This window comes from Euprymna scolopes, chromosome 41, assembly GCF_053919585.1.
Source record: "Euprymna scolopes isolate OS-2025 chromosome 41, ASM5391958v1, whole genome shotgun sequence".
In the NCBI taxonomy this organism is placed as follows: domain Eukaryota; kingdom Metazoa; phylum Mollusca; class Cephalopoda; order Sepiida; family Sepiolidae; genus Euprymna; species Euprymna scolopes.
Window position 1 is genome coordinate 9,824,964 of NC_136522.1, and position 72,089 is coordinate 9,897,052.

Consider the following 72,089-nt stretch of genomic DNA (forward strand, 5'->3'; position numbering starts at 1 on the left):
TAAAATCATTTAAAAATAAAATATCGTTTTTGTAAATGCGTGTTGCGTGTATTTTATTAATCCTTTTTTATTGCCATATTAATTATTTGGAAAAAAAATTGTTTTAAAAATAGTCAAGTGACTTATGCGCCACCATCGATATAAAAATTCATGTATATACATAAAATTTTGTATCAATTTTCAGTATTTACTTCAACGGTGCTCAATATGTAAGTAGAGCTAGGTAGTAAATTTTGAAAATATACTGTATATCGATACTCTATGGCTGACTGGGATAGCTTCCATACATTCATATCTGACCTACCTCTGCATTCCATATTTAAAAAGGATGTGTCCTCTATAGTATCAGACCTGACCGAATGGTTAATTGTAGGCATAGACCGATTCATACCATCCAAAAAATTCCAACAAAAACCTAACAGCCAGCCATGGTTCTCCCCTGAATGTGCTGCTGCCATCGCGCACAGAAATCACTTTTTCCATAGCTAACGAACGTAATAGATGTACTGAGACTACAGCTGCTTTCAGGACTGCCAGCAACCACTGTAAAAGAGTAATAAAACATGCAAGAGAGCTATATGCTCAGTCTGTTAAATCCAAAGTAGCTGAGCAGCGGCTTGGTTCCCACCAGTTCTGGGAAATAGCAAACAGGATCTTTAACAGAAGTGTGCGTTCTATCCCAACTATCATCAATGGACCTGAGGTCATCTCGTCAGCATCAAACAAGGCCAGACTATTTGCCAAGAATTTTGCAGCAAATTCTACCCTATGTGACAATGACCATCAACTCCCTGTATTTCCTCCTATAACAGACAACACGCTATGCAGCATACAAATATTTGTGCGTGAGGTCGCCAAGCTAATCAAGAACCTTGATTCCAGTAAAGCAACTGGCCCTGACGGCATTCCAATTATAGTGTTAAAAAAACTTCCACCAGAACTTGCCCTCATACTTACGAAACTGTTTAAGCGTTGCCTTAAGGAGAAGTGCTTTCCAACACCCTGGAAAACCTCATCAGTATGCGCTGTGTTTATGAATTCAGGTGATAAGTCATCTCCCTCTCAGTACAGACCAATAAGTCTCCTGTGTGTCATGAGTAAGTTGCTGGAATCCATATTAAATAGAGAAATAGTCAACCACCTCAGCAGAAATAACCTTCTTAGTGACACGCAATATGGTTTCTGTTCTGCAAGATCTACCGCAGATGTGCTAACGGTTATATCTCATAGGATTAGTGAATCTCTTAACAAAGGCTTCCTTTCTAGGGCAATTGCTCTTGACATATCAAATAAAGGCCTACTTCACAAGATTTCCAGCTACGGTATAACTGGAAATGTTTTCTCTCATTAAATCATTTCTCTCTGATAGGCTCATAAGAGTAGTGGTCGATGGACAAAAATCAGAGGCCTGCAGTATTAATGCTGGATTACCTCAGGGGTCAATCCTGGGCCCAACTCTCTTCCTGATCTACATCAATGATCTCCCTAAAACATACTTAAATCATTCGTTGACATCTATGCTGATGACACGATAATCTACGGCAACACATCAAAGGCCGTAAATGACAAAGTTCTCTCTGATTCTCTCTCCTCTGATCTTGAGCGCATGGTACAGTGGGGGAAGATGTGGCTGGTTACTTTTAATGCATCTAAAACCAAGCTCCTATCTTTACATCATCAACGCTCTGATCCCCATCTGGCATCAATTGAAATGGATAGCTCTCATCTAGAAGAAGCCCCATGTTTTGACAAGCTTCTGGGCTTGACCTTTACTCCTGATCTGAAGTGGAACACGTACATCAAGTCTGTTGCCAAGGTTGCTGGAAAGATGGTGAGATCCTTCTACCGCTCTAGAAGATATCTCACTAATGATGCAATTCTCTATCTATATAAGAGCCAAGTATGTCCAAGGATGGAGTACTGCTGCCATATCTGGGCAGGAGCTGCTAAAAATAGACTTCGTGGCTTAGTGGGGGATGCTCTTTTCTCTTCCCTGCAACCTCTCTCCCACAGAAGAGACGTTGCGAGCCTATCTTTGTTTTATCATTATTTCCATGCAGGTGCTCGTCTGAGCTCCAATCTCTAGTCCCCCCTCGCCAATCTTTTACGAAAAACACCCGTCTAGCTGAAACTACTGTCAATAGTTTTCCCCACTCTATCTGTGCCAAAATCAAAACGTAGATTCCATGAACAAAGCTTCTTTCTTAGAACTGCACGCCTGTGGAACTCTGTTCCGTCTGCCTCCTTCCCACCTGACTACAACCTAGATGTCTTCAAGTCCAACGTAAACAAATTCCTGATGAACCGCCCCCTTAAGTAGACACTTTATTAAATCTCAACACTAACGTACTGTACATGCAATAACCCTTATCCCTGAGTGGCTTCCGGGCCTTGATAAGTGGTGACCACATTGTAAAAAAAAAAAAAAAAAAAAAAAACGTATTTTACGACCGGGCAAAGTCCCCCCACCCTCACTCCATCCGCTAGTATATCGGAATATAATGGCGAGATTTCTTAAAGTGAACGACACTATTAAATCTATAATTTATTATTATTCGACCGATCTCGCACGTGATCCGAAATCTGATTGCGATTTTGCGATCAACGAAAAAAAAAGCTATTGTTGTTGTTGTAACTTTTGTTTTTAATGTTCTTGTGATAGCGGCACCTTTTTTTTTTTTTTTGAATTAATTATTTGTTGCTTGTAATAACAGGTAAATACACGTCAATGATTATTTTTTGCCGCGATTAGTTTTTTTTTAAATTTTATATTCCCCCCCCCCATCTCTCTCTCTACCTTTCCAAATCTCTTTTTCTTCTCTCTCTCTCCCTCCCTTTCCAAATCTATTTTGCTTTCCTCTCTCTCTTTCTCTCTCTCTCTCTTTACATCTAGCTAGCTGGCTCTATTTTTATACACACACATAAATATATTAGATACGTACTGCAGTACTGCACTGCTCAAAATGAATAAACATTTTGACCCTTCCCTTAATTTAAGAATTCACACTAAAAAATCAGGAAATTAAACAATTTTTATAAAATGTTAAGTATTTATGAAAAATTGGTCACAGAATATAATGAACCCGTTATTTTTATTTGAATTTTAGTAGAAATGTATTTTGTTTAAACAAAAAAACGCCTTCACTAAAATTATGGTTTTAAGTAGTAAAAAAAAAATTCATTCATTTATTTTTGCTTTTTATTTTATGATTATTTTCATTAAAAAAAAAACAAAAACAAAAATAAATCCATTCATTTTTTTTTATCGTAAACTGTAACATAAGAAAAAGAAAAAATAATTTTTTCAACAACATTACGAAAAAAAACAAAACAAAACAAAAAAAACCCTAAAGTCCGTATTAATGAAGTCGATATAACTCAAAGAAAAATTAATTTCTTGAATTACTGATATTATTGAAGCAAGCATTGTTTATTTAATATTTCACACAAAAAAAAATTATAATTGCAAAATATATTTTTACTTTTGTTTTAGATTACATATTTCGCATAATTTTTACATGTAAGATTCTAATTTTTTTTCTTTGCTTGAATAAACGTGAAACTGTCGGCGTAACATAATTTTTATGTAATCTTGAAAAATAATTTTTTTTTTTTTTTAATTTAAAAGCAGGAACACAGAAAAATAATTAAATTAAAAAATGGTAAAAATTATACAAACGTTCACAATAGGAATATACGAATGCACCACTCCCTACTTCCCTCCAACTACCTAATGTCATTTTCAGACAGCGTTTTGACTTTCTGACATTTTGGGCTTCCGTAGAATCCACGCTTAGACGACTTTGTGTTTGCTTAAGCAGGGCTAGGATCTCTCGCTTTTGGGGGGCTAATTAAGCTATTTTTTTGTACAAACAAAGTGTGTTTTTTTAAAAAATTATTTAATGCAATATCTTAGGACTTTACTAATTATCTTTGAAATAGACCCAGAAAACTAATATTTATCTTTCAAAGGATTCTTACATTGAATTTATTTAACTTCAAAAGTTAGCTGAATTTGTCAGCTTCCAAATGTCGTTGTAAAAACATTTTTTTATTATAACTTTTTTTTACGTGATTTATAAGGCAGTAATGCACGATTAGAGAGGAAGAAAAGGAATTTGAGTGTAGCATGGATTGATTACAGAAAGGCTTACAACATGGTTCCTCATTCATGGATCCGTGAAACACTATTGATGATTAAGGTTGCTAGGAATGTGATAGGGCTTTTGGAGACAAGAATGGCTCAATGGAAAACGGTTCTGACAGCGAACAGAGAGGTGCTTGGGGAGATTGGCATTAGACGTGGAATATTCCAAGGAGACTGTTATCTCCACTTCTTTTTGTAATGATAATGAGACCACTGAGCATCCTCTTGAAGAGAGAGAAGCTGGGGTATAGTTTTGGGTTTGGTGGCAGACGCCCCGACCATCTACTGTTTATGGATGATTTGAAAATATTTGGTAGAAATGAGAAGGAAATGGAGAAACTGGTAAAGTTCGTTGGGACATATTCGGAAGACATCGAGATGGAATTTGGGATTAGTAAGTGTGCGGTGTTGGTGATACAAAAAGGGGAGTAAACGTGTATTCGAACGGAGTAGTGTTGCTATGAAAGAATTAGAAGATACAAGATATAAGTATTTGGGAGTGCTGGAAGGTGAAGGCATCATGAACAGAGATGAAAGAGAAAGTCGGGAAGGAGTATCTTTTTTTTTTACATGGTGATCACCACTTATCAAGGCCCGGAAGCCACTCAGGGATAAGGGTTATTGCAAGTACAGTATGTTGGTGTGGAGATTTAATGAAGTGTTTACTTAAGAGGGTGGTTCATTAGGAATTTGTTAATGTTGGACTTGAAGACATCCAAGTTGTAGTCAGGTGGGAAGCAGGCAGACGGAACAGAGTTTGTAGTGAGGACTTTTCATCTGCAGCAAACTGACTGCACAAGGAGAGGGATTAATGAACCCGGAGTCCACAAAGGACAAGAGACGATTGGATCGGGAGGCGAAGGACCTCACCATGGAACAATCGGAAAAAGCACCTATCATATCAGGTGCTGTTCAACGAAGAAAGTCACCGATCATATACATAGTTTTGATTTGGTCAGGTAAAAAGCTCATCTTGTAACCTGCTATTCAACCCAATAAAACGCGTACGACTGTAACGGCCAGAGAAAAATAAACTTTGTTACTTGCTTTTAAACTGGAATTTTATTATCGGCTTATTTGGAGATTTCTTATCTTGCAGCATCAGCTGAATCTAACGAAAATACTTAACTAGGTAGAAAACATCACTCAATCAGTCCCTGGCATGTAGATGGTGCTGATAATAAAAAGTATCTATATCATTTTCACAAAATATTATCTTTCTTTTATTACTAGCAGGGAGACCCAGTGTTGCCCGGCATTGAATGATGATCAACGAATATTTTACACTCCTATATTTTTGAATATCATTGAAATCCGCGAAATCGGCCAGGAGGAAACTTCCCATGCCTCCATGCAGTAACTTAGTCCAAAATATGTTATTCTACATTGCACTCTAGTGAATTATTTTATATAAACTTCTTTCCAGTTGACAGAAAAAAAAAAAAAAAAAAAAAATTAAAAAATTTACATGCAGGGTTTGAACCACTTCATGCAAAAAAAAAAAAAAAAAAAAAAAAAATTTACATGCAGGGTTTGAACCACTTCATGCAAAAAAAAAAAAAAAAAAAAAATTTAAAAATTTACATGCAGAGTTTGAACCACTTCATGCAAAAAAAAAAAAAAAAAAAAAAAAAAATCACATGTAAATTTTCAAGTCTCATAAAATTCTTTGCAGTTAATGAAAAAAAAAAATTTACGTGCTGAGTTTGTGTTTATAGGCCACGTCATGCAAAAAAAAACACAAAAAAACACGCTATCAACTTACCCACAGAGTAGAATTTTCACGACCTGTTGTTCTATAATTGTTGTTAAGTGACATGGAAAAAATAGTTTTACCGATGATAGATAAATTAAAAACGGTTTTGATTATCGATTATCAGTAATTATCGGTGGGGGGGGGGATTCTGAGACAAAACTTAACTAAGATCACCCCCATACTTATACACTAAAGTTCTGTAAATTTTAAAGAAAATCTGTTCAGCCGTTTCGGAGTCTATAAGGAACGAACTCACACACACACAGTTGCATTTATATAATTGTAGATCCTTATTTTAATTTTTCGTCTTCTCTTCATCATGTCAAATTTTTCCCACCTGTTGCCACCCAACAAAGATCAGATCGACATCAACTGATCCGTTCCACGCCTTAAGTAACCTACCATGTTGCTTTAGATCATCACCGTGACAGAAAAGAACACTTCAGATCTCATGTGTCAAAATTTGAGCTCGATTGGATTATTAGTTTACAAATTACAATCATTTAAATGAAAATGCTGTTGCAAATTTTCAGAATAATAAAAACAAGTGAAGCATGCATGGTCCTCTGTGAATAAGATATAAAAAAATTAATAATTTCCAGAGAATCACTTATGATGTTGGCAACCTTCATGCAGTCCCTCCCATAAGTACCGATGCCTTTCTAGAAGGAGTCCTGACTAGAAAAATATTGGGGGAAACCAAAGCCAACAGTAAAACCACCTAATTCATACAATGCGATTATAATCAAAGCGGTGGGGAAGGGTTCCCTTTAGGAGAGAACTATTTAGGCTATGTACATACAAAAAAGAAAAAAAAAGGTTATATTTTTATTCACACTCTCAGGTAACAATGGGCAGCCATGCTAGTTTCTAAATAAATTGAGACGCAATAACATGTGGATGAAATTACATTTTATTTTTATTTCTGATATATTTCATACAAAATACTACATCACATTATCAGGGATGAAAGATGAAAAAAAAAAAAAGGATTAAAAACAAAAAGAAAAATGTCTTTGAAATTTTCAGACAGTTTCATGATTATGTGACCCCCTCCCCTTCCTAGTGGATCAGCGGTTACTTCTTTTGGAAAAAGGACATCAACGATGACTGTTTTTGTTTTCCTTTGTCAGCGATCGTCTTGGCAGTAACAGCAGTTGGACCAAATTTCTTCTGTGAAAATAGAATTAAAAAAAATTTAAACAAAAATCACTTTAGAGATTAACGTGTTTCTAAGGTTTGGTTGATCAGTTTTTTTGTTTTTTACACAGGCATCACCGCATTATCAAGGCCAAGAGACCACTCGAGGATAAGGGTTAAAGAGTGTACAGTAGAAATTGGACAATATAGTAATCATTAGTAATGGAAATTCGGTAAATTTGTTAACTTATATGGAACGGCTCATCAAGAACTTGTTTATGTTAGACTTGAACACAACCATATTGTAGTCAGCCGGAAAACGGAAGACAATTCCACAGGCATGCAGTTCTAAGAAAGAAGCTTTGTTCATGGAATCTACGTTTAGGTTTAGGCACAGATAAAGAGTGGGGGGAATTATTGATAGTGTTTTCAGCTAGACGAGTGTTTCTTGTGAAAGTTTGGCGAGGGGGGACCATAGAATGGAGCTCAGTCGAACACTTTCCATGGAAATAAAGATACATCAGAGACAAACTCGCAACATCTCTTCTGTGAGATTGAGGTTGCAGGGAAGAAAAAAGGACATCTCCTATGAGGCTACGAAGTCTATTTTGAACTCTATCAAGGCAGGACAAGTCCTTTCTAGCAGCTCCTGCCCAGATGTAGCAACAGTATTCCATCCTTGAACGTACCTGGCTCTTATATACATAGAGAATTTCAGTTTCAGTAGAAAAGAACAAATTACCAAGAGAACTGAAGTTGAATGAATGGTGTAAGTCTAGAATTCAACCTAATAAAAAATTTTTTAAATTAAAATACAGAAAATTTTTTATTATTTATTAACAAATCATATACTAAAAATCATGAAATCATGTAAACTGATCAAGCATTTTTTTGAAAAAAAAAAAGAAAAACAAAAAAACTAAATAAATTTTATGACGAAGCAAGTCGTGTTTTGATGCATCATCTATTATATAAGTTTCAAATGTCTGTGTATTTATGTGCGTGATATTTTAAAATTTTCTTTCTTTGAAGATTGTAACGTTGTGTATGGGGTAGCCAAACCAGTTGCCAACATTGCCCTGCTTTTTATTGAAACCAACCGAGAGCTCTTTTTAGTATCCTCGTTGTTCTCTTAAATGCAATTGTCTGGATCTCTTTTGCACTTGGTTCACCAGGAATATTAATTCAGTGTGTGTGTGTGTTTGTATGTCTGCTAAAAACTTTTGACAGATGCGTTGGAACATGACAAAACCCGGTATCGTTTTAAGCCTCAAACTTTCGGACGACAAATATCAGAAAATTGGCCAAAAGCCTTCACCCTCAACTGGGCATTTTTTTACAGGGAGAGGGTCACTTCTTTCGCATGTCCTCAACCCTCACAGGTCAGATTTCAATTCTATACATAATCTCACTTGCGTACACATATCTGATAGACATTTCCCTTAGTCAACATTGCAGGTTAGTAAATGAGAGAAGTTCTCTGAACCAATTCCATCCATTCTTAATTCTTGCAACCAGGTACAAGTTGAGTCGAGGGATACATCTTGAACAATCAGTCGGGCAGTGTTGTGTAACGAAGCGGTGCACTCTTATTGTAATAGAGCATCAACGGACTAGAAAATCAGCAGCAGGATAGCTGACTAGCAAAACATTAACAGCAGCAGCCGTTTTAGCAATATGCAACTTAGTAAGTGTGCGCAAGCTTGCATGACAAGAAAAAGAGAAAAAAATACACCACGTGCTGAAGAGGAGAAGCAAAGTACATGCCGTGTAAGATGGACATGTGAAGATGAGGCTAAGAAGGTGGTGGGGGAAGAGACTTTTAAAAAGCATGAAACAGCATGAACATGTTATGTGGCAGAACATTGTAAAATACGTGTACACAAAAAGACTTTTGAAAGATAATCAAATGTTATTGTTGGAAGAACCATGAATAAATGAATTTCATTAGCACTAAAAAAAAAAAATGCTGAGTCGGATTTTTTGTTTCTTTCCTTCTTTTTTTATTTGTGGTTTCTTCCTTTGCGACAGTACCAGACAACGTGTGGGTCCAAGTGGTTGAAAAGTAACGACCACGTTACACTGGTTAGTAATGATAGAAGTTCTCTGAACTCGTGCAACTGGGTACAGGTTGAGTCGAGAGATACATCTCGGACAATCAGTCAGACAGTGTTGGTTTTGTTACTATTTACTTGTCTCCCAACGAGGGCCAAGACATAAGATTGGTTCTTAACGTGGAAAAAATTCAGCTACCCCTACTCTGGATTGAAAAAAAAAAAAAAAAAAAAAAAAAAAAATGCCTCAGTCTAGAAGGACGTCTCATCCACTGACTAAAGATAGAAAAGATTAAAGCGTAGTATTACAACAGATACTACACTTTGCTCCTAACCAAAAGGCCAAGGAGTTGGTTTTGAATCACATTGCATTAGATTTGGTCAGATGTTTTGCAAGAAAGAAAGTGCATCGAGGAACAAGCAGCCGATTCTAGGGAGACAAAGAACACAAAGTAAATTTAGTTAAAACTCCTCATCCTAACATTCACATTAGAATTAAAACAGAGGATGCTGCTTCCCTTACCGGTTTAGAAAATTCTCAAAGCTGCCAGTAGCTTGTCTATATAATTATACAACTCTGCGGACCATCCAGGCATCCTTGCTTACTTGATTCTTGTATATAATATTTTATCTGTACCTAAACATAAACGTAGATTCCATGAACAAAGCTTCTTTCTTAGAACTGCACACCTGTGGAACTCTCTTCTGTTTACCTGCTTTCCAGCTGACTACAATATGGCTGTCTTCAAGCCCAATGTAAACAAGTTCTTGATGAGCCGTTCCCTTTAAGTAATCTAATTTACCAAATTTACAATTCTAACGACTACTATATTGTCCTTTTGACCAATGTACACTCTTTAACCCTTATCCTCGAATGGCCTCTGGACCTTGATAAGTGGTGATTCTTTGGTAATATATATATAATATATATATATATATATATATATATATATATATATATAAACAACGTCTTATTCCTGTCTGTCTGTTCACAATTTAACTAACATGTACAAAAAGTACACCATTTCACAAACTAATGTTCATATTGAAAATGGACTTACGTTGCAGCACGATTTCTATATATGGTATTTATTAAAAAAAAAAAATCTGCTTTTGATGAGTAACCTTATTTGTATATTACATTAAATAAAATTTATTTTATTTTAATAATTAGTTTAATTTTATTGTTTGTTGTAATAGAATCGTTTAAATCCAATAGGTGATCACTTTTCATGACAAGTCAGAATATTTGGTTTATCTTAAATAGTATGTGACTAATCCCTCCACCCGACAATATGTTTCGACTGGGCAACACCGGGCACATACAGCAAGTACCTTTATAAAGTCAAACCGTTCACCGCTGCAAGGAATATTGCTACCATATCTGGGTTGGTGTACTAATTTGAACACTTTGTTAACCTAATAGCTTCTGACTGTCTAACAAACTTAATTCCCATCAGAACAGATACTACACTTTGCTCCTAGTCGAAAGGCAAAGTGACTTTGTTGTCATGTGATTCTCTTCAGTTCTAGGAGTAGGAGGTCCTCCCTTCTTGATGCTTTTCAAAACCAAGTTGACCTTTTGTCGCACCTCAAACAAAACAGCTGCAAGGTAAGAAAAATTTCAACAATCAAAAATAAAATCTTATGCTTACTTGAACTGAAGAATTTGAATTGTTGGATGGCGGCTGTTCCGCATCAGAAGCATCAGTAGAATCACTTTCCATGACTGTCTCAGTAACTGCGTTAGTAAAAAAATGAAAGAATGAAGAAAAAAAAGAGGTGGAAGGAAAAGGGAAAAAGGTAGAAAAAGAAAAGAGGAAAAAAGAAAAGAGGAAAAAAGAAAGGAAAAGAAAAAAATGGCAAAAAAAAGGAAAAATGGCAAAAAAAAAAAAAAAAAAGGAAAAATGGCAAAAAAAAAGGAAAAATGGCCCCAAAAAAGGAAAAATTAAAAAAAAAGAGGGAAAATGAAAAAGAAAAAGGAAAAAAAAGAAAAAGGAAAAAAAAGAAAAAGGAAAAAAAAGAAAAAGAAAAAGGAAAAAAAAGAAAAAGAAAAAAAAAGAAAAAGGAAAAATTAAAAAAAAAAGAAAAATAAGAAAAAAAGAAAAAGGAAAAATAGAAAAAAAAGAAAAGGAAAAAAGGAATTGAAGTATGGAAGTATAAAATGAAAACAATTCCTTCATTTATTTTAATTGGAATTCATTTTTGAGATGAGTATTATTTATTCATTTTTTTTTTTTTTTTTTCAAAAAATATCCTAATATTTTGCCCAAATACATAAGTAAGCAGTTTTGGAGAGAAGTGGAGGAATTCATTTGTTTTTCTTTTTTTTTTTAATTTTTATTCCAGACTTTTATCCTCATAGTTGTTTCACACGTTTTGGCCAACTCTGATAGAGACGTTGAATCTCTACGGTTCCAGGTGAGAATTGTCTGAAGATAGTGGTTTCAATCCTACCCAAAGCCGGCCAGAGGCTTACTTGGTCAAAATGGGGTGAGATGACAACTTTCGGAAGGCAATAATTGCAGTGAATGCCGTTAGGAGATTTCTTTTTTTTTTTTTTTTTACACAGTGATCACCACTTATCAAGGCCTGGAAGCCACTCAGGGATAAGGGTTATTGCAAGTACATTACGTTAGTGTGGAGATTTGATGAAGTGTTTACTTAAGGGGGCGGTTCATTAGGAATTTGTTAACGTTGAACTTGAAGACATCCAAGTTGTAGTCCGGTGGGAAGCAGGCAGATTCAGAGTTCCTATCCTGTCGCGGTTATCACCTGACGAAAGCCAGAGGAATAGTTGGCCGAAACATCGTGAAACAACTAAGAAAAAGATGAGGATAATACAGGGTGAGCCCCTCCCAAAAAACGGGCCCCAACTCTAATTAGGCCCCGTTTCTTAGTGTTTTGTCCAAATGAAACAAAACTTTGGTCATAACTAATTTATTATATTCAAAATATCACATCAAACACTAGAGTCTTTGGCCTTTTTTTCTCCATTGATTGTAAAATGCTCAGAAAAACAATGTAATGTCCTCTGTTTTTTTTGGGGTCACCCTGTAGTCCGCAATAAAAAAAAAAAAAAAAAAATTAATTAATTCCTCCACTTTTCTCCAAAACTGCTTATGTATTTGGGCAAAATATTAGATATTTTTTGTTAGTATATTTAGGTTTTAAAATATATTAACAAACATGAAAAAAAAAAAACAATGAATGTATTGTGAAATATTGTTTTGAATATATAACCTTTTTTTTTTTTTTTTTTATCAATTCTTATTTATTTTTTCTGGCAAATTATTTAGATATTTTAAAAATATAATTATTTACAGAAACATGAAAAAAAACAATGACCATAAAAAAGTAAGAAAGTAAGAATATTTGACCCCCCCCCCCCCAAAAAAAAATGCAAATATGTTTGAACAAAAAAAAAAAAAAAGAAAAGTAAAACTTAATTGATAAAAAAGTTTACAAATAATCTTATTAGAATCCAAAACAATATTTCATGTTTCTATAAAAATAAATACATTTCAAAATATCCACATAAATGAAAACAAACACTTTTTTAAAAAAGGGTTTTTTAAGCTGGAACGCAATGTGATACATTCATTGTTTTTTTGTTTTTTATATTTCTGTAAATAAATATATTTTTTAAAATATTTAAACAGTTTACCAAATATATATTACATATTAACTTAAATAAACATTTAAAAATATGCAATAAAAAATAAACTAAGTAATAAAACATAAGTAAGCAGTTTTGGAAAAAACAGGAGGTATTGTTTCCATTTTGTGTTTCCTCAATTGAGAAATGCGGGTACCCTCTAACAACGTAAGTTAAGCTACCGTATTATGCTCAATTACCTAATATTTTTTATATAGCTTTTACTATTTATGTGCGTCAAATTAATGCATGTCAAAAACAAAAAGCAACCGATTTTAATTTAGATGAACTTGCCTGCTATTTTTTTTTTCTCATTAAAAACCCTTGTAAAAGAATATTTTTTTCCTAGGGTCGAGATTTGGATGTTGACAAATTTACTTTTCATTAACATTTTTTGGTAAACATTTACTCTTAAAAAAAATAGACAACAAACATTTATTATAAACTAGCGGGGGTACCCGGCGTTGCCCGAGTGTTTGCTTCCGGGACGGGGAGTTTTAACAAATGTTATGGTAGGTAAGTAGGAAGGATCAAACCTGGAGTCATGAGTAAAAGTAGGAAAATAAAGTGTGAAAAAAAACAAAAACAAAAAAAAAAAACATCTGCAACGTTAACAGTTCGGCCACCAAGAAAAGTCCATTCCAGTTGTTTAGGAAAAAAACAAAAAAAAAAAAAAAAAAAACGACTACGGTAGGTCGGCGCGAACGTGAAAATATAATGTGAATTGTCCAGCACGCTAACCACTACGCCACAGAGCACTGCAGCTTAGTTTAGTGATTTTAAATAACTTCACATGAAAGAACTACGAAGCCAAACCGGTGTTCTCTTCTCAACTGTTCCTTGTGAACGATCCCCAAACGGTGTTAAGTGGTGGCAGGGGGAGGAGGAATTTATTAGAGAGAAAATATTTTACCACTTCCATTGATCTTAACCGATTTTGGCCGTGACTTCTCAGCAGAAAAAGTATAGAAATCTAAGATTATCGAGGAATTTGAGAAATAATAAGCCTATAACACACCTCAGATATTGTTCTGCCGTTTGTGCATATTATATTTGCATGAAATATCTTGATTTTTAATCCTATTAATGTCAAAATCAGACGGGAAAAAATGAGTTCATTTTATTTATATAGAGATAAATATGTTTCCATCTAAACACGAAAAGACCACTACATTTCTGCTGATTGTGACTGGATTTTAATTCTGTCTGAAAAAGCTTCTGATTTATGTTGCCATTTTTTTTTTTTTTTTGGTTTGGAACGACATTTTCTATTTCAAAAATGACTCGACACTATAGAACTGATTTAGACATTATTTTAATTTAGTTTAAATATAAAAGCCAAGTAGATGATCAATAATAAAAACTCGGTTCTTCTTCTTTACTGTAGTGAAATTCAAAAACTGAAATATTGAATTTCAATTGAGACCAAAAGTATCCACTGTATTGTTGCAGTAATTAAAATATCTAAAAATTAAAAAAAAAAAAACCCCCGATAAGATAGAAAATGAATTATTAATGAAAATAATTTTTGAAGACAATTAGCAAAAATCAAGTTTTGCTAAATTGGCCAAATATTTCCAGTTTTTAGAAAAGATTTACCTCCCTTTTGTTACGATTTAAACTCATTTTTTTTTTTTTTTTTTTTGTAAAACTCAATATTCACTAATTGTCTCTGAAAACTATTTTTACTAATAATTAATTTTCTACTTTATCGTTTTTCATAATTTTTGGATATGTTCATTACTGTGACATAACAATTCAGTAGATACCATTGGTTTCACTTGAAATTCAATATTTCGATTTCTGAATTTTGCTACAATAATGGAGAAATAAAAAAATCCTAACTATGGAGCAACCATGTTCACGTTTGTATATATTTGCAAATGCCTGTTGGAAGAACAAACCTTAAAAATAATATTATAAAAGAATTCTATATGTGGGCCTTCTTAACAACAGCAATTACCTGCAAACAAGTGTTATACTGCACGAAAAAGAATATGACAGAGAAAATGTAAAAATGTGGATAAATGAAGAATTGTTGTCACATTTGGGTTGGTGCATCTGCTTCTAGCCTCTCACTACTGGACAGGATTCAAAAGAGAGTCGCCAATCTAATAAGTCCCGAACTGTCAGCTAGGCTTCAGCCTCTGTCCCATCGACGAAATGCTGTATCCCTCTGCCTGTTTTACAAGTACTTTAATGGTAGATGCTCCAACGAACTACAAGCACCTGTACCCTCTCGACATGAATACCCGGACAAACCAGCAGCAAAATCCCACCACTTCACAGTAGAGATTCCTAGGTGTAAGAAAGCCTTCTATTTTAATAGTTTCTTCCTAGGAACTGCTAGACTTTGGAATTCCCTTCCGTGTTCCTGCTTCCCTGACTGTATTGACACGCAGAAGTTCAAGTGTAATGTAAACAGATATTTTGCTGCCCAACTCCCTATATAGTATCCTTACAGTTAGGTCTCAGATAGTAGCCCCCTATACGAAAGTGCCACTGTGCCTTGTTTGGGGTGAAAATGCAATAAAAAACAAAATAATAATAAAAAACTACGCTATTACTTAGTGAAACAAAATAAGACGTATTTACAAATTGTTAAAAGTACACGTTTATGGAATGGAATACACACTCTGTTCAACTTCACTTTACATTTTTTTTGGTAAATGATTTCATACAATTAAGAATTACATAAAACTTACACTTGGTCATGGCTGACAGAACAAGAGCAAGCTACCTCTGGATTAAATAATTCCGTATAGATAACTGAGTTTCACATACTTATAATTTCATATAAAGATTGTTACCTTTTGGGACTTGAAACGATTTTTATTCTTATTATATCGGACAAAAAAGATACGACAGCGAAAAGATAACGATTTTATTTATTAAGTAGAACCAGAACAAGGTGTATTTGCAAATTGTATGTGTTAGCTACAAGTCCATGTTTATGGAATATGCACTTTTTCTCAGATTCATTGGGATTCACTTTCTTCAAGTGAGATAAAATGTTTTAAGCAATCGAGCACAAACTTTATGAAAAGCAGAAAGATCAAATGGATGTAATGTACGAAGTCCAAGAATGGTTTCATGAGAAAAAAAAAAAAAAAAAAGACAGAAATATTTCAGAATCGATTGTTTCAAGAGAAAGAAACATATAAACTATTTAATAAGAAGTTCTGACTCACCCATAAACCCTTCATCATTCAGGTAAGTTTTCTTTTTCTTTCTTTTAATATGCTTCCGTCGACGGCCGTCACTCGTCACCTGAACGGTTGCCGCTGGCTCTTCTTTTTTCACTTTCTCTTGTTCAGGAGTGTTCGGAATCGGGGATTCATCTTCCATTGATTCTGCTTTTTCTTCTTTATCTTTTTCTTTGTCGTCTTCGTCTTTTTCTTCATCCTTTTTATCATCTTCAGAATCAGGTGTTGCTGCTGCAGGGCTAGGAAGAGGATCCTCTGTTTCCATTTCTTGAGAGAGAGAGGAGGGAAGGAGAGACAGTAAAGAAAATTACAGAAATTAGGGAGGATAAAAAAAAAAAAAAATCTGAAATCAAGATAAATTTTCCAACCAATTTCCCAATTTAAAATGTAAAAAAAGCTCTATTTCAGGGCAATTCTAGCTTTATAGGGTAGTTAGCCCCCAAATTTGTTGCTATTGAAGATAAATTTTGTGCATTATTTTAAGGGATATGCTCCTGAAAAGTTAAAAAAGAAAAGGAAATTGCTTACCCAACTGTGACCTCCTCCCCCCAAAAAAACTTAGAAAGAAAAAAAAAAAAAAGGTAAAATAAGTTTATTAGCAGAACAAAGGTATAGAAAGTTGTTCATCAAGGTACACAAAAGAAAGTTAAAATAGGACTATTAATCAAGGTGTAGAAATGAACACAAACAAAGGACCAAACAATTGAGGTTAACATGATTAGAGTTTATGAACAGTTTTAAGAGTGGCGACAGTTTACGACAGTTAGGAACAGTCTGCGGACAGTTTTGGTAGCATTACAAGTTGATTTTTTCTTTTTAGATAATTGTTATTTTATCAACTTGCATGAAAATAGCTTTGTAAAAGATGCTTAAAACCGTTTGAATTATGCAAATACCATTAGTAGTTCAAAAGTTATGAGAATTTTAAGTGCCAAAATTTAAGCTTTTCCGTGGACATTTTTCTTTAAAAAAAAAATGGGCTAAATTACGGACCTCAACATTTCAAGAAATTTGGTAATTTTGCCACCATTTATTTATTTTCAAGCTATTCTCATGAAACTTGGCATTCTTATGTAAAATTGTGTGCTCTTTCTGATTATGCAATCAAATCTGACATATCTCTTTACCATAAGCCATGAATTATAAATTCAGATGTACAAATTTTAATTTTTTTTAACTGCCGCATGGTATCATACAGTGGGTGTCTATTTATGAACAAAACTAAGTATTATACTGGTATTTAAATATAGATTTACTGAGAAAAGGCATTTTCCGGCCTCCTCACCAAAGGAGAGCTTAATCTTGGGTGTAGCCATTGAATGTCTAAAGAGCATTCATGATTGGTATTTACTACTCCCCTCAAATAAAAAAAACATTGAGTAGATATGAATTAATCGCAGAAATAAATCACAGAAAATTTTTCATATAGATTTTGGATTTCTGTAAAAGATGGAAATTTCCATAGTCAACCAGAACTTATGCATTTTGGGACCAGTCCAATTTTCAATTTTGTAAATCCTTTCTATCTGGCCCAAAATATACTCCTATTTTCTGAGATGCAACCATAAATCGTACTCTACATGAATCCTTGATGTAACTTTCACAGTACCAGGATACCAGGAATCCTGATAAGCAACAACTATATATTCACCAGTTGATGGTAATCTTTGTAATTTCTATTTTGTTGTTTTACTGAAAATTCAATTATGTAAACAAAGAAATAAAACAGTAATTTTTTTTACCTTGTTTCCACCTTAACATTTAAAATGATTACTTTTATATGTTTTAGGTTATGCTGAAAGCGAATTTAGCATTTAAATTTTCTGCAAATAAGTAGTTTTCTGGATATTAAGCAATGTCATTTCTTATGTTATCGCTGGTGGCCATTTTGATACGCGCAAGCGCACCCCCGAGAAACTATGCACAAACGCGCATACCAAGATGGCCACCAGCAATAACGTAAGAAATGACATTGCTTAATATCCGGAAAGCTACTTATTTGCGGAAAATTTAAATGCAATATTCATTTTCAGCATACCCGCAAACCTTATAAGGTAATCATTTTAAAGAAAAATGTTAAGGTGGAAACAAGGTAAAAATTGACAAAATGCATCACAATGAAATTCTTTATCGAACCGCCTAATTATTATTATTATTATTTAGATATCCTCAGTTAAAAAAAAAAAAAAACGTGTTTGTTTTACAAATTTGAAAAAATGGTCTTGACAATGAGTTAAAAATAAATTCAAGTTTCACAATATCTTTTTTAAATTAACGTGAACACTAGGTTGCTTCAATTAAAAGTCAAATATGAACAGGTAAAATTATAAAGGAATAAAAATAAAAGGTAAAATTATAGAAGAATAAAAGGCAAATTAAATGAGGTATAGGTTGTTTAAACAGTTACATTCAATTTAGTTTAAATGTACGGTTTTTGAAAAAATTACAAGTGTGGATTTTCTTTTTAGTGACACTGCATTGCTATTAATAATTAATTTTCTAACTTATCGTTTTTCAAAATTTTTAGATATGTTCATTATTGTGACATGGCAAGCAGATAGCATTAGTTTTGCTTGAAATTTGATGTTTTGATTTTTGCTTTAATAACAAAGAAGAATTGTGAAAAGAAAAACAAACCTTCTTCTTCTTCGCTGCTGCTGTCAAAGAGGTCATCTTTTATTCTTCGGCGTTTCTTTTTCTGGACAAAATCATCATCTGAAATAATCAAAGAATTCAAGTTGACAGAAGAAAATCCACAGTCGGCCATTGTTTATCTTCATCGATAACACAGTCATTTCACGAGAAAATTGTTACTTATACAGAATACGGAAAAAGTTCAGTCATATCATTGAAACTATTACTTTGTAAGGTTATTTTGAAAAAAAATTTAGAACACCAAATAATTTTTTTTTAATTAACAAAATATCCTTGTCCCGATTTCCTCCATATTAAAAAACAAAACGTGCTTGTGTAGTTTAACAAATACATAAAAAAATGAAGATAAAGAAAAATCTCTATGATGTACATGCCTGTTATGAAATTAAGTTCTTATAAAAATCGCTTGATTTGATCAATTTCGTTTATTTATTCATTTTTTTTTTGTTTTACAGAGGAAAATCAAATTTTAGCGAGATCATAACGGAGCCAATTTGGTAATTTCCAGCTATGAGGCGGGAGGGGGGGGGGTGCCAAGGGGAGATAATTCAACTTAATTCTTAAAGTTTGCCAAAATTTGCCAAGATTATTTTTACAGTTTGAATAATTTTAGGTATTCCATTTTTCTTTGTGTTCTTTTTCTTTCAAAAAAATCATTTCTAAACTTATTAATAAAATTATGACAACTTCTGAGCGTTTTCGCAAACTTCAAGATTAAGATGGATGACATCGTTGTGTTCAGTGATAAGTTCATAGTAGTGGGACGATTAATCGGAATCGGAAAAATTGGAAATTTAGGGGGAATCGTAATTGGAAAATTTTATGCTTATTTTCCGATGCTAAAAATGATTCCTTTAATTATCATATTTGATTTTGTTTAAAATAAAATCTTCGCTGGTAGTAATAATAAAACAATCAATATTTATTGATTTTAAACTACCAGTAAAGCTAACATCTATAGCTCACTCTCAACAAGTGCGTTTTTACGTTTGAGAAAATATCTGCATATTTAACATGTGTTTTTATGGTAATCGAGGGGGGGGGGACATTTTAGTTAAATATTTAGAGATTTATAAGGAATTGGAGTTGGTAATTGCATCGGAATCAGAAAAAAATACTGGAATTGTCTCATCACTAGGGCGATGACAACAGCATATTCTTTTCATTGTTTTGACTCTCGAGTGTGTATCTGTTGATATCTTACATCTATATATATAAAAGCGAAAATGTATGTATGTATGCACGCTTTTCCTCAATGTCCACAAAAGGCTTCTTTCAGAAAAACGCTTGTTTGGTTCACAACTTCTTAAAACTTTTTATATCATCTATAAATTGTAATATCTCAGAGTTATCCACGGAGCTCACCTGTCTATTTAATTTTATTGACTTTCAAACATTAATTATTCCACATTTCCTGCATCGGTATGCGTTACATTCGGTTTTCGGTATATAAAAAAGCGAAACTCGACTCTAATCACAGGCCGAAAGCCAGTTGTCTCAAGAGAGCTAAGTAGCGTTTGTTCAATGTCGACTTCGTCATATCAGACTGTAGCTTTCATTTCGCTCCTCCTAATAAACAGGGAGCGGGTTTTTAAAAACAAACAAACCGATTTATTCACCTCATTCAAAACTGTCCCGCACAAAATCGTAACTGCTGAATATCTATCGCCGTCACGTCAATCAAAAACGCGCACCTGTTTTTTTTTAAACACTTTACTATTTTCCAACTGCGTGTCGTGAAGGCTTCGTTTTTTTTTTTCACGGGCACCTGTTTTTTTCACATACCACGAAAAACACTCGGGCAACGCTGGGTACCCCTCGCTAGTCTTTTATATAGAGAGATGTGGTTCTCAGTTGATTAACTGTATCGGATATATACTCGAGAGTCAAAACAATGATAAGAATATGCTGTTGTCATAGCTCTACTCATCACTAGTATAAAGATTTTTCTGCTTTTTGTATTTTTCTGTGGGTGAGTAGTCAGAGACTAGCACAAAATCATTTTCATTAACATTTCACTCCCTCTTGAGATCCATCATTAACCAGTGTCAGAGGCATCCCTCAGATCAGCATTGGAGCACGGCGACACACAGAAAGTCTTCTTTCAAGAGACCAATCGCTGCACTATTTTTACCTTGGAATAAAAAAAAAAAAAAAAAAAGAAAAATTAAAGAAAGCACCAAATGAACCATGATCACTTACCAGAGTCTGAAGAAGCTGGCTTTTTCTTATGTTCAGTTCTGGAAATAAAAGAAGATATATATATATATATATATAATATTAAAAGGAAAGATGAGCAGTAAAAGTTAAATAAATATAACTTTATTATATCATTAGAAGAATAAGGAAAAGTAAAAGGGAAATTTAAGAAAAAAAAAACCTCTTTAGACCATGGCATTTCTAAGCTAAATGTTTCTCATCAGAAGAGAAGGGCCAGAATTATACAAAATGCAAATATAGAAAAACTGGCTTAATGACATTTAGAGATGAAATGAGAATAAAATGGTAAATAGAAATTAAAAATAGGTTTATATTTTATAAAGGGTAAATAGGAGGGATAGTATATATGTAGGTAATAGGACAAAAAAAATTATAGGCCACTATGAAATAATGGGGAACACTAAAAAGCCAACAATAGAAGAAGAAAGGGAAAATAGGGAAGAAGATAAAGTGGAGAAAAAGAAGAGGAGACAGAAAAAATACAGAAACACATAAAAAATAGATAAAAATAAAAATTAAAACAATCGGAAAGTGGAGGAAAATGGGATTAGAAAAAAGTTTAAAATGTGTTCGAAATAAAATTAAAAAAATAATATCTATATATATAAAAGCGAAAATGTGTGTGTTAGTGTTAGTGTGTGTGTGTGTGTGCATTTTCGTGTATGTCTGCGAAAGGCTTTTTTTGATGAGCTTCTCGGTCGGCTCCCTCATTCTTTAAACTTTTTACATATCACGTCTAAATCATAATATCTACGAGTTAGCAACGGGGGTCGCTTGTCTATTTAATTTTCCAGAGTTTGAAAAACTAAATATTCCACATTTTCTGATTGCTGCATGTGAATTGGGCTTTTTCGTATAATAAAAGTGAAACGAAGCTTAAGACATCGTTCCCGGTGTGATTGCCGGGAACGTCCAAAAGCAATCAGCTTTGATCAATGCGGAGTTTCTCCTTATATCAGACAATTGCTATTCAATTTGAATAATCCCCTTTAAATGAGAAGCTGGTTTCCCCCCACCATCATCTGGAGGAAGCCAAAAGTACCCTGCATTGAAACAAAGTAAACAAACGCCAAAAGACTGCCCCGCAGTAAATAAAAAAAAAGTGCCACGTCATTGTAATGCTCCCGCGATGACCTCATTAAGCGGCCACCTGTTAATCAAACCTCTTTGACTTTTTAACTCTTAATTTAACACTTCTCAATTCCTCTGCCCTCATGGCCGAGATGGTTAGGTAGGTGGCTTTTTTTCCCCTTTCGTTTCCACCTTCGCGTCAAGGCTTCAGAGTTCAATCCAACCTTCCAACTAAAACTTTTTTTTTTCTTTTAACATTTCTTTTTTAACACACACACCTCCAAACACCCGGGCAACAGCAGGTACCCCCCACTAGTCTATATATATATAAAAGCGAAAATGTGTGTATGTATGTACGTTCGCTTTTTGTGTATGTCTTCAAAAGGCTTTTTTCTGGCGGATTCTCGAGGCCGTCGCTCATTTTTTAAACTTTTTATATCACGTCGAAATCATAATATCTATGTGTTACGAATGGGGGTTGCCCGTCTATTTAATTTGCCCAACTTTGAAACGTTAAATATTCAACATTTTGGGATCGCTGCATATTGCTTTCGTTTTTCGGTATAAAAAAGCGAAACTCGATTCGAATCCTTGGCCCATGGCCAGTGGTCACTAGAAAGCGATTAAACATTTGGTCAATGTTGGCTTACCGTCGTCATATCAGACGGTTGCTTTCATTTCGAGACGAGACACTCCCCTAATAAACGGGAGAGCTGGTTTTTCCCAAATTTAGGTAAAAACAAACAAACCGGGTTACTGACTTCATTAAAAACTGAAAATGTTAACTGCTGAATAGCTATTGCTTACGTCATCGTAAAGCTCACGCAAAATGTTAACTCTACAACTTTCACTTGACATCATTAAGATCGGGCACCTGTCAATTCTTTTACTTAAATAAATTCAAACATCTTTCAGTAACTCATTCTGGCTGGCCGAGCGGTTAACGTGTCATGTTTTTTTTTTCACATTTTATTTTCCAACTTCGCCTCAGGGCTTCGGGTTCGATCCTACCAACTTACCAAAACTTTTTTTTTACCCCCGCCACTTTTTTATTTAAGAGCACCCACACCTTGTAACCCCGGGTACCCCCACTAGTCTTCTATAAAAGGCAAGATGTGTGTTTGTATGTTTACCAAAAACTTTCGACAGACACATTGGACATGGTATCGTTAGAAAGATCAATCTCTCCGGCGTAAAATATCTAAAAATTGGCCAAACAGATTAATTCTGTGCTGGTCAACTGGGTCATTATTCGCAAGAAGGAGTCAGTTTTTGCATCAACATTTTTGCAAGTCATATGCCTACCAATCTCAACATACGTTTATAAAACGTTGTTTCGAAGATCCGCGACCTCATAAGGGTGTGACAAGCTAACGCGTTTGCTTTTTTTCACCTCCCTTTCCTCTTTCGTGTTACAGGTTCAAGCCTGTCTGCCTACTGCGGCTAATTTTTTTTTCTTTTCTTTTTTTTTCTGTTTGCACAGATACTCGCTGCTATTTTGATTGAAACAAAATTTTGTTTTTTTCTTGGGAGGGAGTAGGTGCTCAATAGCCTTAGTATACCACCTCTCTCCACCCAGGCCACACTGAGGGTGAAGAAATAAATGTTTTTGGCCAATTTTTCGATATTTGTCGTCTGAGATGTTGAGCTTTAAAACGATACCGATCTTGTCAGGACCTGCCGCGTGTGTTGAAAGTTTTTGGCAGACACACATTTTGCCTTTTATATTATAAATAGACGATTTTTCTAGGAATTAGTTGACATTTTCTATTCAGATCAGTACATAATAACACTGAAAATGACCACCCCTGGCAAAATCTGTCCTAGTTTTTCCCCTTCCAGCCAAGATTGAATAAATGTTTCTACATTTTAGCTATTATTCATCTATGGCAATGTTGGTCAAGAATATACAAACTCTGTGGGCGTTTGTTTTGCAGTTTTTTTTACTTTTAGCTAGACATACAAACACACATATAATAGCTGAGTAAAGAATGTATCTGTATATAAATTTAAATAAAACTATTGTTATTGAAAATGAAAACATAAAAATCAGGCACACATACACAAATTTATAGATTTATATATATATATATATATATATACCTTTTCTTCTCACTTACAACTGGAGATTCCTTTTTGGTAATTGAAGGTTTTTCTTCTGATTGTTTGGTTTTGGCTAAAAAAAAAAAGAAAAAAGAAAGAAATAATCAACTATGGATATTTTGAAAAGGTAAACGCGTTAAAATTATTTAAAATGATGATGATGATGATATTTTGTTACAGTGCACACACTATTTTTTTTGTTTGTTTGTGAATGTTTTAGATGGTGGGAGGAAGATGAAATTATGTAAATAAATGGTTGATGATCAAATGTGAGAGGAGATGAGTGATGGAAACAATTAGAGTCAGGGATGCGGATTTAGAGAGGGAGGGAGAATGAAAGAGAGGACAGAGGAAAAAGATATAGGAAGAGCAGGAGAGAAAGGAAGAGGGGGCTGAAACAGGGAGAAGGAGAGGGAGAAGGAGAAAAGTAAAAGAGAAAAAAGGAGAGAGGAGCTAAAGAAAAAAGAGAGGAGATAGAGAGAGAGGAAAAGAGAGGTTGGTTGTTTTTGTTTTATGGCATATCAACCCTTTTTCAGGTTATTTAATGCCGAATCTAGTTATTTTGAGGAACGATTTTTAATGGAGTATATTTGTTTTTTAAGTCAGATTCTATTTAACCCATAGTTGGGACCCTAACAGGTACTACCACTCCGGGTCAGAGTGGACCTGGGAGCAATGGCAATTAAAGGGTGGCTCCACACTCCCCAAGGCCTGCAAGGTGGGGCCTCACCATCGGATATAGTTTTAGGTCATATCCAGGACCGGAAAAGAGAGGAGAAAAAGAGAGAAAGAAAAAAGGAGAGAGAGAGAGAGGAAGAGAAAAAGAGAGGGAGAGAAAAAGAGAGAAGAGGAGAGGCAGAAAGAAAGAAGAGGAGAGGCAGAGGAGACGAAGATAGAAAGGAGAGGAAGAGAGAGAGAAGAGGAGAGGAAGAAGAGAAAAAGAGGAAGAAAGAGAAAAAGCGAGAGTAGGAAGAGATAAAAAGAGGAGAGAAAAAGAAAAGAGGGTGAGAAAAGAGAGAGGAAAGAGAATGGAGAAAAGACGGTGACACATTTTTGTTACACATTCTTTTGTTCATTACAAACAAATTCTGCTTAAAGTACAATCCATACTCACCAATCACGTCACATGATTAACACATCCCTTATTTCAGTTTCTCTCTTCTTACATTTTTTTTTTTTATTACATTTTCACCCCAAACAAGGCACATTGCCACTTTGGTGTAGGGGGCTACTATCAGGGGCAACAACTACTGGGGAACTATGTTGGGATTTGGGCAGCAAGATGACGGTTCACGTTGCACTTGAACTTCTGCATGTCAGTACAGTTAGGGAAGCAGGAACTTGGAATGGAATTCCAGAGTCTAGAAGTTCTGGGGAAGAAACTACTGGAGTAGAAAGATCTTTTACATCTAGGGATCTCTACTGTCTGGGGGTGGGATTTAGCTGCCTGTCGGGCTTGTCGAGGGTGTCTACGTCGTGGGGGCACAAGTGTCTGCAGTTCGTCAGAGCATTCACCACTAAAATACTTGTAGAACAGGCAGAGGGATGCAACGTTTCGTCGATGGGACAGAGGCTGAAGCTTAGATGCCAGTTCAGGGCCTATCAGATTGGCGACTCTTTTTTCAACCTTGTCTAGGAGCGAGAGACTAGTAGCAGATGCACCAGCCCAAATGTGACAACAATACTCCATACATGGGCGAATGGTGGCCTTATAGAGGTAAAGGATACTTTTAGGTGTCAGTAGTTTTCTAGCATGGTAGAGAGAGCCTACCTTTTTTGCAGCGGCCTTGGCAATGTTTTCAATATAATTGTTCCAATTTATCATATTTGACTCATAGAACTTTCTAACACCTTAGTTCATTGCGGTTATATGCCCTTTAAAATGACCTGAAGGTCTTTCTATATAGTAAACAAATATACACGTTTACACTTAATAAATATAACAATTATATGTTGTATACTAACAATAGATTTGCATACAATGAAATGAAACGGGAGCATCCAGTTTGCTTCCATAATCAACTTGTTGTTGCAACTGTGTTCACGTTGGTCGGATTAAGTTGGCTTCTTCATTGACACGCATTAAATCCTGCATCATGACAACCCATGCATAGTAGCCATCCGGTAGCAGCCATGTCAGAAGTTAGGAAGTATGTTAGCTGACTATAACCACGTTACGTGAAAATCACACTGAAGATGAGAATGGTAGTCCGAAGAATCCAAATAATATGAACGTGAAACTTATTTCACATAGTTGTTCTTTCGGTTAGATTTAACTTGCGTATTTGCTTATACTTTTTTTTTTTTTTAACAAATTTTACCTCGATTTCTGTTGATTTGGTTTTTATGGTAAGATCTATCAACACAAGGAAATCAATTGTTATTGATAAAAATAAATTATTACTCTCCCGAGCAACACCAGACAGCCCTGCTAGTAGGTAAATAAAACTGCAAAAAATGAACAAAAACAAAAAAAAACTTACCAGAAGAATTAGCAAAAAATGACATCACACTGGACGGTTTCTTTGATTCCTAAAAGAAAAACATTCTGCGATTATTATTAGGCATGATACAAAAAAAAAAAAAAAAAATAGTAATGTCTTCTTGCTAAGCATTCAGCATTATAAGATAATATGGATCAAGAGTAAGTGGAGTAATCCTCAAAATCAGTATCAGACTTAGAAAGGTTTGTCTAAAACATGTACCCTCTTGACGTAAATACCCCCGACTATCACGACAAACAGCAAAATCCCACCCCTACACTGTAGAGATCTCTTGATGCCAACAAATCTACTCAAATAGCTTCTTCACTTGAAATACTAGATTTTGGAATTCCCTCCCAAGCCCCTGCTTCCTTGACTGTACTGACATGCAGAAGTTCATGTGTAATGTAAACAGACATCTTGCTACTCAAGGGGGGGGGGGTAATAAAAACATTGAAAAAAAAAACACACACACACAAAAAAAAAACGTAACGCAAATGAACGATGAAAACAGAAAAACGTTTTTCTGTTTTCATCGTTCGTTAAGCCTATTTCGTTTTTCTGTTTTCATCGTTCGTTAAGCCTGTTTCGATATTAAAATTTAAAAAATCGGTGGATACCCGGGTGTTTTTGGGTGTGTGGTTGGGGGTGAATAAGTGAAGTAAAAAAAAACAGAAAAACGAACGTTACGTAAAAAATGGCTTAAATAACACTGGTTCAATATTTAAATTTAAAAAATGAAAAAAAAAAAAAAAAAGAAGACATCTCACACCAGGATTTGAACCCAAAACGTTTAGATAATGAACCAACATGCTAATCAACTGACCTAACGCGGCGTACACGAAATTTGAACGTTTTTGGCCAATTTTTCAATATTTTTTGAGCGAAGGATGGAGCTTCAATATGATACAGAGTTTGTGAATTTTTGTTGTGTCTGTCGAAAGTTTTTAGCAGACACACAAACATACATAAGGTTTCGCTTTTATATATATATAGATACTTACTAACATTAAAATATGGCTTCACTAAGAGATATTATTTCACCCAGTATCAATAAAAACAAATAAAAAAATATGGAAATTTATTTGTTAATTATTTTGTTTTTTCCATGCAATTTGATGACATAGGTTTTCCGGTATTATGATAATGAATATTGCATGTAAAATTGTCGCCGACAAATAGTTTTTATATAATAACGTTATGCTTTCCAACAGCCAGCCAAACAATGCATGTGAGTGCGTTGTTTGGTTTAGTGCAAGATTATTTGTAAGCAACAATTTTATGTGTGCTTTTCATTTAGATTACCGGAAGACGTATCAATGTCATCGAATAAAGGTGAATGTGGAAGGTGGTGAGAAACAACCAATTTAACTTTTGGAACCGTGAACATTACCTTTGTTAATGCTATATTATTTTATTAATGTTATATACCTTTATTAATGGCTATATTGAAGATATTAACTCTGGACTAAATTGAAGAGGTTAGCTCACAAATACTTGCATTTTTCTTATTATTATGCCAAAAAAAAAAAAAAAAAATTAGTTTATTGAACTAAATAAAACTTATTTTTTGCCAACAATTTTATTTCTACAACATATTTCTTTGAATAAAATTTTGTAATTTTTTGTTCAGAACAAAGTGTAATAAAAAAATCACTAAACGCTTCAATATATAAATATATGAAATGCATCAGTTTAAAATCTACACAAACAAAAAATAACAATAATGACGTGTAAAAGCTTCTGGGTTTGACCTTTACTCCTGATCTGAAGTGGAACACGTACATCAAGTCTGTTGCCAAGGTCGCTGGAAAGATGGTCGGATCCTTCTACCGCTCCAGAAGATATCTCACTACTGATGCAATTCTCTATCTATGTAAAAGCTAAGTACGTCCAAGGATGGAATACTGTTGCCATATCTGGGCAGGAGCTGCTAAAAACAGCCTATCCTGCTTGACAGAGTACAAAATAGACTTCGTGGCTTAGTGGAGGATGCCCTTTTCTCTACCCTGAAACCTCTCTCCCACAGAAGAGACGTTGCGAGCCTGTCTTTGTTTTATCGTTATTTCCATGGCAGGTGCTCGTCTGAGCTCCAATCTCTGGTCCCCTCTCGCCAATCTTTCACGAAAAACACCTGTCTAGCTGAATCCACTGTGAAAAATTTCCCCCACTCTATATCTGTGCCTAAATCAAAACGCAGATTCCATGAACAAAGTTTCTTTCTTAGAACTGCACGCCTGTGGAACTCTGTTCCGTCTGCCTGCTTCCCACCGGACTAGAACTTGGATGTCTTCAAGTCCAATGTTAACAAATTCCTAATGAACTGCCCCCTTAAGTAAACACTTCATCAAATATCCACACTAATGTAATGTACTTGCAATAACCCTTATCCCTGAGTGGCTTCCGGGCCTTGATAAGTGGTGATCACTGTGTAAAAAAAAAAAAAAAAAAAAAAAATACATACATAAATGTTTAGATAGTTAGGTACACACTTTGTTTTTTTCAATTTGGCTTTTTTGTTTGTGAAAATATGGCCTTTTTTCTGAAAGATTTGGCTTCAAATATTTAGTAGCATCTGGCAACACAATTAGGGTCCACTATTGGACATGTTTACCCTTTTGAAACCTTTAAAACACACATAACTTTCAGATTGTAAAATAATTTAAAAAAAAAAAAAGACAAAAGAGTTGGTGGACCTGAACAATGCTGCCCCTACCATTTATTACTTTTTATTTTTCACTTATTTCTAAATTTTTCAGGCGATTATCAGCGCTTACTTGCTTAAATTTGGAATTATAAGGTTCTACTACAGCAAACACCCACATTTTGGCCACTCCTTTTTTTTTTTTAATACTACAACTAGCATTTACATTTTCCTTTTCTATTTTTCGTAAATTTCTATGGTGCTTATCATAGATTACACGCTTAGCTTTCACATTACCAAAATACTTTGGAAAAAATTGCATACACCTTTAGAAGAGAAAAGTGAAACATTTAATGGCTAGAAGCAGTGGCAAAAAGTGTGTGTTCCATTTATTAAAACATTAACAAAAATGGATCTGCAACTATTAGTCATGAAAAAATACTGCAAATTTCTTTTTAATCTGAAAATTAAGTCTGTACTCAATGATAATCGCTGGAAAAGATTACCACAAAGTTAAAAGGAAAAATTTTAAAGTTACGGGAATCATTGTTCAGGTCCGCAGTATATTTTGGTTGTTTCTTTTCCTCATGACACAACGTTCGCTCCGAAATAAATGCACTGAGTTAAAATTAATTTTTACTTCATTTTTTTATTTCCATTATACACTACAGGCGGACGATAACAACTGCTATCTAATAGGCCACACTACCCTACTTTTATTTGGCACGTTAGGTGAAAGCACAGCATAATCACAGCACATAATCAAATCCCCACGTTAGGAATGGGTTTATAGATACTAACATTGTTACTTCAGAATGGTACATTTATTTTGGCCATGAGTGCTAGTGCCTGCTATTTTACTGGGCTGGCAGTGGCTTCCACAAACAACCGTAGTTTAATTTTTTTTTTTTTCAGGTGGGGTGGGGCAGCATACTTCCACCGGGCAAAGCCAGTACATGGGGCATGCTAGTATATAGACAATTTGTAATTTATTTTGAAAACTATTTTCATTAATAATTTTCAACCTTATCGTTTTTTCATAATTTTTTTTAGATATTTTATTAATTTCGGCACGGCAATTAAGTAGATAACATTGGTTTTTAATTAAAATTCAAGTTTTCAATTTTCGTTCGAATTCTAAAGAAGAACGGAAACATTGGAATCATCTCATCACTAGTTGTACTAATTACGAATGATCGGATAAGATTTTGATTTACCGTAGATCCTTTTTTCACTGTTGACTTCGCTTCAGCGTTTTGGTTTTGGTCGTCATTTTTAGGAGATTCTTTCTTGACGCTGGATTTTGCAAACATTCCCGCAATGTTACCCATTTTGTTGCTTTTAGTGCCACCATGATTCTTGAAAAGGGCAGTTGTCTTTTCCTTGCTTTCCGATTTCTTCTGATGCGCATCATTGTTCAATAGAGCTGCTGATGGCTGAGATAAAAATCAAAAACATATTTTATTCAATCGACAAATGGCCTGTTTGCCATAAAGGTTTAAGTATTTGCTAATCGCCTGGGACAGTCGGGTTCAATCCTTACTCAAGTCATATCAAAAGTGGGGTACTAGTGCAGTTTATGAACTGTGCTGAAATACATTACAAGTGTCATTGGTTTCACTTGACTTGGCCTTTTGGTCAAGATCAAAGTGTACCATCTGTTCCGGCAGATACTGCAAGTTATGACTAGCTATGACTAGCTATGACTAGCAAAGACCAGATGTGGGGGCAACCCCACATGCCTGACCATTAACCAGCTCCCATTTCCCACCTCTCGGGAGCTGGTCCCCTTTTTCCCTTCCCCTCCCCTTCACTCCTCACATTAAAAATTGGCCTTGTGCCTAATTTGCTCGGTGGGGGAGCAAATAAATACCATCTGTTCCGGCAGATACTGCACTTAAGATAATTTGTACCAGTCAATGGAGGGGAAACCCTCTATACTGGGACAATTATTATTTTTGGTAACCAGAGTGCCCCCTTTTTGCCTACTTTAAGGGGAGCTGGTTTTTACCTCACATTAAAAACGGCCTTGTGCCTAATTTGCTCAGTGGGGGAGCAAATAAACACCATCTGTTCTGGCAGATGCTGCACTTAAGATAATTTGTACCAGTCAATGGAGGGGAAACCCTCTATACTGGGACAATTATTATTTTTGGTAACCAGAGTGCCCCCTTTTTGCCTACTTTTAGGGGAGCTGGTTTTTACCTCACATTAAAAACGGCCTTGTGCCTAATTTGCTCAGTGGGGGAGCAAATAAATACCATCTGTTCTTCAGATGCTGCACTTCTATTTCTTGTTCTCTTTCGGTGGAGGACCAGTCCTTCACGACTGAGACAATTTTTATTTTTGTACCTTTTCTCCACGTTAAAAAACGACCCTGGTGTCTAACTCTGCCCCCCTGGGGAGGCATTGTAAATAGGTACAAGTGTCATTCCAAAATGTAATGCCTCCTATTTTTTTAATAAAAAATTAAAACATTGACGGGCGCCAAATGTATATACCATACACTGGACAAAGCAGTGAAGGGTGGGGCAATAGCTCTAGATATATCTAAGGCTACTGACAGGGTATGTTCTTCTCATGAAAATCAGATATTTGAATCTGCTTTTCTGGATAAAAAAAAGGGTACTTGTTTAGTTTAATCAAGATGTTAAAAACTGAAAATATTTAAAAAATTATATTGTACATACCCGTTATGGAACAAAGTTCTCATAAAAAAAAAAAATTCACTTAATTTGATCAAGTAGTTTTTTTTGTTTTTTTTTTTTTACAGAGGAAAATCAAATTTTAATGAAATCGATCATAACCCAGCCATGCCTATTTCGCTGACAAGGGGGGGGGCAAGGGAGATAACTCCATCATTGCTTAAAGTTTGTCAAAATTTTACGAGATTATTTTGAAACATGGGCAGAAAAAATACCTAGATAAATATTTTAGTTTTTTTTCCACTTATTTTACAGTTTGTCTTTTTTTAAATCACTTTTTCGTTTAAAGACAACCCTCTCCTCGGCTGTGAAGCAGGCAATATGGCCGTGAAATGATCGATATCATTAAAATTTGATTTTCCTCTGTAAAGAAAAACAAAAAAAAAAACTAGTTGCTTAAATTAAGTGCAATTTTTTTGTATGAGAACTTAATTCCATAGCAGGCACGTACAATACAATCTTTAAAAATATTTTTATTTTTTAAAGTTTTGATTAAACTAAACAAGTACACCCCCCCCCCAAAAAACAGCAAAAACCCCAAATCCTTTGTTTACCGTTTCAGTTTGATGAGCGTACAACTTTTTTTTTATTTTAACATGATCTGTTTGAGAAAAGCCGAAGAAGAGGAAAGAGCGACATATTAATAAGAGAAAAATAAAAATAAATAAAAAGGCATTTACGGTGATTACTTCTTTCTTGATTTTCGGGGCAACACTTTCTAACTTTGCAACCAGTCTTTTAGCATCAAATTGAATAGAACTTTGTCTGTTAAGGAAAAAGATAAATAAATAAATAAATAAATAAATAAATAAATAAAATAATGAGAGAAAAAATAATGAGAGAAAAAATCTATGAAAAAAAGAAAAAAGAAAAAGAAAAATGATATTTTTTATCAAATCTGTCACTTTTTTTTGGAATGGGGTGGACGTCATATAATCGATGTATTTAAAGTGCATTTCTTAAAGAGAATCTTTGGTATTAGTGCATTATAATTGGATATCTAAAACAAAAATAAAATGCATTTTAAGTAAAAACATTATTATGGAATAACCTGTCATATTGAAATTAGCAAAAAAAAAAAAAAATAAATAAATAAATAAAAAATTATGAAAATTATTGAATAGTCGATCTGCTAGAACTATGGTCGAACTAGCAAAGTCTCGTCTTTAAAAGAGATTTGTTGAGAGGGATGATCCTGCAGCGCACTTTGAGTATTAGAGACGAAATAGTGCCAGCGGATCTGCAGAATTTGCTGGAAGTAGTATAGGTCGAATATAACCAAACATTTGAGATCTGCAGCTCTTATCAGCCATACCTCACAGCTGTAGAGAAGGATAGTCCAAACAAGCACCGGATAAATCTGGACTTTCGTGCCTAATGGGATCTCACGACCAGATCACAAATGAGGTTGCATGCGACTGAAATCATGCCAGGCATTGTTGATTCTGACATCAATGTTTTTTTTAAACTCGTAATTAAATAAAATATTACTATTCTGAAATAAAGTATTAAAAAAAAAAAAAAAAAATGATCAAATTTATTCCAGACAAACTGCATAATGTGGTCAAATTCAAACCACATATTTTCTAAAATCATGAAAGAAACTTACTTGCAAGATTCAAACACATTCTCTTTCATCAAATTGTAATCGGTAATATACAAGGCATCAGATTCCTGAAACGGAAAATAAACATTTATTTAAAAAAAAAAAAAAAAAAAACATTTTCACCATTTGTATTTTATGACTTGGCTGTTTCTGCCATATTGATACAAAAATCATTGACTCTACCTAACCAGTGCTGCTTGTGACTAAATAAATAAATTACGTTCATTTACGAAAAAAATAGAAATGAATTTTGGTAGCATCTAATTTTTTAATAAAATTATTTCATGAAATAGGATTAAAAAAAAATGTTTCTTTTACAAGTGACGCTAATAGATTAATAACAAAACAAATAATGTGTAATTAAAGCGGAAACTTCTTTTTAGATATATATATATATATATTGTATTTTGTGTACAGAAAGTTGTTAGATGAGACAAGTCATTAGTACCATCGGTTTCAAGCCCGATAATTAGGACCGTTTAAGATATCCATATCAAGCACTCTTCAGCCAATACTCATCTATTTTGTAACCGGAAGTGGAATATATATATACCTCACGAATTCACGTTTAACTCTCGTTTCATCATCATCATCTGATAAATAAACAGTGGGGGAGTGTGGAAAAACAAGAGTTAAAGAGTTTAAGTATTGGCTGAAGAGAGCTTAATATGGATATTTTAAACGGTCCTAATGACTTGTCTCATCTAACAAATTTCTATACACAAACTATAAATACACTCTTATTTTTGGATTTTCCTTTTAATTAAGCACTCTGATGGATTTCTTTTTCAAAAAGAAAAAAATAATTATATATATATATATATATATATATATATATATATATAATTATTTTTTTCTTTATATATTATTTATATATATATATAAATAAACACCGGTAAATTTTTTTTTTTTTTTTTTTTTTTTTGATAATATGAATAGGTTAGCCTAATTAATCTGAAGCAAAAAATTGGTCCATTGTCTGGAACATTTGTTTGTTCTTTTATTTAAAGGAGGTAGTGTTTGATCAAGACTGCTGGGGAGCCATGATTTCATATACTATTTTTTTTTTTTTTTTTTTTAAATCACTGAAACAGTGTTTCATGGTAAACAACTGATGATCCCTAAAAATGTAGGACTATTTATTGTTAGTTAAAAAAAAAACAAGTTTGTTCAGTGATTGCAGGAGATTAAATAACTTACTGACAAAATAATTTTCCTACATTTGCAATTCCAGAAAATTTAAACTGTGCCACCTTTACATGAAACACCCTATAAATATATATATATATATATATATATATATATATTATGATATCAGTTATTTTGATCAGCTTGATTTAGCAATTCATCATGAAGAAACTGACACTCGAGCAGAATTTGCAAATTGCAAGCGATACGATCAATTTACTGAGAGAAACAGCTTGTTCTTGCAATTTAACCCCATTAAATTATTTTCTTTGGGGATATGTAATGTCCCCATGTTGTCACTGATAAACCAGACCCAATAAACAACTTGGAAGACAACATTTGGCATGTTATTGCCGAAATACAGCTTAATTTAATGAATAGATTTTGTGAAAATTGCACCTCTAGATTACACCAAATACGAGCAAGCTGCAGGGTCATATGCCCGAAATTGTATTTAAATTGCAAACGCCAAAAATTAATCTTTGGAATAATCCGCATATTTGTACGATAAAAATAATTTTCTGTGATATATTTTAATTTAAAGTTCACCACCAATACATATAGTTTTTGTGATACTTGTTTTGAAATGAATTATCTGAAAGTATAGTTTTACCTAAATGCGAGTTGGGAATAATTTTCCCTTTGACCAATTTTGGTGGCCTCAAATTGGGAGTGGCATATGTATTATTTTTAAAATAGATTTTAAAAATTATATTTTAAAAATAATATAAGTGTTCTAGATATATTTTGCTGAAATCAAAAGGATACGACTAGTTATATGATTACACCCCTCTAACCTTTAAGAATATCCAGGAAGTAATAAGATATATAGAACTAGCAGGGAGACTCGACGTTGCCTAGGATTAAATGATGATGAACGTATGTTTCATACCCTCATATTTTTATTGGCACCAAAATCGGTGAAATCACCTATTTTTCAATTAAATTGATTGATTACCTGCTCTAGCTGGAGACCCATCATGGTGCACGGGGAGGAAGCTTCACATGACTCTCTATAGTGACTTAATCCATAATACATCATCATTTACAGTACACTGTAGAGAAAGTATGGTTATATTTTATATATAATGACTTGAATTTAAGTTTAAAATGCAAATTCGTTTCGAAAGTACTCGTCATATCAGAGAACCTACTGTTGATTTTATATGAGGAGTCTTTCAGCTTGTGTGGTAATAAAACTTCCCAAAAGCACTTGTGATGTTAGGCTGTATAAGGTGTTGACTTTAGTCAAAATTGCCTGTTCCTTCTTTCATCAGATTATTTTGATTATCAAGTATCGATACTTATCAAAGACACTCCGATACAAAACCTATCTAAGAACACTGCCAGGCATATAAAGTACCTTTGTGTGAAATTTCATAAAAATCATCCCAGTCGTTTTCGAGTCCATAGGGAATGGGCTCACACACACACACACACACACAAAGTTCCTTTTATATATAATAGTAGAGATAGAGATATGTAAGATAAAATATCTACATTTTAAAAGTTTTCTTTTCCGGAATAAGTATTTTGAGAAAAGAACTCAAGCGAAATAAAATATTTGTGTTGATAACATGGTAGAAATAAATCAAAGAAAAAAGCTAGTCTGAATCAAGTATTGATAGTCAGAGGGATTGGTATTTGGATCAGACTTTGCAAATTCGGAAAAATAACCATGTCAGCTGTTGTATATCAGTACCTATACAAAACACTTTCTTTTTTTTTTTTTAACCTTTTGACTTTCATTTTATGACTTAGTACTAAAATGGTCATAAGTGTTATATCAAGTGTAATAGTAATAGACCTAAAATTTTGTGACCCTATTAACTTGCAGGTGCTTATTAAAATTGGCACTTATGGCTGCAATTAGAAGTAAAGAAAATACACAAAAGTCTGCATGATACATAACTCGTTACAGAACAAAGATGTCATATTCCAAAAATCACGTAATTTGATCATGTAGTTTTTTTTATTCCAGAAAATCAAATTTTATGACTACGCAAGTCATAGTGTTTTTGTTGAGCATGATGAAATTCAATGAAATAAGAGGAACACAACTCAAATTAAAGTATCAATGTAAAAAATCAACCTTATGTTCTATACAGTTGTAAAATTGCTAAAATTTGTAAATTTTGATTTTCTGGTTTTACATAAAACTATTTGACTGATTTACATAATTTTTGGAATACAACATTTTCATTGTGTAACAAGTAGGTATATCAGACAGACTTTTCTTGTATTTTCTTTACTTTTAATTGCCGCCATAAGTGCCAAACTGAATAAGCACCAATTTGTCTCCTTACAAGGGCATTGTAAGACACAAACACCTTTTTTCTTTAATGCAGGAAAAATTCATGTCTCAAAAGAGGAATTGGGTTGGAACAAAATTAAAATTTCTTCAGTTCAGAATGATCTTTTCTTGACTGACCTAGTTGAAGTGTAGTATCAGAACAGATACTACACTTTAACAGAAAATGGTTGTTTATTTGCTCAAAACGAGTATATATTCATATGCTAATAAAAATGAATCTAAATTCTCATAAATACAAGTCGGTATTTCAACGAACTAGGTTTTATATTCTGCATCTTCCTTTCTCCTGATTGGCTAAAGGAAATGTGTTTTTCTCACCTGATTGGTTTAAAAAAACATAAATAATCATCAATATAAGAACTGTGCTATCACTGGAATTGTCCGGGTAGTTTATAGAAAATACTGGAAGATACTAGAATGCTGAGCATCTTAATCCTATTACAAAAACAATAATGAAAACATTTGTTTGCTATCTTGGTTTATTGTATATAAAAATATAAATACAGGGTGGAACGATAAAATTGTCAACCTAAAAAAAAAAGAAAAAAGAAAAAAAAAAAAGAAAAAAAAGAAAAAAAAAGAAAAAAGAAAAAAAGAAAAAAAAAGAAAAAAGAAAAAAAAGAAAAGAAAAAAAGAAAAAAAAGGAAAAGAAAAGAAAAAAAAGAAAAAAAAGGAGAAAAAAAGAAAAAAAAAGGAAAAAAAAAGAAAAAAAAGAAAGAAAGACATGATTCCATTTCCGTTTGATGAAAACTGGTTTTCTATTTTTTGTTGCAGGCCATCTACTAGTTGGCCAGTTCTGTACAAATCCCAAGAGCGATAGCGAATGTCTGAAAGTGATATAATGTTCAACGAGTGAGATTGAAGATGCACCGCTATATAACTCATACTCTCTACCAATCCAAATTATGACAACAGGACTATTTCATAGCACCCTAAAAATGCATTGCTGGATTGCTACGAATAATAGGGACGTGCCCAAGGTGATGAAAACAAAGTTTCCGGCCACGGTTATGGTCTTTGGTGTGATTTCAAGTGAAGGCCACATCATGCCACCTCACATCTTCGAAATCAGCTTGAAAGTCAACACCAAAGTGTACCTGGATGTGCCGAAGACTGTGGTGATTCCCTGGTGCAATCAGGGAGCCGCTGGCAGACCTTGGGTGTGGCAGCAGGACTCGGCACCGGCTCACAAGTTCAAAGCGACCCTGACTTGGCTTTGTACCCTTCTATCACTGTCCCCCACCACCGATCTGAATCTGCTGGACTACTTCATTGGGTCACATGTTGAGAACATCACCAACATGACCTCCCACAACACCAAAGACAACTTGATCGGCGCCATTTGCAGAGTATTCGCTGAACTCCCGCCGGTGCTTGTGGAAAAGGCATGCTCACAGGTCCAGAGATCAAGGCAGTGATTGAGGCTGAAGGCAGTTACATTGGATAGATGTCAGCTCTACTACATAATCAAGTTAGATGGATTGATTTTTTTCAATAAAAATTTTAAAATAAAGCTGAGGTGTTGTTTTCTTTAGAGTGACACTTTTATCATAGCATCCTGTACTTATCTTGATATGAACAAAAAAACCAAAAAAAATAAAAAATTTTTTGTTTGCTATACAAAAAATAAATATATATTCATTAAACTTACCTTACAATGAGTGTTTTTTTCTTTCTTTATTACAATTTTAATCTTCTAAAAGCCTTATAATAATTATTCAAGAACATTGTTTTCATTTTTCAATTAATTTTCCATTGAATTAGTTTTGTAATAACAGAAATATTTTCTGTTAAGAAAAAATTTGCCAGCATTTGCATGAACAAAAAACACAAACTTTTGTTCAGTATCTTCCAGCGTTTCATGTAAACCACATGGACGATTCAGATAACACTGTCTTTATAAAGAGCTTCTTCCGTCTTTGACAGACTATGGATACCCACAAAGGGGCGCCTGCGCATGAAATTTTTGTGGCAGGACGTGCACAATCCCCAACCACACCTCTCCGAGTCAACATTGTTAAATACCAGTGGCAAGTGAAGTGTATGTTCAGGACGACTGGAAACAAATTCCGAGATAAGCGGAGAGCACATACAGCACCTAGAATTCCCAAATGGTCACCCATCCGGTACAAACCAGGCTCAACTTGCTTAACTTTGGTGATCTGACAAGAACCTGTGTGTTAACACTATTATGTCGTATACTGTCTTTATACTGCATAAGTAATCAGTATTTCACTAAACTGGATTTTAAATTCTGCATGTCCCTTTCTCTTGATTGGTTAAGACAAATATGTTTCTTTCTCCTGATTGGTTTAAAAAAATAGATAAACAAATGATTAAATGATCACTCTTCTGATAGGCTAAAAAAATAAAAATTAGTACAATGTATTCTAATTCGTTTCACCAAACATCTGAAGATTTCACTCACCTGTAGTTTAGATTTTTGTACGCTATAAATATGGCAACTGTAAAGTTCCTGTAACGTTGATTTCACTGCTTCAAGGTTACTTTCGGAAACCACTTCACAACGGTGAATCTAATAGAAAAAAAAAAAAAAAGAAAGACTAATTATTTCAAATGCATTTTAGAAAAAAAAAAAAAAATCATGTACAAGTAGTTTATACAATAACAAAATTTAATAAATTATTACTGGTGCTACCAGATCAGGCTGTCTAAAGATACTAGCTTCCTAACCTAGAATACACCAAACATTGATGCTATTGTTTTTGTTCTTTTTTCCTTTCACTTTACAAAACTCAATCATGTTCTGCATGTTCAAAAACTACATTTTTCCTTTACTGAAAAAAAAAAAAAAAAAAAAAAAAAATCTAGGTAGGCATTAAAAATCTTTTTTGTTTTTGTTAACCTTTTATGACCTGGTTGAACTAATTCGTTCATTCATAAATAAATGGATATAACGGCATAAATTCAAACACACCTTGTACATATTAATTCAGTATCTGGGTAGATGGCAGATACGTCCAGATTGCAATTGTCTATTGCTTACATTCAGTATGCCACCATCTAAAATTAACAATAAATATTTTTTAATCAACTAGATCATAATTCAGGTTATTGGAGAGAACTTGAATGCCTACTAGACATTATACTCAAGTGTCTAATGTCTCTCTGTACAGGGGTTTGTCAGAACAGCCTGGCATGAGGATACTTTTCTGTAGAAGTAAATCCTGGCCAAATATTCAAAATCACATTTTGTATTCGCAGCCCAAATAAGATCTCCTCACTATGGCTAACTTACATTAGCTTTCACGAGGAATGATGCACCTTCTCCAAGTGATGTTACCTCAAGTAACTGCCCGAAGCTGGATACTCCACCAGACTAGATAAATTCTTGTCCTGAAATCCAGTAAGACCAAGAGACCAAAACGAAAGATACACTGCAACATATGAAAACGGTTACCTGGGGAAAGGAAAATTATGTTCTCAATTTCTAACTCCTTGTTTGAGAGATAAAGAACTTTAATGGAACATTCGAATATCTATGTGTCTCATACAGAGTTCAAGTGTTAGCCCCAGGTAGTGGGCCCCTGATTTCTGAGAACTTCAACTGAAGTAAAATAAAACAAAAAAGTAAAATATCATTACAGGTGGAATTTTTACAAGATAAAATCCATTGAGAAATAAAATATGTAAGCATTGTTCTTTTTTGTTATTTTATAGGAATTTGAAAATTGAAATATTAAATTTCAAATGAAACCAATTATATCTACTGTCGCAGAAATTAAAATATCCAAAAATTACAAAAACGATAAGGTAGAAAATTAATTATCAATGAAAACAGTTTTTGAAGACAACGAAAATTAAGTGTTGCTAAATTGGCCAAAGATTTCCAGAATATTATTACCTCCCTTTTGTTACGATTTGAACTCTCCGGTTTCGTTTTTTTGCAAAACTCAGTTTTTGCTAATTTTCTTCGAAGACTGTTTTTATTAATAATTAATTTTCTACCTGATCATATTTTTTAACTTTTGGATATTTTAATTACTGTGACGTGCCAATTCAGTAGATACTATTGGTTTCAATTGAAATTCAATATTTCAATTTTTGAATTTTGTTTTAATAATGAAGACGAACCATAAACATTAGGTAAAGGATAGCAAGTTATCCAAAATGGCCGTCAATTTTGGCCATATTGGATAATATTATTTACATATTTGAAGGTTTTTTTTTTTTTTTTTTTTTTTTTACACATTTCAAGCACTTATTTCTTAATACAAAATGCGTATTTCTCAATGGATTTTATCTACAAAAAAAAAAAAAAAATTCTCATGTAATAATATTTAACAAAAACAAAAGAAATTTTTAATGCTACATAGAATTTTTTTTATCACAAACTTACGTCATGATTAAGTTACCAAAATTACTGGATTCGACATTAAGTAACCTGAAAAGGGTTGATATGCCATAAAACAACCAAAAATATTTCAAGATATAAAGACCAGTTGCGATCATTATCATCAATCCTCATACTGTTGTTTCATTTTCCTCCTGATAAACTTAATAACACTTATCTTGAGTGGCTTATGGGCCTTGATAAGCTCGTTGGTGCATAAGTAAAAAAAAAAAAATAAATAAATAAATAAAATAAAAACCTTTAACGAACCGCATCTAAATTTGTTATTTACAAGTCATTCTAAAAGTAAGCCCTCCTATTTAACTCAAAAACTAAAATACTGAAGAGCTAATGACGGAAATAGTACCATTAACACGAGTGACCTTTTGTGTTCCAGAATTTATTTTTCTACATAGCCACCACCATTCTCAATGCACTTTTGATGCCTCAGTTGTAAAAGTCTGAAACACACTTCGTCACTCACATCTCTGTCGTCCCTCTGAAATCGACGAACCCATCTCCAAACTGTGCTAACATCAACTTTGTAAACGTTCAACAGGCGCCGGTGAATATTGATCGGTCCAGTTTTTTGTGCATGGAGGAATTCAATGATGCATCTCTGCTTTTGCTGCACGTCCATGACAGGGATTGTTTTCTTTGAATCTCAAACCATCAAATATCTGCAATTATTAAACTTTCAGGTCATAAATGCATAAGCTCAGTCATCATAACATTGCAATCTGCAATTCCCTCGTATCCATTTCTCCGAAATTATGTTTAAATTATAAATGCAAAAAATTAATCTTTGAAATAAATCACGTATTTGTATAATAAAAATATTTTTCTGTAATTTTTATTTTAATTTAAAGTTTTCAGTCTCTAAAAGAAAAAAAAAACACTTTTATCATGCCCCGAGTAAAATGGTGCACAAAATTTCATTTGAGAGTCAGATTTGGCTCACGGGTTGGAGGTTACCAGCCTTCAAGTCTAGAAGGATTTCTCTATCACAGACAAAAAAGACAAAATATAGCATAACAGATATTGCACTTTGCTCTTAGCATTAAAAAAAAACAAAAAAACTAATCAGTTTCAAATAAGAAAGTCAAACGTGGAGGTAATGAAACAGGAAGTCATTCTTTAATGAAAAATATATCTAACTTCTCTACTTCCTTCTAGCAAACATCTGAATTTTTAGATTCCATGGCAGGATTAATATTTTCAAAGAACTGTTATAAGAAGGAAAAGAAAGGCAAGACAAAAGGGAGAAAGAAAGAAAAAACAGGATAAGAGAAAAAGAAAGAGAAATAATAGAATCCAGATAAATAGCAAAAAAAATTAAAAAAATAAGGAGGTAAAGCCCTAGCAGTTTGGCAGAAATCAGCTTCTTATTTAAATAATAAAAAAAAATTACATGGTCCCCCGACTGGTGCCTGGAATTTTATGAGAAAAATAAAAATTAACCCCAAAATGTGTTTTTCACCCCTAAAACACCCTAGGGTTCAAGCCCCAGAATTTTTCCAGTACTTTTGGATAATTTGCAGCAAAATCTAATGGTTGGAAAAGATTCTATATCCCGAAAAGTGCTATTTTTGGCCATTTTGACCCCCTGGGGATGCAACCAGAATTTTTATCTAAAATCCGATATTGTTACATTACCTCCCTTGCTTAGTTGTAACTTCATGCAAAATTCTAGAAAAATCTAATGAGTAGTTATTGAGAATTTTGGCAACGAAGGGACGAGGGTGAATTATAAGGTCCAAATCCGACTAAGTCGGTGGACCAAAAAAGTGGATTTTGATCAGAAAGTGAAAAATAAATATTCATGGGGGGTGGCGGTGGAGAGAGAGAGAGGCTCTCGCAATTTAAGAAGAAATCTGATTTTTTTGGATTAAAAAAGTGGAATTTCACTAAATTCTGAAGAATTCACATCACATTACCTTCGTAGAATCTTCATTATTCTGGAGACCGGCTACAAAATATGTCACATTGAGGTTGTCTTCTTTATCGCCATTTCTTTGGTGTATAACAAAATTGTATAACATCCTGAAAAAGAAGGTGAAGCTAATAAAAAAAAAAATTTCTCGTGTCCACAAAGTCTTTAGACAATTTTATAAATTCATTAAAAAAATATTTTAAATAAATGCTGTTAATCATTTGTTATTAACGTTTTGAAAATATTTTTTTGAATTTCAGAAATGATTTCAAAAATAAAATAATTGATTTACAACTTGTAACAGAAAGACTAATTGCGTTTTTTTTTATTGGTTCCTCAACAAAAGGAGGGTGTGACCTGTAAATTCACCCTTGTCCGTTCGTCTGTCTGCACTTTTTTCAATAACTACATCATGGAATATGTTAAAATTTTGCACAAACATTAAACATGATATGAGTAAAAAAGTAATAGAACAGATATTCTGGGAAAATTCCGGTTGCCACCTGAGAGGTGCCTTTCGGGTTAAAATGGTTAAAATTGACACTTTTGTGCTTATTAAAAAAAAAATTGATGCCTTGGATTTTTATAAAACTTTCTGAAAAGTTGTAACTAACTGATTTCTATATAATTTTGTTTGTCTATACTTCGCGATAACTCTTGGGTGTGCCCGAGGGGTTCTTTTAGGGCTAATAAAAACACTCCGTTTTGGGGACTATTTTACTATATTTGTCCAAAATTTTCTGTATATGTTTATTTAGTAGATTTGCATGGTGCTGAACTCAATTTTAAATATGTTAAGGCCTTGGGGACTTTTGGGGCTAAATGTGTGTGTGTGTGTGTGTGTACTGAAATTAGTCATTTGTTCTTTTTATGCCTCGTTCACTGTGCATTCATGAGGGACCATGCACGCTATACTTGTGTTTTACTAGGAAATTACCACTTATCAAGGTCCGAAGGCCATTCTAGGATAAAGGTTAATGAGTGTACAGAGATTACTGGGACAACAGTATAGTAAACGCTATTGGTGGAAATTGGGTAGAATTAGATTATTTAAGGGGGGTGGATTAACAAGAACTTGTTTACATTGGACTTGAAGACAAGCATATTGTAAGCTTGAAAGCAGGCCAGCAAGACAGTTTCACAGACAAGAATTCTATAAAAAAAAGCTTTGTTCATGGAATTGGAATTTTGATTTAGGCACAGATAGAAAGTAAAGGAAATTGTTGATAGTGGTTGTAGTTAGATGAGTGTTTTTTTGGTTTTTTTTTTTATCAATGTTTAGCAGACAGCAACAAAATTAATCAATTCATAAACATTTATTGTTGATGAAAGAAGACGTGTCCAATCAATTCCGTAGGCCTACTGTCTTCTGCTTCTCAACTCCCCAGTCATCTGTTAGAAACGATCATAAATAGTAGCCCCTTATGTTTCAGGCAGCAATATGCCTTGTGGGGGTCAAAAAGATTTTAAAAAAATTTTTTTTTTTTTAAGAATCTCAGTGATACTGACGATGGCTTTTTTTTTTGTTTTTTTTTTTTAATATTCAATTTTCACCCCAAACAAGACACAATGCCACTTTGAAGTAGGAGGCTACTATCGGGGAACATAAGTTGCGGGTAATTTATATCGTAAAAGTTGCAGGGAATATTATGAAGAGAGATGAGCAGCAAGATGTCTGTTAACATTACACTCGAACTTCTGCATGTCAGTACAGTTGGGAAAGCAGAATCCCAGAAGGGAATTCCAAAGTCTATAGCAGTTCTGGGGAAGAAACTATTGGAATAAAAGGCTTTCTTACACCTAGGGATCTCTACTGTGTAGGGGTAGATTTAGCTGCTTGTCAGGTTTGTCGGGGGTATTTACGTCGAGGGGGTAGAAGTGCTTGAAGTTTGTCAGAGCATTCACCGTTAAAATACTTGTAGAACAGGCAGAGGGATGCAATATTTCATCGATGGGACAGAAGCTGAAGCTTAGATGACAGTTCATGACCTATCAGGTTGGCGACTCTCTTCTGAACCCTGTCCAGGAGTGAGAGACTAGTAGCAGATGCACCAGCCCAGATGTGACAACAGTATTCCATACATGAGCGAATGGTGGCCTTATAGAGGTATACGATACTTTCAGGCAGAAATAGTTATCTAGCACTGTTGCATCTTACATGGATGGTGCGGTTTGGGATTTGGTTAAGACAAATGCATACAATATGTCGAAAAATAGCATTGTCTTTTCTCAATTGCCGAGGTGGCTAAATCAGTTATTTCATTGTATGTACAGGTTATTCCATTTCTTCGCAAGCAATCACAGGTTTCTATTTAAGTACGGAAAAAGAAAATTAAAAAAAAAAAAAAAACCCAAACAACTTTTTAATAAAAAAAAAATACAAAAAATAGATTTTAATAAACTTACTGTTTGGCTTGGTTGACATGCACCTGTAAAGTCGTGCTTAGCCATCGATATGTAACCTGTAAAATAATGTTAAAATAAACTTCATTAAATTTTATTTTATCAACAAACTTAAATTTATGTTTCTGAATTTTGGAGATGAAGATTGATAATTTGTATTACGAGGTACCTTCAATAAGTTTCTAGACTTTTTTTTGCATAGACATTTAAAATTGTTGCAGACTCTTGAAAATTCAGTATGTTATTGCTATACATCTTATGAGATGACCGATCAATTCTTATGATTTCAAGTTCAAATAAACAGCTTCAATAGGAATTGGAATACACCTTACTAAAGCCTCATTGTCACAGCTGGTGAATTTCAAAAATGCAATCTGGACATGGGACATGAGGACATTTTAGAAGAACGATAAGCAGTTTAAATTCTGTTTTAAAAAAATTCCACAGAAACGTATGGAACGCTTCAGACTGTTTTTAGACTATCTTGCATGAATTAAGCATCAGCTTTTGAGTGGCATATGAGATTCAAGGAAGGCAGAGAGTTTTTGAGGGATGATGGGAGCTGTGTGAGGAGTAAGGAAGTCAGAACATCAGAGTTGATTGGCCAAATAAAGAATTTCATAGATAAGGATCATCGTGTCTATAGAGACAATAAGTGCACAGTTTGATGTTAGTGTGGGAACTGTACATACAATTATTTGCAAGGAACTGAAGATGTGGAAGATTTCTGCAAAGTTTGCCCCAAGAGTGCTCCATCCTTGTCGCAGACTATTTGATCAAGGTGGACATCAAGACAGTATCTCACCCTCCCTATAGTCCAGACATAGCTCCCCGTGACTTTTGGCTATTCTCTAAGCTCAAAGAAAACCTTAGAAGCTGATGTTATGAGACAATTTAGGAGATGAAAAAGGCAGTGATGAGGGTCATTGACACGCTCACACAAGAGGATTTTCATGGAGCATTCCAGAGCTTGTTGGAATGGTACAAGTGCATTGCAGCCGGAGGAGATTACTTCAAAGAGGACTAGAGTTTCATGTGTGTACTATCAATAAAAGTGCCCATACCAAAAAAGTCTGGAAACTTATTGAATGCACCTCGTATTTGGACTACTATTCCCAATGCAGGCAACACTCAAAATACAATTGCGAATTACTTAGAACTTTTTACGCAGTCATGTTTGATGAAACAAGAGTATACTACCCTCATGTATTAAATAAAGGGTTTGGTTCAAAATTCTGTGTAGATTCCAAAGTTCAACAAGATACGCCTGAAGAAAGTTGGAGGTTACATCAGCCGAAATGTTGTGAAAATAACACTCAAGATGAGAACAATAATCCGAAGAATCCAAATAATACGAATATTTTAAATTTATAAAAAGATCTTTTTAGACGTGTCTGAGTTTGGAAGGAGTTGGAGTTGAGATCATAAGAATGCCAGAAGTTGGAGTCGGATTTATTAATCTCGAAAGAATTAACAGTCTAAATTCTGGAAGAATTTAAAATAAGGAGAGATTTTTAAATTCTAGGAGTCAGAATCAAACCCGATACCTTCCAACACCCTAGCATCCACGTCTCTCAATAAAAAGCGTCTCCCATTTATCAATAATCAGTCAGTTGCGATTTTTTGTTTCAATCCAGACAAGGCGTGAAGCCACTTGATGTAAGACTGAACATTTTTTCTTTACTTTTGGTGGCATTCACCCAGGATGGGTGAGCCAGCTCTTCAGAAAGATGTAACTTTATACACCTTTTTTTTAATGGTGTTTTTATATTGTAATGGACCCAACATGTTGTAGACTCCATCGCAAGGAAACATAAGGAAGGGAAAAAACTCGACTCACTTTCTTTTTTAACAAAAAGCCTTTATATCTGCTATTTTCAACAATGATTTTTTTTTCTAAATATTTAAACAGTTAATTTCTTCTGCGGTCGCGTGTGACTTTTCATCTCTTCTGTGACGTCACCAATGTGTCTCAAACACTTTTTCCATAGCTACCAATGTAATAGATGTACTGAGACTAAAGCTGCTTTCAGGAACGTCAGTAACCGCCGTAAAAGAGTAATAAAAAATGCAAGAGACCTATATGCTCAGTCCGTTAAATTCAAAGTAGCTGATCAGCGGCTTGGTTCCCACCAGTTTTTGCAAATAACAAATAGGATCCTGAATAGAAGTGTGCGTTCTATCCCAACCATTATCAATGGACCAGAGGTCATCTCGTCAACATCAGACAAGGCCAAACTATTTGCCAAGAACTTTGCAGCTAATTCTACCCTATGCGATGAAGGCCATCAACTCCCCATATTTTCTCCTATAACACAGAACACGCTAGGTAACATACAAATATCTATGTGTGAGGTCGCCAAGCTAATCAAGAACCTTGATTCCATTAAAGCAACTGGCCCTGACGGCATCCCAATTATAGTGTTAAATAAAGCTTCAACCAGAACTTGCTCCCATACTCACGAAACTGTTTAAGCGTTGCCTTAAGGAGAAGTGCTTTCCAACACCCTGGAAAACCTCATCAGTATGCCCTGTATTTAAGAATTCAGGTGATAAGTCATCTCCCTCTCAGTACAGGCCAATAAGTCTCCTGTGTGTCATGAATAAGTTGCTGGAATCCATATTAAATAGAGAAATAGTCAACCACCTCAGCAGAAATAACCTTCTTAGTGACACTCAATATGGTTTCCGTTCTGCAAGACCTACGGCAGATGTGCTAATGGTTATATCTCATAGGATTAGTGTGTCTCTTGACAAAGGCTTCCTTTCTAGGGCAATTGCTCTTGACATATCAAAGGCCTTTGACAAGGTATGGCATAAAGGCCTACTTCACAAGATTTCCAGCTATGGTATAACTGGAAATGTTATCTCAATCATTAAATCATTTCTCTCTGTTAAGCTCATAAAAGTAGTGGTCGATGGACAAAAATCAGAGGCCTGCAGTATTAATGCTGGAGTCCCTCAGGGGTCCATCTTGGACCCAACTCTCTTCCTGATCTACATCAATGATCTCCCTAAACACATACTTAAATCATTCGTTGACATCTATGCTGATGACACGACCATCTACGGCAACACATCAAAAGCTGTAAATGACAAAGTTCTCTCTGATTCTCTCTTCTCTGATCTCAAGCGCGTGGTTCAGTGGGGGAAGACGTGGCTGGTTACCTTTAATGCATCTAAAACCAAGCTCCTATCTTTACATCACCAACACTCTGATCCCCATCTGGCATCAATTTTAATGGATGGCTCTCGTCTAGGAGAAGCCCCATGTTTTGACAAGCTTCTGGGCTTGACCTTTACTTCTGATCTGAAGTGGAACACGTACATCAGGTCTGTTGCCAAGGTAGCTGAAAAGATGGTGGGATCCTTCTATCGCTCCAGAAGATATCTCACTACTGATGCAATTCTCTATCTATACAAAAGCCAAGTAAGTCCAAGGATGGAATACTGCTGCCATATCTGGGCAGGAGCTGCTAAAAACAGCCTATCCTGGCTTGACAAAGTAGAAAATAGACTTCGTGGCTTAGTGAGGGATGCCCTTTTCTCTTCCCTACAACCTCTCTCCCACAGAAGAGGCGTTGCGAGCCTATCTTTGTTTTATCGTTATTTCCATGGCAGGTGCTCGTCTGAGCTCCAATCTCCGCCCTCCCCCGCCAATCTTTTATGAAAGACACCCGTCTAGCTGAAACCACTGTCGATAATTTTCTCCACTCTTTATCTGTGCCTAAATCAAAACGTAGATTCCATGAACAAAGCTTCTTTCTTAGAACTGCACGCCTGTGGAACTCTGTTCCGTCTCCCTGCTTCCCACCTGACTACAACCTGGATGTCTTCAAGTCCAACGTAAACAAATTCCTGATGAACCGTCCCCTTAAGTAGACACTTTATTAAATCTCAACACTAACGTACTGTACTTGCAATAACCCTTATCTCTGAATGGCTTCCGGGCCTTGATAATTTTTTTTTTTTTTTTTTTTTTTAATTACATTTTCACCCCAAACAAGGCAAAATGCCACTTTGGTGTCGGGGGCAACAACTACTGGGGTACTATGTAGGGATTTGGGCAGCAAGATGTCGGTTCACGTTACACTTGAACTTTGCACGTCAGTACTGTTGGGGAAGCAGGGACCTGGAATGGAATTCCAAAGTCTAGCGGTTCTGGGGAATAAACTATTGGAGTAGAATGATTTTTTACATCTAGGGATTTCTACAGTGTGGGGGTGGGATTTAGCAGCCTGTCGGGTTTGTCGAGGGTGCTTACGTCGTGGGGGGACAAGTGATTGCAGTTCGTCAGAGCATTCACCACTAAAATACTTGTAGTACAGGCAGAGGGATGCAACATTTCGTCGATGGGACAGAGTCTGAAGCTTAGATGCCAGTTCAGGGCCTATCAGGTTTGCGACTCTCTTTTGAACCTTGTCTAGGAACGAGAGACTAGTAGCAGATGCACCAGCCCAGATGTGACAGCAATACTCCATACATGGGCGAATGGTGGCCTTATAGAGGTACAGGATACTTTCGGGTGCTAGTAGTTGTCTAGCACGGTAGAGAGAGCCCACCTTTCTTGCAGCGGCCCTGGCAATGCCTTCAATGTAATTGTTCCAACTCATGTTTCCTGTGAACGTTAGGCCAAGGAGTTTGAAAGATGTACTCTCAGGTAAAGAGTCGTTGGCCATTGCTATAGGTGGTAGAGAGGGTTTCTTGTAATTATTGAATGAAACTAGTTTAGTCTTGGCGGCATTGAACGTGACCAACCATTTTTGTCCCCATTCCACTACAGATTGGAGGTCATCCTCTAGTGTTTCTACCATTTATTTAGAAATGTGTTCATTCGTCTTCCTGTCATGCCTGCCATAGTGACCACCTTGTAAAAAAAAACAAAAAAAAAAAACACTGGTCCCGTCTCAAACCCCTTTCTCCGAACATCTGCTTTGCAGGATATTGTGTGTCCTTTTACTTCTGCTATAACATCACTTTGCACACCCAGCTTGGTCATTTGCATATCTTTATGCAGCTGCTACTGCTACCAAAGAACACATAACCGATGTAAGAGGCTAATGAGAATGAAAGATGATTGTCGCAAAGACAAGAGATGCTTATTGACCTTAGGCTTGAAAGGCTGTAATGTAGAAGGAAAACAGTGAGCAGGAAGGGAGTTCCACAAGCTTGCATATCTTGAAAAGAAGCTACTGAAATAAGAAGCTGTATTACAATGAGGTATCGCAACAGCAAATTGATGAAGACCACTAGACCAATGAGTCAAACGAGCGTTGCGTGCCTGCGCGTACAAAATAGCCACCCGTGATAACATATAGAATTACATGGTTTAATATTTGAAAAACTACTTATTTTTCGTCTAATTTTAATTTTTCGCCTAATACTACACTGTGACAAGGCAGTTTGATACGCGAGCGCACATTTAACAGCCTTCGTTCATGCTCGCGCGTAGCGTAAACGAAAGCTAGGCTGTGAAATGGAAAAGAGCCCCAAGTTCAGGGGTTAATACCGTGCAAAAAAAAAAAAAAAAAAAAAATCAAACAAAAAACTTTTTAGCCAATAAACACAAAAAATGCCCCTTTTTCAGGTGGCCGGAAAGTGGGGGGTTTGTATTACTGTACACAGATTCAAAAAAGTTGTCAAAAAACAAATATATAACAAATAAATGTTATCAAAGGCAAGATAAGTTACTTTTCTACCAAACTGGATATATTTTTCGTGTTTTTATTCAATGTAACATGTTTATTCAGCTCGAAAAGCATACAGTGTTTACCGATGTATTTGAAAATTCAAAATGGCGCCCGAACACGGTAAGTTTGGGAAAAGGTGTTATAAATAATAAACTAACAAAATAATGTTAGAAATTCGCTCAATATATGTTACCATGACATAAGTTGACATATATTCGGTGGTTTTTTAATAGTATTTTGTCTAGTTTATTATTTATAACACCTTTTCCCAAACTTAACCTGTTAAAGAGAGAGTCGGGCGCCATTTTGAATTTTCCAATACATCGGTAAACACTGCATGTTTTTAGAGCTGAATAAACATGTTACATTGAATAAAAACACAAAAAATATATCCAGTTTGGTAGAAAAGTAACTTATCTTGCCTTTGATAACATTTACTTGTTATATATTTATTTTTTGACAACTTTTTCGAATCTATGTGTACAGTAATACAACCCCCCCCCAAAAAATAGGTAAAACTATACAAACACCGTGACAGCGAATTAACCCTAACCCTAACCCTAAACCTAACCCTGTCACGGTGTTTGTATAATAATACCAAAATATATATATATTTTGGGGGTTTAGGGTTACTATAAATATAGATTCGAAAAAGTTGTCAAAATCCAAATATATAACAAATAAATGTTATCAAAGGCAAGATAAGTTTACTTTTCTACCAAAACTGGATATATTTTTCGTGGTTTTACTCACTTTAAAACGTGAAATCTTTCTAAAACCATGCAGTGTTTATCGATATATTTTAAAAAGAAAAATGGCGGCATGCTTGCTGTTGAATACGGTAAGTTTGGGAAAATTAGTTCAAACTAAATAATTATACAAAATACTGTTAGAAACTCACTCAATATATATTACTGTGACATAGGCGGACATACATTCGATGGGTTTCTAACAGTATTTTGTATAATTATATGGTTTGAACTCATTTTCTCAAACTTACCGTATTCAACAGGGAGCACGCTACTAGTTTTCTTTTTTAAAATATATCGACAAACATTGTATGATTTTCAAACCGATTACATGTTTTAAAGTGAGTAAAACCATTAAAATCTTTTCCAGATAGATAGAAAAGTAACTTATCTTGCCCTTAACGTAAAATAATACCCGATTTCTTTAGCGGTGATTTGGCCAGGGTATTCTGAAATCGACATTTACCGGGTCTCTAGCACCATTCTGTTTTATTTCTTAATTTGAAGTGATTAAAATAAAATAATTTTTACATCGAAATGACTCCTCATGTCATAATATTTAACAAAAAAAAAAAAACAAACATAATTTTTACATAATTATTTTTTTTACATTAGATCACACTTAGTTTGAAGATTACCCATGTGAGACACCAAAAATCAGTTATGACCGTTTAGAAAACGCCGGTAGTAACGCAACAATTAAATGCCTCGAGAAATATGCCGGATAACCACAATGTTTTTAAGTTTAACCTATTCCAAACTGATATGCACAGTAAAAATAATTAAAACAAAAGTATTTCGAATTATTTAACTAAGTAAAAATTCAATTTTCTAACTTGAATTAAAATTTAAAAAAAACAGGTACATTTTTTATGTGCCCCAACGTATTATAAACGCCTCAACCTCCCCATGTTAAGTACATTTCGGAATACCAAACCTCGAAAGCCGTTCTTAACATGGGGAGGTTGGGGGGTATTTCGAAAGCCATTCTTAACATGGTGGCTGGGACAGGTCGTAAAAAATACCAAAATAAAAATAAAATTGGTTCTTATATACTTTTAATTTCCCTGTTTCTACTTTAAACTTTCGTAAGTCCACTGGTGTCGGCCCGGCCCCGGCCTACTAATACGAATTCGGAATGGGGGGGGGGGGCATGTGAGCGGGAGGGGGGGGGAACAAAACCAAAACAAACGAAAGTAGAAATAAGGGAGACAACAAGTACAGGAGACCGAAATTAAACTTTGTTTATGAAGAAAAAAAAAAAAAAAAATCCGCAAACAAATGAATACCATCACCGCTTGGAAAATTATACAACAGTCCGATGAAAGTTGGCAACCATTTAGGGAGCTAACTGCTTCAAAAAATCCATCGCGCTTTATTTGATTAAAATCACCAACTGTTTCTAAATTAAATAAATCACACAGAAATTAGAGCTAAAGTTTAAAGTGAAAGTTAAAAAACAACAACAAAGTGTTTATTATTATTTTTCTTTTCGGCGTAAAAAAAAAAAAAAAAAAAAAAAAAAAAAAGAAGAAGAAAGCCACCGTTTCCAATAAGTACGACTAAATAGTATCTCCTAAGTTTTATAAACGCAATTTCAGCTTCTTCTTATGATTAACAAATTAATTCAACTCACAATTTTGTTTTCGTCATTAATAAATTCATCCAAATTGTCCATGTACATGGAATCGACGGTGTCACCTGCAGCCATTTTTTATTCCCGCGTTTCTTCGAAGTCGCCGAAGTATGGAAGCCCAAACCGGCAATAATCATTATCCGCCGAATGAACACCTCCGTAAAAGGCGACGAGGAAAAACGGGTGCTAGTGCATTTATCGACTCGCACTATTTTTTCAATAGTACTTTCAAGTTTAATTAAAGTTTTACGATATGTTTTTATTAAATTGTAAGGTTAAAGTATAGAATAAATATAAAACACCCTCCCCATGTTAAGAATGGTTTTCTAAATAATAACGTTATTATTTCAGCACAGGGCAATAAGTTCACTACTGCTACTGCACTAGTACCGAAAAAAACATTGTGCTTCGTTAATGTTTGCACTGGTATTATTATTTGGGCACTTCTGCATGAGAGTTACATGCGGAAAATGTTTGCATTTTACTTTCAAGAACTGCCGACAGATATCGCTTCTCAGGAGGGGTCGATAACTCTGGCTTTTTGAAAAGTTAGTGAAAACTAAAATTATATTTTTTATATATTTTTCTGTACAAAAAAAAAAAATTATTATTAAACCCCTATAAATATTTCAAGCTTTTTAAATTATACTTTGCTACATTTTTATGCAATCTTTACCGGAAAAAAAAAAAAAATTCTAAAAACAATCTATAAATGTTTCAGGTTTTTCACTCATTGAAAAAAATATATATTAATACATTAAAATTATATTTTGAAACATTTTTTTTATTCAATAAATGTTTCAATTTTCATATATTTTTGTGTTATTTATTTCATTATTATATATTTTTGCGTTATCGTAAATATTTGTTTATATTTGAGGTTCATATAATGGCCGCTAGATGGCAGTTCTCTTTCTAAGAACAGGGGTCGATAACTCGTCTCTGATGCTAATATGTAATTGTCATACAGAAGTGCCATTACTTGTAAGAAATGGGTATCCAGAAGAGTTACGGAGTCAATCGTTAGCAGTGTCAGAAACTGGCATTAAAAATGCGTGATAAAAAATTGAATAATTCGACCTCCTATTTTTCCAAGCTTATAACCTCTTGAAAAATGTAATTCAAACCCCAATTTTTTTTTTTCAAGTAAAGGAGCAAAGACCAAATTTAAAAAAAAATAACAGGTTTAATAGCAAATTATGCAATATTTTTTTTAATCGGTTTTCTTTAAAAAAGATTTAAAGAAAATCAACATATTTTAACTTGCTTCGATAAAATATATGTATATATAAATGCCAAAAAATCACTTACCTATAAAAAATACTATTCAATAGTTAGTTCCATTCTTTATTATTAAGAATTTATATTTTAAATTCCATGTATTTTTTAAATAAAAGGATTTTTTAAACAACTATTTGACAACCCTGCCATTATGTAAGCATTATTGCGGTGTTTAGCCAAACGCCGAACCGGTGTTTCTTTTTGTTTTGAACTACGGATGAACAGAAGGACATAAAAACCACACGTTCGCTTTAGCCGTTTAGCCTTGTGCGTGAAGAAATTTGTGTCTCCATAGTTGAAAACTAGTCACATTTTACTTTTTTGCCTTAAAAAAAAAACACCAGTCGAAGAATTTTTTTTTTTTGCTTTTCTCAAAGAAATACCTGAGTTTTTGATTAATATATTTTATTTCCACTTTATGGAGTGAATTTTTTTTTTTTAATATCTAAAAACAAAAAACATTGAATGAAATCGAAATAATTTTCGTAATAAAATGAAACTTTCTGTGCAATATAAGAAGATTATAAGGTTTCACTTAAAAACGCAAGTTAGGGTTAAAAGGTTATCTTTACGATTATTGTTTCCACTTCACTTCCGGTTGTTCCTTCATTTTTGATAGATTTTTATGGTATCTCTTGATTATTAAATTGTTACATGAAAGTACAGAACAGATAAAAGAAGCCCCCCCCCTCTCTCTGAAGACGGGCTTTTCTAAATAATAATGTTATCATTTATATTTTTTCTTTTCTGAAGTTTAGATGAGATAAGCCATCAGTACCGTCGGTTTCAAACCTGATATCAGGGAACTGTTTTAGGTTCCAATTGTTGAAAATTTTCCGACACCCCAGTTAGGAAGGTAGATCAGAGTTGGGTGTGAAATATTGCTAAGTTGTGATCCCCAACTCTGTCAGGAGTCAAGTAACACTAGTTTAAACTATACGGTAAACCAGTGCACGTGAACTCTAGTAAAGTAACCAGCAAATGTTCCTAGCAGTTTAACTGTAGGATGCGAGATCGATAGTTTGCCAATTTATAATCGAGATTTATCAATTTATAGCACCGAGGTTGTGTGTGTCGCAACCTTATTGAAGTCGAAAGTAGGAGTGTATCCGTGGGACCATTAAGCGTAAATTTAACAGGATCACTGATTAATAGAAAGATATCACCAATTCACATTTATAATATTATATAAATATATAATATATTATTATATAAAGAAATAAAAATGTAATCCGGAAAATTGCGACACTCGACAAAGAACATGAAATTACTGTATCAACATGAAATAAACAACATTTATTTACGTGTTAGGAATATTAGTTTTGAATCGTTGCAACATTAGTGTTTTCTTGTGTGGAATGTTCGTAATGAAACGTTAATGAAGTGGAGATTTTGTGAGAATAGTATAAGTCCAACTTCTATAGTATAAATCTCACCTATCTGTTTAAATGTATGTATGTATGTATGTATGGTCAGGTCATGTCATATGCTACTGGTACCATGTAACCCAGTACTACCTGCCTCATGGTCGTGTCACCGGCGACTAAACTGGTTCCCCCACCAGACTTGTTTGGTGAGGAGGGCAGCTAGTCTCCCTGAAGGATTAAAAACAAGACCTTTCAAAGGGCGAATGAACCCTTTTTCAGGGTCAACGGCCAACTAGCACCGTGTATATTTGTGTGCATATATATATGTGTTGGGGTGGAGAGGGCTCCCGTAAGCTGTGGGGAAGGCAACCTTTCTAGGAGATGCAAATCTCTGATTTAAAAAACTATAAAGCGGGAGACCAATACCTGCATTAAGCTGGTCTGCAGTTTAACTTGTTGCTGGCTATCTTGCTCCTGCTTGTTGCTGGATCTCAACATTTTGAATCAAGAGAGAGACTTAGCTGTCATACAAAGCTAAAACTCTGTAACATCATCTTTGTATAGATACTCCCTCGGCATTTTTCTATAAAAATGGTCTGAGGGAGTAGCACTCGTCTGACAAGACGTTGCAATCATCATCATGTATGTATGTATGTATGTCTGCCTAAACCTTTCAACAGAGGCAATGGATTTTCACGACATCAATATCGTTTCGAAGCTCGACCCTTCGGCTGACAAATATCGAAAAATTGGCTAAAAACATTAATTCCTTCATCCTCAACTGGGCAATTTTCTACATGGAGGGGTCGCTTTTTTCGCCGATATTCTTGAAAGTCATCCTCTTTTTTCGATTGACTAGCCTTAATTTAAGCCTTCACCACTTTTGGTTTGGCGATGAATGCAACAGCAAAGACATAACTTTTTTTTTTCACATTCTTTTCCTCCTTCATGGTACAGGTTCGAGCCTAGCTGCCTGCCTACTACCACTTTTTTTTTTTGTTTTTGCTCAACACACACTTCCAAACACCCGGGCAACGCCGGGCAACCAGGCTAGTAAATCATATAAGTAAATACATGTGTGCGTGTGTGTGTGTGTGTGTGTGTGTGTGTGTGTGTGTGTGTGTGTTTGTAGCGTAGTAGCGTAAGAACAGTAGTTCGGTTGTTAGCATAATATCCGAGTTATGTGCCCTTGATAGGAACTTGCTACCTTGGCATTGGGAACTCCCCGGATGAAGGTAACTGTCACGGTGACCTGAATAAAGCAGTGTTACCCGACCTTGGTCGGGGGTTGATTTAATGCCATTTTTATCCTTATTGTCTGTATCTTTGGTCCATTCAATATTTTTGTTTTTTGTAATCCTAAAATTATTTTAGTAAATTTTGGTTATATTGACACCATGTATCAGAAAACACGCTATGTGATATACGTATATCTGTACGTGATGTTGCCAAGCTAATCAAAAACCTTGATTCCAGTAAAGCAACTGGCCCTGACGGTATTCCGAAACACTCGTCTAGCTGTAAACACTATCAATAATTCCCCCCACTCTTTATCTGTGCCTAAACCTAAACGTAGATTCCATGAACAAAGCTTCTTTCTTAGAACTGCACGCCTGTGGAATTGTCTTCCGTTTTCCTGCTTTCCGGCTGACTACAATATGGTTGTCTTCAAGTCCAACGTAAATAAGTTCTTGATGAGCCGTTCCATATAAGTTATCAAATTTACCAAATTTTCATTACTAATGATTACTATATTGTCCAATTTCTACTGTACACTCTTTAACCCTTATCCTTGAGTGGCCTCTTGGCCTTGATAATGTGGTGATGCCTATGTAAAAAAAAAAAAAACTTACTGATCAATGTAGCTTCCACATAGCGAATGCAACGTGTCAGCAACAATCTAATTTCTGATTTGTCCCCTTAGCAGCTATTCTTCCAGTTCAAAACCAACTACTTTGGCGAGGTTTTTGGAGCCATGATTTCTTGAACTGTATGGGAAAGAAACCACAGGATCAACATCGACTATCTATTCGTTGTAAGAATTTATACGGTTGTCGCTGTATAGTTCTACAATTAGTCAACTATGGCAAAAAATTCCTTACCTTATACTACTTGTGCTTGGTTGTTGGGGGCCTATGTTTTGTTAAACCGACATCTAACAAATCTCTTAATCACATTTTCACTAAATATGTGTGTAGACTGGTTTGCAATTTTTTCAGGATCAGTTGCTTGTTCAACGGATGTTCAAAAACAGAAAAATAATTTACTGTTGCATTGCTAAAATTTTATTCCAAAAATAACACAATTTTTAAGGGTTGCTCATTGTTGCAATATTTTGGAGCTATAATGGGGTATATATTTAATTGCCGCCCACATCGGCAATATTTGGCACAAGGCCTGGAAAGTGGGATACCCGCAGGCTCCCCTAAAGGAGGGGCACTCCTGCAATTTTAAAAATTGCCTGAGTAACCCTGTCGGCATTCCCCGGTCGGGGCGCCTCAGGCAGCAAGCAATAAACTTGCCCCACCGGAAAGCCCGGTGGCATGGCCTGGGAGGGTGGACCTCCTAGGTATTACCCAGGCGGTGTACCTCAGTCCAACAGGTGCTGGGCTGAGTGTCAAGTGACGAATCCTTGACTGGTACTACCCTGTCTCCCTGCAGCTGAGGCCGCTAGGAGACACATCCCATCATAAGAGGCTTATAATGGGGTATGATCCCACACAGTCGGACGATTCTATTTATAAATGATGCTGCTAAGAACTGACGAATCAAATTAACTACGTTCTGCTACCAACCAATCAGAAACCAGAATTGCTTCATAAATATTAAACTTTTTCTGGAGCAATTTCACATGTTCTTTTCCCGGGTTTCGACACGGTAAGAATATTTTGTTCTGTGGAACTGTCTACTACAAACAAGTCACCTACCAGGACTTGTGTGTAACAGCGAACCATCTGAAACTGTTCTGAAACTCAAAATGGCTTACACTTCTTAATGAATCTAATTATGCAGAGTTTGCAACCAAATAAGGACGAAAGAATTATAAGGACCGAATGTTTCTGAATACATTTAAGGGCACTTTAGGTTTTGCCAAATTCACATTTTTACTCTGTTTATTCGGTTTCAATTTCTCTTTCACATTAGAGGTCATCGTGTAAATACATGTAACTGTTTTTATTTTGTTATAAAAAAGACTTCAGGTTAGTGAACTCTGTACTGGGTTCTGGCAAAGTTTAAGAAGGAATGCGTGCTAAGTTATTACTGAAATGAAGTGTCCTGTTGTTATTCCCACATATAAAATATTACATATTTTAATTATACACCGGTTACAAAACACATGCAAATCACTTCCTTCCAGCAGGAGGTATAAAACTAGAGCCAAGAACGTGACTAGGGTTCCTAAAGTCAAAGATGAAACCAACCCTCCTCCGATCGATCATCAACCTCCCTATGACATGTGAGTCGTTTAACTTTTTTTCTTTTTTTTTTTTTACATGGGGGTCACCACTTATCAAGCTCTGGAGGCCACTCAGGGATAAGGGTTATTGCGTGTACAGTAATCAATGAGATAGTATTGTAGTAATCATTAGTATTGGAGATTTGATAGAGTGTCTTACTTAAGGGGGCGGTTTGTCAGTAATTTGTTTATGTTGGACTTGAAGACATCCAAGTTGTAGTCAGGTGGGAAACAGGCAAACGGAAGAGAGTTCCACAGTTGTGCACTTCTGAGAAAGAAGCTCTGCTCATGGAATTTACGTTTGGATTTTAGGCACAGATAAAGAGTGGGGAAAATTATTGACAGTGGTTTCAGCCAGACGAGTGTTTCTCGTGAATTGGCGAGGGGGGGGGGACGAGAGATTGGAGCTCAGACGAGCACTTGCCATGGAAATAACGATAAAAAAAAAGACAGGCTCGCAACGTCTCTTCAGCTGAACAATCTTAAATATTTAAAATTTTTTCCTTATAATAAAGCGCTTTGCTGGAATTCTTTTTTCTCAAAAATATAAGTAAGTATCATCATCATCATCATCATCATCATCATGACGGGCTCCTTGCCCGGACCAATGTGACTCTTCCTCTCCAGAGTTTCCTGCCTCCCATCAGCTGCCTCAGATCTGCAGGTTCACAGTTGGCGTCGTGTGCTTTTTGCTGGATATATATGGATCTCGGTTGTCCTTTGCTTGCGCGTCCGTGTCGTGGAATCCATAGCAATAGATCACTCGCCAATTCATGCTTGCTCCTCAGACAGTGACTGGCAAAATTATAGGCGTCTCTCCCTGATGGTATTAGACATGGCAGGTAGGTTGCCATAAAGTTGCTGCTTCGTGGGATGATTTTGTCAAGATATATTGTTTGTAGCTACGAACAGTAACTAAATATAATAACATTATTATTTAGAAAAAAAACATTCTTAACATGGCGAGAGACAACCGGAAGTGAAGTGGGAACAGTTATCGTAAAGATAACCCATCGTAAAAATATTGTTAGCCCTAAAAACAATAATTCATCATCATTATCATTATTTTTTTCTATAAAAACAATAAAATTGAAAAACAAAACAACAAAAACTTTGATACTTTTGAACTTTGTTGACTGGATCCATTTGTTTTCGGATATTTCAGGGGTTTTGTATTAATATGTGGCATAGTTATGTGGTATAATAATATTAACACACTGGTTTCCGTTAGATCACCAAAGTTAAGCAATGTTGAGCCTGGTCAGTACTAAAATGGGTGACCATTTGGGAATTCCAGGTGCTATATGTGTTCTCTGCTTATCTCGGCATTGCTTCCAGTCATCTAGCACTTCTCGTTGCCACTGGATTCAAACAGTGCCGATTCAGGAGAGGTTTGGTTAGAGATTGCACAACCCTTGCCGCACAATTAAATGTGCAGCTACTCTTACAGGGGGTATCCATTGTCTTTCGAACTGAACGGAGGGATCATCGATGTGGCATGGTTTCTGGCTTTGGTAGAGACCCTCTTGAAGCATTTTTGTGTATAACCAGGAACCACACTGACATTTAATATGAAATGGGGTATAAAAGTTATTATTTTCATGAAGGAAGAAAATGGAGGATATGTTAAAGGTAAACTTGACATCTTGAAAGTTATGTCCCTTTAATTAGAACTCTCTTTCTTTTGAAGTGTTTTTCCCTATGTTTTTGGTTAACACTCAAAGAATAAAGACGTTCTGCGGACTTTCCGTAATATTTTGACTGCCATATATATATTCTAACATGTCTAACTTAAGAGGTTATGCTTAGACTTTCATAAAGTCTGACCCGAATCATATTTTAATCTATCCATTTTAAAATGGCGGCGCTTTTCGTAAAGCAAAAAATCGTATTTTAATCACTTCAATTTCACGATGACAATGTTTTCATAAAGTCCGACTGGAATTGTATTTTAATCTACTTCATTTCATGATGACAATACTTTTCGTAAAGTCTAACACAAATAATATTTTAATCTCTCCATTTCAAAAAATCTGACTCTCACATTAGTCGCATGAACTTTACATTTCAGCCGAAATAGCTTGTAATCTCACTATAAAAAAATAATTGACAGTATACTTATAACATTTTACATTCATCTTGTTGTATCTGTTTCCAACATTCGTCTTGTTCTATCTGTTTCCCACCATCCTCTCACCTTTATCATGTCTTTTTAGGAAAGATAATCCATTGATATGCAAATCAATGAATATCAAACTACATACCCCCATAATCCTTAAGGATCATTTCACATAAACCCGTGCCCAGGGTGCCACTCCCATTCTCAGGGCCTCTAGGCAGAGCTAGCCCTCACTACATGGCTAGACACAGCGAGCTTGCACTACATGGCTGGGCACATTTAGTTCATACTACTTGAGAACGGTTCTGTTTTACAGATCTGGGTTATCTTGACATGCACTAATGTGTGATCCTTCCCAAAATTCATACTAGCTAACTTAATCGATACTTACTGGATCTATTTTAATGATACCACTCTAGTGTCGTTTCTCGTCCATCTCTCTTTGATCAGTTGAAATATTCAGCTAATCTAGAACTTGACTTGAGTTCAGGTGTGGATTGGGGTACAAAACAATTTCATTTAAATCAACTAAAACTCATCTTGTGTCTTTCAATCGTAGATGTGCCCCTTTTTTTTCTGAGATTCTTATGTATGGCTCTGCCCTTAAGTGAAAATCGACTGTAAAACTGTTTGGTCTTTCTTTTCAAATCTTTCAAATTTACTAGGTTCCAAAATCGTATCCATTGTTGCTGTTTTTGATGTTGAATAAATTGTAATAAAAAAGAAGACCTTTTTAAATGAGCAAAAAATTCTTATTTTTTATTACAATTTACTCAACATAATATATGATGATTGCAACGTCTTGTCAAATGAGTGCCACTCCCTCAGATACTTAAAGTCCATGAGCCCAAAAATGACTTTTTTTTTAGTCCTACCAGTGAATTCACACGCTCAAGCAGGCATGACACTGAAGACGGTCATTGAGATCAATTATTACATGCTTCCAGCATTTCAAGCTTCCACACATCACAACTTTTCCATCACCACAGGACCACTTTTATAGACAAATGCCTGAGGGAGTATCTATACACAGATGATGTTACAGAGTCTTAGCTTTGTATGACAGCTAAGTCTCTCTCTCGGTTCAAAATGTTGAGATCCAGCAACAAGCAAGAGCAAGATAGCCAGCAACAAGTTAAACTGCAGACCAGCTAAATGCGAGTACTGGTCTCCTGCTTTATGGTTTTTTAAATCAGAGATTTGCTTCTCCTAGAAAGGTTGCCTTCACCACGGCTTACAGGAGTCCTCTCCACCTCATCACACACATACATGCACACAAACACACACGGTGCTAGTTGGCCGTTGACCCCGAGAAAGGGTTCATTCACCCTTTGGAAGGTCTTGTTTTTAATCCTTCAGAAGAAGACCTTTTTTAAATGAGCAAAAACAGGGAGACTAGCCACCCTCCTCACCAAACAAGTCTGGTGGGGGTACCAGTTTAGTCGCCAGTGACCCAACTATGAGGCAGGTAGTACTGGGTTACATGGTACCAGTAGCATATGACATGACCTGATATACAAATATAACATATATATATATATATATATATATATATATATATATATATATATATATATATATATATATATATATATATATATATTAGATCCATTGCTCTTTAATAATTCTCAATAAAATCGGTTCTCTCTATTGCTCATAACCAAGGGCTCTAAAGTTTTTGGACAAGGAGCCACTTTGCTTATTCTTTAGAGCTACGTGTGTCAAAATAAATTTTAAAAAAGAGGACCTGGACATGTTTTATACATGTTTTCGCACATTCGCTTTGATTTTATTGAAACTGAGTCTTCAAAACCTTATTCTTTTAATCATTTTTTAAACAAAATGAAAAACCACCATACTATTTCATATATTTCTATTTTTAAATATTTCCTGAATATTTTTATGTTTTCTATAAGACTTCAGTTTCTCATACCTTAGATTATTCTCTATCTCTACAAATCATGTCAGACCATGTATGGCGTACTATTGTGATATTTGTGCTGGTGAATCTGTGCCCTATTTTAGGGTTTTTGATAAGATTGCGAAGCTTATCTGTAATTTTGTTTATCCTTTCATTTTCTTTGTACATGTGATGTTGATTGACTCAATTTTTTTTATTTATAAATACATAAATACAATTGTCTAATCTGTCCCCTGTTTCCTTTGTGCCAACTAATATGTTTCAGATAATGCTAATATGTTTAAGATTGTGCTGATATGTTTAAGATCGTGCTGATATGTTTAAGATTGTGTTGATATGTTTAAGATCGTGCTGATATGTTTAAGATCGTGCTGATATGTTTAAGATTGTGTTGATATGTTTAAGATTGTGTTGATATGTTTAAGATCGTGCTGATATGTTTAAGATCGTGCTGATATGTTTAAGATTGTGTTGATATGTTTAAGATTGTGCTGATATGTTTAAGATCGTGCTGATATGTTTAAGATCGTGCTGATATGTTTAAGATTGTGTTGATATGTTTAAGATTGTGTTGATATGTTTAAGATCGTGCTGATATGTTTAAGATCGTGCTGATATGTTTAAGATTGTGTTGATATGTTTAAGATTGTGCTGATATGTTTAAGATCGTGCTGATATGTTTAAGATCGTGCTGATATGTTTAAGATTGTGTTGATATGTTTAAGATTGTGCTGATATGTTTAAGATTGTGCTGATATGTTTAAGATCGTGCTGATATGTTTAAGATTGTGTTGATATGTTTAAGATTGTGTTGATATGTTTAAGATCGTGCTGATATGTTTAAGATCGTGCTGATATGTTTAAGATTGTGTTGATATGTTTAAGATTGTGCTGATATGCTTAAGATCGTGCTGATATGTTTAAGATCGTGCTGATATGTTTAAGATTGTGTTGATATGTTTAAGATTGTGTTGATATGTTTAAGATCGTGCTGATATGTTTAAGATCGTGCTGATATGTTTAAGATTGTGTTGATATGTTTAAGATTGTGCTGATATGTTTAAGATCGTGCTGATATGTTTAAGATCGTGCTGATATGTTTAAGATTGTGTTGATATGTTTAAGATTGTGTTGATATGTTTAAGATCGTGCTGATATGTTTAAGATCGTGCTGATATGTTTAAGATTGTGTTGATATGTTTAAGATTGTGCTGATATGTTTAAGATCGTGCTGATATGTTTAAGATCGTGCTGATATGTTTAAGATTGTGTTGATATGTTTAAGATTGTGTTGATATGTTTAAGATCGTGCTGATATGTTTAAGATCGTGCTGATATGTTTAAGATTGTGTTGATATGTTTAAGATTGTGCTGATATGTTTAAGATCGTGCTGATATGTTTAAGATCGTGCTGATATGTTTAAGATTGTGTTGATATGTTTAAGATTGTGCTGATATGTTTAAGATTGTGCTGATATGTTTAAGATCGTGCTGATATGTTTAAGATTGTGTTGATATGTTTAAGATTGTGTTGATATGTTTAAGATCGTGCTGATATGTTTAAGATTGTGTTGATATGTTTAAGATCGTGCTGATATGTTTAAGATCGTGCTGATATGTTTAAGATCGTGCTGATATGTTTAAGATCGTGCTGATATGTTTAAGATTGTGTTGATATGTTTAAGATTGTGCTGATATGTTTAAGATCGTGCTGATATGTTTAAGATTGTGTTGATATGTTTAAGATCGTGCTGATATGTTTCAGATAGTGTTAATATGTCTAAGATTGGTTTTAGCTGAAGGAACTCAAGTTATATATCTATATAATCTTGGAAGTTTTTTAACCTTTAAAACTATATAAAAAAAAAACTTATTTAATTTTTATATTTGTTATCATTCGTTGGAAAACTATTTAATCACTAAGTCGTTTAATCACCTGCAATCACTGCATCAACTTGCTCTCTCGAATTCACAATAGTATGTATATATACAAGGAAAGAATTTTTTCAATTAAAACTGTTTGGTATAAGTGGGAGAAAGTTGGATGGTGTCCAAGTGAAGAAATGAAAAATTACAAAGTTCTTTGAGTTTCAGTTATATTTAGGCGACCGACCATGATTCCCAAACGGACTGAAATAATTCTTTAGGGAACAGATGAAATCGATGCACCCTACAAACTGATAAGTCACCGTGTAACCAAATAATCTCGCAGGGACGTTTCTCCATGAGAGATAATACGTCTTTATTTATGACTCCTTCAAATGTTTTCATAACGGCTAAAAAAACGCAATTTAAAAAAAAAAATTTTTAAGAAATTGATTTAAAAATTTTCTTCAAAGATAAACAGTTTTCTGGAACTATTTCAGAATAATAAGATGGAAACTTTTTACCATTTTTTATATTATAGATTTATGATTCAGTTGGGTTCGTTAATCGAAAATGTGGGCTGAGATGATAAGTTTCTACCTTTTTTTAAGTGGAAAATTGTGCAGCAAGAAGTTTTTTCATATTACATTTAAATTTCTGCATGTTGGAACAGACTAAACATGGAGCAGGGAGGGAATTTCAATGGTCTAGAAGTGTAAGCCATGTTTAGTTTCAGAACACTTTCCGATGGCTTGTTGTTCTACACAAGTCCTGGGAGGTGACTGGTTTGCAGTAGACAGTTCTTGAGTTGGAATCCACAGAGCAAAAGATTCTTCCCGTGTTGACACGAAGAAGAAAAACACATGCAAAGTTGCTACAGAAAGGTTTAATATTTATGGAGCAATTCTGGTTTCTGATTGGTTGGTAGCAGAACGTGAATTAATTCGATTTGTCAGTTCCTAGCAGCCTTGTTTATAAATAGAATCGCCCGACATTGCGAGATCATACCCCATTATATAGATAGTAGAAAATATTGTAATAAATGGCTAGCAGTCCGAGGAAAGAAGCTATTAGTGTAGAAAATCTTCCGGCATTACAGTGAAAGGTTATAGCAGTGAGACGCACTTCTATATATTAAATCCCTCCTCTTTCTATCAGTACCTAAACCTAAACGTGGATTCCATCAACAAAACTTCTTTCCTAGAACTGCCAATCTATGGAACTCTGTTCTACTGGTCTGCTTTCCAGCTGATTACAATAAAGTCCAAGATAAACAAGTTCTTATTGAACCATCCTTGGAAATAATTTAATTATACTAAAATTCCACCACAAACGATTACTACACTACTATCCCAATGACTACAATACACACTTTAACCCTTATCATCGAGTGACCTCCGGGCCTTGATATGTGGTAACCCCTTTGTAAAAAAAAATAGTAGTATACATATATTTAAAAAAAAACATTGCATGAAATGAAAAACAAAACCAACAATGAAAGGATTTATTTAATTATTTACACCGTTCGGTGTAGGTGGAAGAAAATTGAACAGTGTCCAATTGAAGTAAGGAAAGATAGAAAAATTGGGTGCTTATTCAGATTGGTATATATGGCGGCAATTAAAAGTAAAGAAAATATAGAAAAGTCTGTATGATGTACATACTCATTACAAAACGAAAATGTCATATTCCAAAAATCATATAATTTGAGCAAGTAGTTTTTTTTTTTTTTATTCAAGAAAATCAAAGTGGGGAGAAAAAGCAGCGGACATTAAGAAATCAAGGGCAGACAACCGACTTTCGTTCCAAATTTTTTATTTTGGATAATGTCGGAAAGTACAGTTGAAAGTTCGACAAGCATCATATTATTATCTCCCTTTGATTATAAATATCCCATAATTCCTTTTTCTTCTCTCGATCCATCCACACATGCTATTTTTTCAACTTTTTCTGTTTGTTTTTAACCTCTTCCATTCACGATGCAACTCTCAACAGGTTATGCGCCCAGAAGATTAATGGAAATCGATGGAGATGAAACTGTGTCGAAAATTGTGGGAATGCAGGCTTACCTCTTAAACGGCCTCAGTGTATGCTTTGCCGATGCAGTATCATGACGCTGAAAAGTGTCCAAGATGGTGCCTGTGGCCTTATATAACAATGCAGTCTCGCAGAATCTCGTGTGCTCTCATGCACATATACAAATATGCAAATTTGGAGGACTCTGTCTTTTATAAAAACAAGTCACTGGAGCAGATGTGACAGACGTGAAAACGAGTCTATGGAAAGTACCGATGGACGACGCTGCTGCAGTGAGCTGAGCTGAGGTTTTGGGCACTCTTTTTTTTTCTTTGCAACAACAGAAACAAAATACGAAATTTGGGAAGTCAAATTCTTACGCCATCTTCATTCGCCATTTCAGGTGTAAACCCTGTTAGAGACGGACACGATAATAAGAGAAATGAAGTAGCCTATGCAGAGCTTATACAGTTCCTAGATGATAAAAGCCTATCTATGATGATGAGAGAAGCTGCTGATAATGAAGGAAAGCCTTCGGAATATTACGCGAACACTATGCAGGAAAGGAAAGACGAGAGTTTTTTTCTTTATATAGCCAACTGACATCCCTTAAAAAGAAAGCTGACGAAGCGTCACAGACTACATAATAAGAATAGAAACTGTTTTAACAGCTCTCAGAAATGCGAGACAAACAGTGGATGATGCCTTAATAATCGCAATGATGCTAAAAGGATTACCTAGTTTACCAGTTTGACCCTTTTTCTATTTATGTAACCCACAGCAACAAAGAACTAACGTTCTCGGAATTTAAAATCGAAATTCACTACTTCGAAGAGACGTTGAAACACACAGACAAGTCGAGTAGTGATGACGTGATGACGTGATGAAATTTACTTCTTTATTGAGAACTACTATGATGTGATGACGTGATGACGTGATGAAATTTACTTCTTTATTGAGAACTACTATAACGTGATGACGTGATGACGTGATGAAATTTACTTCTTTATTGAGAACTACTATGACGTGATGACGTGATGACGTGATGAAATTTACTTCTTTATTGAGAACTACTATAACGTGATGACGTGATGACGTGATGAAATTTACTTCTTTATTGAGAACTACTATAACGTGATGACGTGATGACGTGATGAAATTTACTTCTTTATTGAGAACTACTATGATGTGATGACGTGATGAAATTTACTTCTTTATTGAGAACTACTATAACGTGATGACGTGATGAAATTTACTTCTTTATTGAGAACTACTATAACGTGATGACGTGATGACGTGATGAAATTTACTTCTTTATTGAGAACTACTATAACGTGATGACGTGATGAAATTTACTTCTTTATTGAGAACTACTATGATGTGATGACGTGATGAAATTTACTTCTTTATTGAGAACTACTATAACGTGATGACGTGATGAAATTTACTTCTTTATTGAGAACTACTATGATGTGATGACGTGATGAAATTTACTTCTTTATTGAGAACTACTATGATGTGATGACGTGATGAAATTTACTTCTTTATTGAGAACTACTATAACGTGATGACGTGATGAAATTTACTTCTTTATTGAGAACTACTATAACGTGATGACGTGATGACGTGATGAAATTTACTTCTTTATTGAGAACTACTATAACGTGATGACGTGATGAAATTTACTTCTTTATTGAGAACTACTATGATGTGATGACGTGATGAAATTTACTTCTTTATTGAGAACTACTATGACGTGATGACGTGATGACGTGATGAAATTTACTTCTTTATTGAGAACTTCTATGATGTGATGACGTGATGAAATTTACTTCTTTATTGAGAACTACTATAATGTGATTACGCGATGACGTGATGAAATTTACTTCTTTATTGAGAACTACTATAACGTGATGACGTGATGACGTGATGAAATTTACTTCTTTATTGAGAACTACTATAACGGGATGACGTGATGACGTGATGAAATTTACTTCTTTATTGAGAACTACTATAATGTGATTACGTGATGAAATTTACTTCTTTATTGAGAACTACTATGATGTGATGACGCGATGACGTGATGAAATTTACTTCTTTATTGAGAACTACTATAACGTGATGACGTGATGACGTGATGAAATTTACTTCTTTATTGAGAACTACTATGATGTGATGACGTGATGACGTGATGAAATTTACTTCTTTATTGAGAACTACTATGACGTGATGACGTGATGACGTGATGAAATTTACTTCTTTATTGAGAACTACTATAACGTGATGACGTGATGAAATTTACTTCTTTATTGAGAACTACTATGATGTGATGACGCGATGACGTGATGAAATTTACTTCTTTATTGAGAACTACTATAACGTGATGACGTGATAACGTGATGACTTGATGAAATTTACTTCTTTATTGAGAACTGCTATAACGTGATGACGTGATGAAATTTACTTTTTTATTGAGAACTACTATAACGTGATGACGTGATGACGTGATGAAATTTACTTCTTTATTGAGAACTACTATAATGTGATGACGTGATGAAATTTACTTCTTTATTGAGAACTACTATAACGTGATGACGTGATGAAATTTACTTCTTTATTGAGAACTACTATAACGTGATGACGTGATGACGTGATGAAATTTACTTCTTTATTGAGAACTACTATAACGTGATGACGTGATGAAATTTACTTCTTTATTGAGAACTACTATGATGTGATGACGTGATGACGTGATGAAATTTACTTCTTTATTGAGAACTACTATAACGTGATGACGTGATAACGTGATGACGTGATGAAATTTACTTCTTTATTGAGAACTACTATAGCGTGATGACGTGATGACGTGATGAAATTTACTTCTTTATTGAGAACTACTATAACGTGATGGCGTGATGACGTGATGACGTGATGAAATTTACTTCTTTATTGAGAACTACTATAACGGGATGACGTGATGACGTGATGAAATTTACTTCTTTATTGAGAACTACTATAACGTGATGACGTGATGACGTGATGAAATTTACTTCTTTATTGAGCACTACTATAATGTGATGACGTGATGAAATTTACTTCTTTATTGAGAACTACTATGATGTGATGACGTGATGACGTGATGAAATTTACTTCTTTATTGAGAACTACTATAACGTGATGACGTGATGACGTGATGACGTGATGAAATTTACTTCTTTATTGAGAACTACGATGACGTGATGACGTGATGAAATTTACTTCTGTATATGAGAACTACTATAAGAAACGACAGCCGTGATAAGCGAGACACCTCGTGTTTCATATGTGATGGGAGGGACATATATCCAAAGAGTGTCCCAACAGCGACAACAGGCGAAAATCTTGGTGTAACTACTGTAAAAGCAACACTCACAAGAAATAGTCTTGCCGATATAAATGAAGGAATAACATAAAAAGGTCGCAGATAGCAAAGAAACTACATTCGCATTCAAAATGGAGGACTGCTACACACGAAAGCCGATATCATTCATGGGCTTACTAGTCGATGCAGGAGCAACCTCCCACATCATTAGAGACGAAAAGAAATTTAAAAACTTTTTGACCCCACGTTCCAGTCAGAAAACCATTATATGGAGTTAGCAAATGGAACGAAAACGAGCGGCATAGATGCCAATTTAAGTTCACGAGACATGAATGGAAACTGCGTCGCAGTCATCCTAAAAATGGCGTTACTTATACCCTCCTATAAAAAAAAACCACGACCAGAAATGGAGCAATGGTTATTTTTAAAGAAAATGAAAACGTACTCAAACATAAAAAGGGTACAAATTTTAAAATATATGTACATAAAAGACTATTTAATGACTGCAGAGGATGAAAGTACCGAAAACAGCTGCCATCAATGCTATGCTGTCCACACATAGCATAAAATATTCGGTCACTGTAACTATGACGATGTAGCAAAACGACTCGCTGTAGTATGTGATACGAAAATAAAAAATAACAAAGCTAAAATTGAGTCGCCAACCCCTAAAAGTAAAAGTCATTGGCCACCTTCTAAGAGTTCATCAACTTTTAGATTTCCAACACGATATAAGTCGACATCTATCATGATAAACGAGGATGAGGCTTCAAAAGATTTGAATTCTACTTCCAAAAATTCTACTTCCAAAAATTCTACTTCCAAAAATTCTGATGCCGTGAGGACTTCACCAACTTCTCGACTAAGATCGCCATTGCCAGGCGCTTTGCTGCAAAAATCTCAGTCACATTCGCCGAAGAAGACTGATTTAAAAACTCCGACTTTGATTGTATTGAAGAAACGCAAAGAATCTCTCAAGAAAACTG

The 72,089-nt window shown here is 34.6% G+C and overlaps 1 protein-coding gene and 1 pseudogene across 2 annotated transcripts; one reads left to right on the forward strand and one right to left on the reverse strand.

Annotated features, from left to right (window-relative positions):
• Positions 1-6,800: 6,800 nt before the first annotated feature.
• Positions 6,801-54,224, reverse strand: LOC145266342 (uncharacterized). 2 transcript variants are annotated; one of them, XM_080121934.1, is made up of 14 exons: positions 53,716-54,224; positions 45,644-45,699; positions 43,242-43,347; positions 39,379-39,486; positions 33,452-33,516; positions 32,532-32,607; positions 30,355-30,573; positions 26,494-26,542; positions 24,011-24,083; positions 20,819-20,856; positions 18,599-18,676; positions 15,947-16,228; positions 10,753-10,838; positions 6,801-7,076 (listed from the first exon to the last, which is right to left on the reverse strand). In XM_080121934.1, exons 1-14 carry the CDS (start codon positions 53,788-53,790, stop codon positions 6,981-6,983), a joined length of 1,407 nt encoding a protein of 468 aa, XP_079978060.1. In that variant the 5' UTR covers positions 53,791-54,224; the 3' UTR covers positions 6,801-6,980. The 2 variants fall into 2 exon arrangements, with proteins under 2 accessions (XP_079978060.1, XP_079978059.1); XM_080121933.1 differs by having other exon boundaries at positions 32,523-32,607; positions 53,716-54,217.
• A 6,787-nt stretch (positions 54,225-61,011) lies between these two features.
• LOC145266737 (5S ribosomal RNA) lies at positions 61,012-61,129 on the forward strand (annotated as a pseudogene).
• The last annotated feature ends 10,960 nt before the right edge of the window (positions 61,130-72,089 follow it).

Coding starts and splice junctions, on each gene's coding strand:
- LOC145266342 (XM_080121933.1), bottom strand. CDS start 53,790: ATGGCTGCAGGTGACACCGTCGATTCCATGTACATGGACAATTTGGAT. Junction 32,608..33,451: donor AATGTGTTTGAATCTTGCAA/GTAAGTTTCTTT, acceptor TTTCCTTAACAG/ACAAAGTTCTATTCAATTTG. Junction 24,084..26,493: donor ATTTTTTGCTAATTCTTCTG/GTAAGTTTTTTT, acceptor TTTTTTTTTTAG/CCAAAACCAAACAATCAGAA.